The sequence below is a fragment of the Giraffa tippelskirchi genome, chromosome 2 (genome assembly GCF_054371585.1).
Source record: "Giraffa tippelskirchi isolate mGirTip1 chromosome 2, T2T-mGirTip1v1.2.pri, whole genome shotgun sequence".
NCBI classification, from domain to species: Eukaryota; Metazoa; Chordata; class Mammalia; order Artiodactyla; family Giraffidae; genus Giraffa; species Giraffa tippelskirchi.
In genome coordinates this window covers 39,194,519-39,266,607 of record NC_137276.1, presented here as the reverse complement: position 1 = coordinate 39,266,607, position 72,089 = coordinate 39,194,519, and the positions used below count along the sequence as shown (strand labels likewise).

The 72,089-nt window shown below is 40.8% G+C and overlaps 1 protein-coding gene and 1 long non-coding RNA gene across 8 annotated transcripts; one reads left to right on the top strand and one right to left on the bottom strand.

Annotated features, from left to right (window-relative positions):
- Positions 1 to 20,228: 20,228 nt before the first annotated feature.
- STAMBPL1 (STAM binding protein like 1) lies at positions 20,229 to 71,606 on the top strand. 7 transcript variants are annotated; one of them, XM_081573603.1, is made up of 11 exons: positions 20,229 to 20,642; positions 49,694 to 49,776; positions 52,293 to 52,510; positions 56,610 to 56,685; positions 58,855 to 58,950; positions 61,368 to 61,743; positions 63,108 to 63,232; positions 65,484 to 65,621; positions 68,354 to 68,466; positions 69,968 to 70,067; positions 71,288 to 71,606. In XM_081573603.1, exons 2-11 carry the CDS (start codon positions 49,747 to 49,749, stop codon positions 71,342 to 71,344), a joined length of 1,329 nt encoding a protein of 442 aa, XP_081429729.1. In that variant the 5' UTR covers positions 20,229 to 20,642; positions 49,694 to 49,746; the 3' UTR covers positions 71,345 to 71,606. The 7 variants fall into 7 exon arrangements, with proteins under 7 accessions (XP_081429729.1, XP_081429731.1, XP_081429733.1 ...); XM_081573605.1 differs by having other exon boundaries at positions 71,274 to 71,606; XM_081573607.1 differs by having other exon boundaries at positions 52,271 to 52,510.
- On the bottom strand, positions 52,198 to 57,564 carry LOC145539506 (uncharacterized). The gene is made up of 4 exons (XR_014077866.1): positions 57,055 to 57,564; positions 55,688 to 55,748; positions 55,254 to 55,347; positions 52,198 to 53,979 (listed from the first exon to the last, which is right to left on the bottom strand). It is a non-coding gene; the product is annotated as an uncharacterized LOC145539506 (long non-coding RNA).
- Positions 71,607 to 72,089: the final 483 nt, after the last annotated feature.

Below are 72,089 nucleotides of genomic sequence, written 5' to 3'. Positions count from 1 at the left end.
CCACCAGGGAAGCCCACGGAGGTCTGAGAAACATAATTTTTTAAACCTGTTTAGAGTTTACGCTCTGGCAAACTGAGCCATAATTACAGGAAAAAAAAAAAGAAGAATTTCTATGAAACAGCTTTCACACATGAATGTCTTCTATCAAGAAATAATGTTTGAGTCAGACACTGGCAGGCTTAAAATTAAAAGTGCCCATTTCATACAGCTCTTGTTGTTGTTCAGTCTCTCAGTTGTGTCCAACTCCTTGTGACTTCATGGACTGCAGGACACCAGGCTTCGCTGTCCTTCACTGTCTCCCAGAGTTTGCTCAAACTCCTGTCCACTGAGTCAGTGATATCATCCAACCATCTCATCCTCTGTTGCCCCCTTTTCCTCAGGCTGTGGATAGAGTCAACTCTAGCTGCCCAGCACCTTACTGTCTGTGAGGAAAAAGAGGTTCCTACTCAGTATAACCCAAAGACTTGGTCCTCATGAGAGTTCAGTAGAGCATACCTAGGGAGTGTGGTCCACACAACCTCAGAGTTTTCCTCTGAGACCTTGACTCATCACAGTGTCTAAGGGCTCCCATAGGAGGCACTTGAGTAAAGGGATGTCATGAACAAAAGTTCCTTTATATAATAAAGCTATCACTTTGGGCATTGTGTGGAGACTGGATTTGAAGTAATCAAGAGAGAAAACAGCAAGACCAGGTAGGAGGATACTGCATTAGGTCAACTGAGAGATGATGGTTCCAAAAGCAGAAGAACAGTAGTGACATTGGAAAGAAAAGGAAGAACTCTGAAGGCCTCAGGGAGCCAGGTCAACAGACCAAAACTTACTTTTGTGTCCTTATAAATGCTCTGATTGACCAAAAACACAGTATTTCCCGCCAGCCCATCCTCAAATACCAAGAATCTGTTTTCATATCTTTGTTCTAAATAGGGTCAAAGGGACTTCCCTGGTGGTCCACTGGCTAAGACTCAGTGTTCCTAATACAGGGATCCTGAGTTCAATCCCTGGTCAGGGAACTAGAACCCACATGCCACAATTAACAGTTTGCACGCCACAACTAAAAAGAACCTGCATGCTGCAACTAACACCCAGTGCCGCCAAATAAATGAATGAATAAACAAATTAGATAGACAAACCCAGAGTAATCAGTTTAAACCAAATGTCAAAACATTTTCCTTATTCCTTAAATGACCTGCCAGCCTTATGAAGAAATCTCCACGCTCCTAACCAATCATGCCCTATTTCTGTGTCGCTGCTTCTAATAACCTATAAAACTCACGCCTGCCCAAACCTCCCTCAGGCAGAGTACTCCACTGCTTCTGAACCACTCTCCTCCTCCAATCCACGGATTGCTTTTCCTTAAACAAAGGACATCGTATTGAACTGTTTTATTTTCATCATTTGATGGCTATTATCTCCTGGCACCAAACACAGTTCTTTCTGTTTTAGCCTGTGATGCTGACATCGGAACTCTGTAAACTACCATTTCTTTTCTCTCCATTGGCTTCCTGTTGGGTTCTCCCAATAGGGAGCTCTCAAGGGAGATGACACAGCTGATGAGGGAGAAAGAGACTCACTCATTCCTCCATGTTTGCTGATCCTATCAGGGTAAGCCCAGGACAGCCTTTCATTCTAGGACTAGCCATTGGTCCAGCTTCCTTCCACACTCCCTGAACCAACCTAATCACACCCTTCAGCGGTACCAGGACCAGCTCTCTCTCTCCCAACTTGATGCAGCTCCTCTGCTGAGCTCCTGCAGTATTAGCAACAACCAGACAATGGCCCCTCTTCATGCCTGGGTCCCAAGAATTTCAGAGTCCTTCCCGAAAGTTCCTGAATTCTGATGATCCCAACCTGTGCTCTCTATTCCTCCAGTCCAAGAGGTAGTGGCTGCCCTTGAACTCTCTCAGTTAGCTTAGGGTTCCCACTTTCCTTTTCCAACCCTCCAAGACCCACTTAACTGATTCCTTATATTAAATCTTTCTTTTGAAGTAACTAGTGTGGTTGTCCTCACTGGAGCCTCCTGACTGATACAATAATCTAGAGATGTTTAGACACTAAATATAGTATGAATTCTTAGTATGATAAAAGATACACAGGAAATAGCATATCAAGGGTGACAGGCAGGTTTCCTATTTAGAAAATTTGGTAGATTTTGATACCTTTCACTGCAATTCAAAACTCTAGGATTAAGACTAGGGAAGAGTTAGGGAGAGATGATCTGTTCCGGTTTTTGCAAAATTGTGAATAACGGACACAGGTGTAACTCGCATAAGTTTGTTACGTGGTTTTAGAACTTTGGAGTAAGCTGTTGTAGAGATAAAGATTTTGAGAATTATTAGCATATCAGTCAATAGTTTTTAATGTAAGAAATGAGAAAGTTTAGTTACCTTGTTACAGTCTTTTTTCTTGTCTACAACCTGTGTAAATTCCTTGGTTGTATAGTTATTTCTTCTTTAAATAACACAAGGACATTTGTTTTTCATTTGAGCACCTTTTAATGTTAAGAACTGCTATCTAATCAAATAAGGACTTTTGCTAATCAGAATGTGTTTCTGATTTTCATGCATTCGAGCCCTGACATCTCTTTCTGTAATTCTCTCTTGTTTTGTAATATTCACTTAAAATTAAGTCCAGGATTCAGAAGTTAAATTGCAATTATGCTTCTTGTTTTGTACTAACACTGGATCTTTACTCAAAGACTTAAAAAATCTTGTCAGATTTGAAATCACTTCTGAATTTTCCAGTAAATAGAGAAATTTATGATAATAGAGAAGGAAATGGGGTCAGCCAGCCCTGAAAATTAAAAAAAATCTGAGCATTGCAAGTGGGAATTTAAAATAGATAACTTAATTGTTTAGCTCTTATGCAGTGATTAATTCCATGGTGTGTTCTACTTCTGTGTCATTCTTCATTATGTGTTTGCAGAATTAATTATAACATGCTTTAATGGAAACACAAGAGTAAATACCATGCTTGTGACTCCATAGTCTTTGCAATGGTGACATTTTTGTTTCCTAATTTTTTCAGATTTATTAAGAGACAAGCAACTTTATTTTTATTGCTATTCAGTCGCTCAGTCATGTCTGACTCTTTGAGACCCCATGGACTGCGGCACACTGTCCTTCACCATCTCCTGGAGCTTGATCAAACTCATGTCCATTGAATCAATGATGCCATCCAACCATCTCGTCCTCTGTCATCCCCTTCTCCTCCTGCCTTCAATCTTTCCCAGCATCAGGGTCTTTTCTAATGAGTTGGCTCTTCACATCAGGTGGCCAAAATATTGGAGCTGCAGCTTCAGCATCAGTCCTTTCAATTCAAGGTTGATTTCCAAACTGACTGGTTTGATCTCCTTGCAGTCCAAAGGACTCTCAAGAGTCCCTTTAACAAGAAACGAGAGAGTTTATTTTTATTTCTTGGTGAAAACAGAAAGTAAAACTTAGGAAGTAAATATATTACTGACAAATCTTGTTACACTGATGGCTCTTTCAAGATACAGCCACCTACTTCTGCAAATTTTCCATTATTTCGCCACTGACTCAAGAATCTGCTGAATGACTTAAATTGTAAGTCTCTTTTAATTTCACTGTAAACCTGGTTTCACAGTACGAGACAAGCTATACACTTCAGGGTGTGAGTTTATTACTCTGACCCAGGATGAAGAATGTAGCCTACTTTACACTGTGACCTACAAGTTTATTTTATTCCTGGTGGTTTTCAGAGTTTAAAAAAAAAAAAAAGATGATTTATATCTACTCCCTTATGAGGTCCTATGAAATGGTCCTGTGAGCCTATGAAATGCAGTCTCAAGTTGTTATGGGATTTTGTGTGTTTGGTTCCAATCTATAGTAAAGTGTTTTTTGGGTATATACCCTTCAATCTTCTTATGAATATGTATACACTATTTAGTTATTTGAAAAAAAAAATGAGATTTTTTTGCATGATTTTTTTGCATCCTATGTTTGCCCTTCAACAGTACACAGTAACATCCTTCCACGTTATAAAATAGTTTTTAATATCATTTTTAGTGACTACCTAGCCATTCCTTGATATGGAAGATAACAGCTCTCATTTATGTATCACTTACCATGGGCTGAGCCCATTGCCAGCAGGCTTAACAAACATGATTTCCTAGGACCCTCTCCCCTGGTGCTGCTTTCCTATGTTTACCAACTCACCATTCTCTTGGGGAGTCATCCCATCTTCATCCTTGCCCCTCACCTTGCTAACCCCAGTGATGATAACAGTTCTGGCAGGCCTTGGACACCTGTAACTTGCCTCATCCTAACCTGAATCATCCATGACTCTACAGGAAACCATCTTATTTGAGATATATGAAAAGAAACATGGGAATTTGGCCATATCTCTTGTCTTCTCTTGGAAGGATTCTAGTGTGCCTTGACTTGCCTTTCTATCAACAAGCCACGAAACAAACAAATAAACAAAAGCAAAACAACCCCTCCAAATCATCCAGTGAAGTTAGAAGAAAGTAGAAAAATTGTTAGGGCTTCCCAGGTGGCACAGGGGTAAAGAATCCACCTGCAATGCAGGAGACTCAGATTTGATCCCTGGGTTGGGAAGATTCCCCAGGAGTAGAAAATGGCAACCTACTCCAGTATTCGTGCCTGGGAAATCCAATGGACAGAGGAGCCAGGCAGGCTACAGTCCATGGGGTCACAAAGAGTTAGACATGACTGAGCACACACACATACACACAGAGAAATATATTTACTGCTTAGAGTGCCATCTGGTGCATTTTTTGCCAAGTGGCATAAACATCTTTGTTAGGAGCCATGGGAGCTACCCTTGTGGCTCAGCTGGTAAAGAATCTGCCTGCAATGCAGGAGACCTGGGTTTAATCCCTAGGTTGCGATGATCCCCTGGAGAAGGGAAAGGCTACCCACTCCAGTATTCTGGCGTAGAGAATTCCACGGACTGAATAGTCCATGAGGTCGCAAAGAGTCAGACATGACTGGGTGACTTTCACTTCACTTTAGGAGCCATGGAAATTTAGGCCTTTCCCTGAGAAATATTATAGACCTCTTTCTTTAGATCTAACCTTTGATGGAGTCCTTAGAATTCCTATTTATCAATTTGAGAAATATAGAATGACTACTGACGTAGTGAACATTTGTCTGTACTATTGCCTGTGCTCCTAAACAAGCTATGTTTGGAGTCTTTCTCACTTCAAAACCATATAAAAACAAATATTGGATTCCCCAGACTCCTTTCACCTTAGACATGGGCACTTGACAATTAGAAGCAACTGTCATCAGAACTTAGAGTTGGAAGTTCAGAAGAGAAAAAAGGCTGAGGCTTCCATTTCCATTCTAGTGAAAGCCTTGGGTTTTCTTTATCATCAATGGGAGTCATTCTAGCAGCAATGTGCAAAATCTGATGGGTATAAGGTTTTGCTCTGCTTGAAGCTAATAGGTTCACATGACACAGTTGGATTGATGCTACTCCTAGAAGACATGAATTGGAGAAGGAAATGGCAACCCACTCCAGTGTTCTTGCCTGGAGAATCCCAGGGACAGGGGTGTCTGGTGGGTGGCTGTCTATGTAGTCGCACAGATCGGACACGACTGAAGTGACTTAGCAGCAGCAGCAGCAGAAGACACGAAATGGTTGGGTCAAAGATAAAGAACTCTATTAATCATGGCATATCAAGCTGTATGAATATTAGCATATGCACTAGTTGGTTGCCCTTGATCCTAATTTTCATGGGAACAATGTGGATGGACCAGATAGATGCCTGAACACACAGCGGCTGTGTTACAGGAGATGAACCTGGATCTTTTATCATGGGCTGTAAGCATGTCTATTCTTTGCTCTGGAGGGAAATATTATCTCTATCTTCTAAGGCTTCTACTGAGCAAATGTCCATGAGAAATAGACTGAAATGAAGGCAATCAGTGCCCCTGATTTGAAGACATGCAAAAGTGCAAGAGACCAATGAAGAAATGTCTCTTAACACAAGGATCAGTGACCAGTGTTGATGGGTTTGGAGGCGCTAGTTGCAGTGACTCAGTTGAGCAATAGTACCAGTGGTGCCTTCACCAGACCAGTCCTGCAGCATTATTTTTGGCACTGGCCCTGGTTGCAATATCTCCAAATCTGATTCTTGGACCCATCCGGAGTTAATAAACTCCGGCCAATATTTTCTGCTTGATTTCTTCTATTAATCCTTAATGATATATTAAATCCTCACTGATATGTCAATCAATCCTTACTGATATCTTAAAGAAGTGGTGACAAAGTGCCTATGCATAACCATTTCTAGTCCTTTATTTTGATTGGTTCATTTGGTCTCTTAGATGTTGGGTAAATCATCCCCCAAAGCAGGTATAAGATCTCTTCTGGGTCCAGGAACCTGAGGTAAAATTCCCAGATAATACAGTTTCTGAAGGTGTTGGATCTCTGGCCTGCAGGTTGCTAGAACCCTAGAGATTTTGTCTTACTCTAGAATACAAAGAAATTCAGCTTCATGAGGACCACTAATGAATTTTTTCATTTATTGTTATCTTGCTCCACAACAACATTTCCCAGGATTGTGTTTCATGGTTCTTACAAGATGTAATTTTTGTTCATTGATTGTTGAATAATGGCCTTAGTTTTACTATTTCTCCATTAGCATATACTATCATTGCTGAAAATTAAAAACAAAGCAAAACAAAAACGTACGCTTGAAGGATAACTTCTCAAACAGTTTAAAATTTGATATTGATTTTCTTATCCAAAAATGTCATTCAAAGTTTTGACATTATCTTGATAGTGAAAAATACTTTTCTAACAGTTTTCTAAGATGGATTGTATATATTGCATCATCTTCTCTCTAAGAGTAGCTACTTTGATTAAATTCCAACTCTACATTTCAAGCTATGGTTTTTCCAGTAGTCACATACGGATGTGAAAGTTGGACCATAAAGAAGGCTGGGCACCAAAGAATTGCTGCTTTCTAACTGTGATGCTGGAGAACACTCTTGAGAGTCCCTTGGACAGCAAGGAGGTCAAACAAGTCAATCCTAAAGGAAACCAACCCTGAATATTTATTGGAAGGACTGATGCTGAAGCTGAAACTCCAATACTTTGGCCACCTGATGCCAAGAGCCGACTCATTGGAAAAGACCCCAATGCTGGGAAAGGTTGAGGACAAGAGAAGAGGGCAATAGAAGATGAGATGATTGGATGGCATCATCGACTCAAAGGACATGAATTTGAGCAAACTCAGGGAGACAGTGAAGGACCGGGAAGCCTGACATGCTGCAGTCCGTGGGGTCACAAAGAGTCAGATACAACTGAGCAACTGAACAACATTTCAAGTTAATTAAATAGTGCATAAAACTCTCTTAATTTAAAGAATAATGGACTGATAGAGTGAGAAGAGCCTTAGAAGTCGTCTTCTTCTTTACTACTTAATTTTAAATGCCTTTTTTCGGCCACTTCACACAGCATGCAGGATCTTAATTCCCCAACCAAGGATTGAACCTGGCCCTATCAGTGAAATCACCCAAGTCCTAACCACTGGACCCCCGGGGAAATCCTTCCAAACCATCTTGAACACAGTGGCCAGATGCCCTTTCAAACTGGCTTTTCATACAGGGGTGTTTAGTGAAAGACATGTATTTCTTCTATAACTTTTAAAAGTTTTATTATTATAAAAGTAATAGATGTTCTTTGCAGAAATATTGAAAAAATAGAAAAATCATACAATTAGAAAAACTGCAAGAAATTAAGAAGCTTAAAATCACTTATGAATCCATCCCCCATCACCCAAGAGCTTCCCAAAATTCATGTCATTCTCTAGGCACTAGAGATGCCTAGAGACAATGACATGATGCTAGAGTAAGTTATTTCTATTGCAACAGCTTCCTTAGGCTAAGTCAATACTGATTTTAATCAAGTTAAATCAGATCTTAATGAAGTATCTGCTGACAGATGCATTTGTCTCCTTAGTCTAGCCTGCATTGCAAGTATATCTTTTTGGCTTCCCTGGTGACTCGGACAGTAAAGCATCTGTCTGCAATGCAGGAGACATGGGTTCGATCCTTGGGTCAGAAACATACCCTGGAGAAGGAAATGGCAACCCAATCCAGTACTCTTGCTTGGAAAATTCCATGGACAGAGGAGCCTGGTAAGCTACAGTCCAAGGGGTCCCAAAGAGTCGAACACAACTGAGCAATTTCACTTTCACTTCTGTCAAGGCTGAAAGAGTATCTAAATGCTTCCAAGTAGAACATATCACTTTCCAGAAAAGTAAGCTTGGCTATTTGCATACTAAATAGCCTATGAGTACATAGACAGACTCTGTACCCCCTACCCCCTACCCCATACACACACTTTTGTTGTTGTTGTTGGGTTTCTTAGTCATATCTCTTTGTGACCCCATGGACTGCCACACACCAGTCTTCTCTGTCCTTCCTATCTCCTGGAGCTTGCTCAAACTCATGTCCATTGAGTCAATGATACCGTCCAACCATCTCATCCTCTGTCGTCCTCTTCTCCTCCTGCCCTCAATTTTTCCCAGCATCAGAGTCTTTTCCAATGAGGTGGTTCTTCACATCAGGTGGCCAAAGTATTGGAGCTTCCACTTCAGCATCAGTCCTTCCAATGAATATTCAGGGTTGATTTCCTTTAGAATTGACTGGTTTGATCCTACTTTGTGGCTAAAGAACTTGCAGGATGGCTCAGAAAATTCTCTCCATCTGACTCTGCCCATCTGACTGACCTGCTAACCAGGGACTAGTTTTTCACCACTATCTGTAACGGTGACTAGTTTTTGAGTGCCCACAGAGTGCTGATCACTGTGCTAAGTACTTACTATAACAACTCAGTGCATCGTTATAAACTCCCTTTGAAGTAAATTATTATCCCTGTTTTATAGATGAGTAAACTAACATTCAGAGAAGTTAATTCACTGGCTCAAAGGTCACACAGCTGCAAAGTGGCAGTACTAAGATTTAAACCCAGGTCTGTCTGACTCTAAAGCCCTTTCTCTCTTAATCATTGCTGTAAATGCCCTTGCTTTTGGCAGACATGGCCTGTGTTCATGGTTCTAATGATCCAAGTTCAGAGGAAAATGCTGAACCAAGAGTAAAGAGTCTTGCACTCAAACCTTAACTCCTTAAAGATCCCACCTTGAAACCTAAAATTGAATAGTCTGGGGTCAGTAATTACTGTGAGGCAGATTTCCATTGAATTATTTTATTTGGTAAGATAGTTCCTCTCTCCCTGCATTATTGATCCCATCCTTTAAGATCTTGCTGTCTTCACTGCATGCATGCTAAGTTGCTTCAGTCGTGTCCAACTCTTTGCAACCTCATGGACTGTAGCCCGCCAGGCTCTTCTGTCCATGGGATTCTCCAGGCAAGAATACCGGAGTGGGTTGCTGCTCTCCTCCAGGGGATCTTCCTGACTCAGGGATCGAACCTACGTCTCTTGAGTCTTCTGGCAGGCAGGTCCTTTACCAGTAGCACCACCTGGGAAGCTCAAGAAGTAATGAAGCTGTCTTCATTACCTCTTTGCATATTGCACAGTCTTCTTTCTGCCTTTTGCTACCTGGTCTTTCCCTCTGCTTCCCTGACTGGAGGAAGAAGCTATCGGTGTTGGGCTCTGGTGACTCCCTGATTGCCAGTCTAGCCCTTGCCTTCCTTTGGGGTAACTGGTGCACAATTGGCTTCCCATTTCTTTCCTAACACTTGCTTTTCACTTCCCTGTAACCTGGTTGATGTGCTACCCCTCTTCTGAAAACATACTCTTTACAACCAGTGACTTGTAAGTGGGAAAATTCAATTGCCTTCCTTCAGACTTTGTTCTTCTTGCCATCCCTGCAGCATTTTGTCCTGTCCACCACCCCTTACTTAATGAGATTCTCTGCTCCCTGTGGTTCAGAATGCCAGCTTTCATCATGGCTGTATCACTCCATTTTCTCACCAGGAAAACAAAGGTGATGATATGACCTTCTTTGTTGAGTTGTGTGGATAAAGTGAGAGGATGTAAGCAAATGGGCCAGGAAAAGTCAGCGGTTTTACAATTAACATTTCCCACACTCAGTTATACCTGGCTCTCTTCTAAGATTGCCCTTTTCTAGCTCCTCTTCCTTCTTCAGCCCAGCATACGTGGACATCCATGATGCTCAGGCCTTTCCCATTAAGCCTTTAGGCTTTCATTCATTCTCTGATCACCATTCAGCAAATAATCCCCAAATCTATACCTTAAGGTTAATGTCTCAGGATTGCTAGGCATTTCCACCTGGCTGTTCTGCATTCATCGCCAACACATCACCATCTCACATAGCCCATATAATTGCTTCATTTTTTTTCCCTAGCAAAAATAGTGTGAAAATTAATAAAGGGAAACTCATGAAAGTAGATTTGGGGGCCCAGCAGGGGGAGCCCTCACACATGTACCACTTGCCATCAATACAGATTTCAACAAAAGGAGAGGTACCTTGCACCTCTAGCAGGAAGTGACACTACTTCACTACCACCAACAAGAGGAAGGAAGATTTTCTTCTTACCTAGTAACAGCTAATGAGAGACTGCCACAACTCAGCCGGTGAAAAGCTACTAGACTTTGAACTCCCAATTTCCTCCAAAGGACTTATTTTTTACAACAGGCTTTCCCAATGTCCTAGTCTCCTCTATAAAAGTACAGCTTCCCCTCCTTTGCTGTTCCCAAATAGATCCATTTGTGGTAAAAAGTAAATAAACAAATAAGTGGCTATTTAATTGCTTTAGGTTAACAACAGCACCATTCTTTTTGTAACCCAGACTCCAAAACCTCCTTCCATCCCTTCTTGCCTTACAAAGGAAGACGTTTTATTTAGTCTTCATAAGAATTCTATTGTATTTACCCAACAATAAACTGAGGCTTAGATAAATCAACTGTTTCTTAATTTTTTAATTTATTTTTATTTTTTGATCATGCTACCACACAGCATGTAGGATCTTAGTTTCCCCAGTGAGGGATCAAATCTCCACTCCTTGCAATGGAAGCACAGTCTTAACCACTGGACCATCATGGAAGCCCCTTAACCAACTTGCTTTTGAGTTACAATTTGTCTGACTAAAAGCATCCATGTTTTTTCCTTCACTATCTTGCCACTTCACATCCAATTTCACAAATTCATTTATCTTTCATTATGCAGAACAGATATCCATTTGCATCTATATGGCACTTGAATTCTGTTTTATTTCTGACCCTTACTGTCATGTGTTTTGCAGATTTGCAGTCTTCTCGCCTCCACTCCTTTCTGTGTACCCCTTCTAGAAACACAATCCTTCACCCTTTGGCCTCACATACAGCCTTTTAGTTTCACAGGGTTAAGAGAACCAACCAATTAATATCATGCCTGGGAAAGTAATGTACAATCAGTAAAACTAACATCTAACACTAGCTAGTGGTGAGCTAACCATGTTTCCTGACTGTAATGGAACAGATTCAAGACTAAACTGTGGTGCAGTCTAAAGTGACCTTGACAAGTCATTTCCACTTTCAAGATCTCAGTTTCCTCCTCTGTGAAGTAAGGAAGTTGGGCTAGATGATATCTGTGGAACTTCTAATTCTCAAACTTAAAAATTCTGCTTGTTCAGGAAAATATACCGTATTTTCCACCTCAAAAACTGATTACAAAATCTTTCTGATTTAAAAAAATGACTAAGTCAAGGACAGGGAATAACAATAACCTCTTAGAATTTCCCCCTTCTCTTTTTGCAGGGCAGACTGTGTATTTATTTGAGTCTGAAAACATAACGCATTATGACAGAGTGACCTATGATGACAAAGTTTGACATTTATTCAGAGAAACTGAATAAGTGAGTGCATAACAATGAGAGTCATGAGTATTTTGTGCCCTGGAGTAAAAGAATCCTGTAGTTCCTAAGAGGCTTGTATGAAACTGTGTGGTTTCATTCAAGGTCTATTTTGTATCAAACACCTACTTCAAATGGCAAATATGTTGCTAGGGACTGAATTGCTGCTGCTGCTGCTAAGTCGCTTCAGTCGTGTCCGACTCCGTCCAACCCCATAGACGGCAGCCCACCAAGCTCTACCATCCCTGGGATTCTCCAGGCAAGGACACTGGAGTGGGTTGCCATTTCCTTCTCCAATGCATGAAAGTGAAAAGTGAAAGTGAAGTGGCTCAGTCGTGTCTGACTCGTCACGACCCCGTGGACTGCAGCCTGCCAGGCTCCTCCGTCCATGGGATTTTCCAGGCAAGAATACTGGAGTGAATTGGGTACCCCCAAATGTGACTCAATATGACTATATTTAAAGGCAAGACTTTTAGGGAGTGATTAAGGTTAAATGACATGAGTTTGGGTAATCTTCAGGAGTTGGTGATGGACAGGGAGACCTGGCGTGCTGCAGTCCATGGGGTCACAAAGAGTGGGACACAACTGAGCGACTGAACTGAGCTGAACTGAGCTAAAGGTTAAATAAGGGCTTTCCTGATGGCTCAGATGGTAAATGCAGGAGACCTGGGTTCAATCCCTGGGTCGAATGGCTACCCACACTAATATTCTTGCCTGAAGAATTCCATGGACAGAGGAAGCTGGCGGGCTACAGCCCATGGGGTCTCAAAGAGTTGGACAGAACTGAGTAACTAACACTTTCACCTTCTTTTCAAGATTTAATAAAGTCGTAATGGTAGAGTCCTAATCCTAAAGAATTTGTGGCCTTATAATAAGAGGAAGGGAGAGAGAGATCTGTTTCTCCCTGGGCCTCCAGCTGAGGACACAGAGAAAAGGTTGGTGTCTGCAAGACAGGAAGAGAGCTCTCACCAGAAACCCAGTTGGCCAGCACCTTGATAGGGACTTTCCAGTGTCCAGAAATATGAGAAAAAATCTGTAGTTTAAGCCACTCGGTCTGTGGCCTTTTGTTGCAACAGCTTGAGCAGACAAAGACATTAGCATGTATCTACATTATGAGACTAAGTTTAAGCCCAGCTGCACAAGTATATTTAGAGATCTGCTATTTTTACTATTTGTCCTTGGAAAAGGTCATGTCTTTGCTCACACGGCAATAGATTAAGTTTAAGAGTTGTATTTTAGGAAAGTTTTATTCTCTCCAATGAAAACTTCAGTTGGGCACATTTTTCTATAAACAGAAGATATTCTTCTTCCATTGCCCAAAGACATTTTAAATTTAAATAACAAATACAATGCTATCTTGTATGCTTTTCTGCTTGAACCTACTGAATAGCTGTTAAATAATAGTCAAAGCTTACCACAGAAGGATTTATATTACATGAAGCAGCCCCAGGGGAGATGCAACTGTCACAGGATACATTGTGACAGTAAGGGTAGAGGGTCAGAAGTTTTTCTATTAATACCACCTCTCTCCTGCTCTCCCTCTACCTGTCTGTCCCTCCAAACACATCCTTTGTGTCTGTCTGTAAGTCAGCCTGCAAACAAAGGTCTTTAGAAAAAAGTCTATCGCTCCAAACACTACTACTATTTATCCACATTTATCAACATCTTATGTACCTAAATCCAAGAGATTAAATAATACCAGTTGAAGAGAGAATTTACATTTTCATCAAATATCTGGATGTCAAAATGTTAAATAGTAGTAAGCCTTCTATCTGTAAAGCTCATTGTAGTTTCCAAAATATTTTCATATTTATCATTTTCATAACTACATTAAGAGCTTCACAACTACCTTTGTAACATGGCCGTCATTCCCATGTTCTGCAGGAAAAATTAGGCTCAGAAGGATGAGACTCAGGGCAGTTTGTAGGAGAGGACAAGTTTCCAGGAATTCTGAAATCTCACTGAGTATCCAGTATACTGGATATGAGAACGTAAGAGGCATAGAATTCTCTGAAGCCTAAGTAACTAACAGGAAGAGAGCACCGAAATAAATCTCAGGAGTGGAAAAAGCCAAACGTGCCTGCAGTTTCCATTTTTGAAGTGGTTGTTTCCTGCATTTACTGACACAGGCTAGTTGCCATAGTTAGATATATTTCCTCAATGAGGTTTGAGGGGAAAATAGGTTATTCAGAGCTTGGGTGGTGGTGTGTGTTCTCAGTCTTGCCAACTCTTCGAGACCCCATGGACTGTAACCCGTCAGGCTCCTCTGTCCATGAAATTTTCCAGGCAAGAATAGTGGAGTGGCTTGCCATTTCCTAACCCAGGGGATCTTCCTGACCTAGGGATCGAATCTGTGTCTCCTGTGTCTCATGCATAAGCAGGCAGATTCTTTACCACTGAGCCACCTGGGAAGCCCCTATTCAGATAATAACAAGCCCCTTATTATTAATAACTACTTATTGTCACAGATCATTGGTTTGCAAACTTTTCAGCCTCAGGACTCTATACAACCTTTTTCTTTTTAATTTCTTTTTTATTGAAGTATAGTTGATTTACAATGTTGTGTTAGTTTTAAGTGTACAACTATACAGTCTTAAAACAATCTTCAAAATTATTGAGGACTCTAGAGAGCTTTTATTTATGAGTTACATTTACCCATTTTTTGCTACACTAGAAAATAATATAGAGACATTTAAAATATTTATCAATGTAATAAAAATAATAAACTGATCCCATGCTAAACCAAACAACTCACTTTCATTACAATATAATGGTATTTTCACCAAACATAATGCAAATTAGTAAGAAAACTGGCCCTATTTTATATTATTACAAATCTCTTTCAGTATCTGGCTTCATAGGACATGACTGGATTGTCACACCTGTGTCTGCACTCTAGCTGTGGAGACATCATCCATGCAGCTCTGGAAAACTTCACTGCAAACTCATGAGAGATTGAGGACAAAAATGTCAAATTATGGATTTATGTTTTCATGAAAATAGTTTTGACCTTGCTGAACAGACTGGATAGTTTTGACTGTCTGAAAAGATTTCAAGGGTCACTTCCATATTTTGAGAACCAATGGTATAAACAACAGTAAACCGCAGAGTTTTAAGAACAAATGTTTTTAAGAATATAATAATTTCTGAAGTACATGTTTTTAAATACACAATCTATGAGATGAGTTTTTCTTCCAGTAGAATGAGTTGGTCATTTTCATTCACTTTTTCCCCTTGATTTTAAAGATAATCCAGAGCCAGGAAATTTTAAATCTGTGAAACAAAGAATAAGAATTCCAGTTCATCTGGTCTCAGGAAGGACCCCCAGTAAAGACAGTGAAAAGTGCTCAGTCATGTCTGACTCTTCATGGACAGAGAACTCCTCTGTCCATGGAATTCTCCACTCAAGAATACCGGAGTGGGTTGCCGTTCTCTTCTCCAGGGAATCTTCCCCACCCAGGGATCAAGCCCAGGTCTCTTGCACTGCAGGCAGTTTCTTTATCATCTGAGCCACCAGGGAAGCATTCCAAGGACCACCATTTTATGTGCACACACCAAACAATTTGGGGAATGCACGAACGTAATTTCAGTTTCTTAATCAATGTAAACTCAACCCTGCCCACTTTCTCTTTGCACTATTGTTGCTGTTCAGACTCTAAGTTGTGTCCAACCCTTTGAGAACCCATGGACTGCACCATGCCAGGCTCCTCTGTCCTTCACTATCTCCCTGAGTTTGCTCAAATTCATGTCCATTGAGTCAGTGATACTATCTAAACATCTCATCCTGTGCTGCCTCTTTTTCCTGTTGCCTTCAATCTTTTCCAGTATCAAGGTCTTTTCCAATGAGTCAGCTCTTTGCATCAGGTGGCCAAAGTATTGCCACTTCAGCTTTAGCATCAGTCCTTCCAATGAATATTCAGGGTTGATCTCCTTTAGGATTGATTGGTTTGATCTCCTTGCTGTCCAAGGGACTCTTCAAAGTCTTCTCCAGCACCACACTTTGAAAGCATCAATTTGGGCCCAGTTTTTTTTAACTGTCCAGTTCTCATATCCTTACATGACTACTGGAAAAACCACAGCTTTGACCATACGGACCTTTGTGGACAAAGTCATGTCTCTCTTTTTTTAATACGCTGTCTAGGTTTGTCCCATAGCTTTATTTCCAAGGTGCAAGTGTTGTCAGTTCCAGCAAATAAGATTCTATTAGGATGTTGACTGATGGGGAGAAAAAAGACTACTCCAAACTCGCGGACTTTTGGGTGCCCCAAGGAGGGTTGGCAAGCCGCCAGGTGAAGGCCAGTCAGAGGCAAGAAGTTGCCTCTTTGTCTTAAACACCAACGCCCTGTGCTCATCCAACTTCTCTGAACAGACTTATCGCTGATGTTGTGAAACAGGAAAAAAAAATCTCCCTATTACTCATCCAGTGAGAAAGGTATTACTGTATTGCCACTTATTACAGTTGGGAAATACTCAAACCCAGCATTACTTAATAAAGCAATTTAGAATGGCATTTCAGTTTCTATATGTACCATCAACTAAGCAAATGACAGGGAGACACTATCCCTTAATTCATTTTGTGAAATAGTGTGACCTTACTTCCTTCCTCCCTCCCTTCTTTATTCCTACCTTTAGATTTTTCTCAAACATTTGTTATGTAACTATTATGAATGAGGCACAGTGATAGATTATTGTTGTTTTAGTCCTTAAGTTGTTTCCAACTCTTTTGAGACCCCATGGACTGTAGACCATCAGGCTCCTCTGTCTATGGGATTTCCCAGGCAAGAATACTGGAGTGGGTTGCCACTTCCTTCTCCAGGGGATCTTCCTGACCCAGGAATCAAACCCTTATCTCCTTCATTGGCCAGCTGATTTTTTACCACCGAGCCACCAGGGAAGCCCACTGTGACAGATAAAACATTACTATTTTTCTGATTACAATACTGTTTATTTTTATTTAATATTTCTTTTCCCTGAATAAGACAAAACGATGTCGTTTACAGGAAATTTAAATTACAGCAACGTATAAAAAAGGCAATTAAAATTGCCCATAACTAATCTCTAGGAGGTAATTTTAATAAATTATCTTATGTGTTTTCCCTCTGTTTTTACCTACTTGAGACTATATTTATATATATGCAGTTTTGTACCATTCTTATTTATTTAACATTGTATTGTAAGCAGCTTTATAATAAACACAACTTTAAAGTCCAAAGTTGGTGATAAATATCTCAGTGGAAAAAATCTTACTCATTTCAGATTTCCTTAGGATAAATTGCTTCCCGGAAGTGGAATTACTTTGGGCAAAGAGATGTGTGTATTTTATAGCTTCTGTTAAATAAATTAACATACTGATAAATTCCATCCCTGGGAGTATATCCAAATTGCACCATCAGATGAGGGGGCTCATTTTATTGCATCCTCACTAGTATTGAGGTCAACTTTTTTTATACACAATCTTTGTTAATATAATGGATAAAGGTGAAAAATCCTATCTTTTAATGGGATTAATACTGAAATAGAATCTCTACAAGTGGAAGAAAAATTATAGAACACTTTAAAATTCTCTAAGATAAAAGTTGTAGGGCGTCCCTGATGGGTTAGTGGTAAAGAATACACCTGTCAATGCAGGAGATCCCTGGTCCAAGAAGATCCCATATCCTCGAAGCAATTAAGCCCAGCTCTTGAGTCTGTGTTCTAGAGCCCATGCTCCGCAACAAAAGAAGCCACCGAAGTGAGAAGCCCAAATATGTCAACTAAGTAGCCCCCATTTGCCACCAGAGAAGAGCCCATGCAGGAACTCAGGCCCAAAACAGCCAAAATAAAATTAATTAATTTTAAAAAGTTGTATAAATAGACTTGTACCCACCTTATTATTATTATTATCATTATCATTATTTATTATTACTTAATCTTACTTCCCCAACCAGGGATCGAATCTGTGCCCCCTGCATTAAAAGCATGGAGTCTTAACCACTAGACCACCATGGAAGTCCCTGTGCCTATGTTTCATTAATTCAATTAATGAAAGAGAGGCAGAGCTTGGAACCCAATGGCACTGTGTCAGAGCTCTTGTAGATAAAACTGAAATCAATTCTTGTTAACTTAAGCAGAAGGGAAATGTCTTAGAAGGCCATTACATAGAACACCAAAGAGACAGGAAGTTTGGAAAAACAGGCTCATCAAACAGGCAAGGCTACTTGGTAGTTGGAATCAGAACAGGCAACACCATCCATACAGCCTGGGTAAGACACCAGTGACACTGCTATTGGACTGCCCCACTTCTCACCTCTGGCACTGCTATTTATGGGCACCAAAAGCCACTTTACAGATAATGGTATTATTTCAAAAATGTCTCTTTGAATCAGATTCCAGATTCAGAGACATGGATAAAGTAGGTCATATGACAGTGCCTTAGCTGGTACAGGGAGGAGACCATAAGTATGGCCATTTTGGCTTTTATGAAAGTTTGGGATTCTAGGCAACAAGATCATGACCAACGACTACTGTAAATATTTGTGTGGGATTCTTTGTTTCAGAGTATTAATGCTTTTTAGAAACCTTGATTAATTTTTTTAATTACCAATGAATTTTAGATTGTCTAGTAGGTCATGGGGCTTCCCTGGTGGCTTAGATGGTAAATAATTTGCCCTCAATGTGGGAGACCTGGGTTGGGAAGATCCCTGGGTTGGGAAGATCCCCTGGAGGAGGGCATGGCAACCCACTTGTATTCTTGCCTGGAGAATCCTCATGGACAGAAAAGCCTGGAGGGCTATAGCCCACGGGGTCCCAAAGAGTTGGACATGACTGAGCGTCCTGAGATAATCTAGTTGAGGACTACACACTCAACTGTCTACCATATCCTCACTGTCAGTGAGGTGGGGTACCAAGGAGTGGTGGGAGTGTGGGAAATTGAAATGCATATTCCCAGTCGAAAGGAGACACCTACTACTTGGTTCCAGACGATAGCTGCTAGAACCCATCATGATCCAAAAATTGCAAGTTCTTCCAACTTTCGAGCACACGCCCAAAGTCTGAATTTTTATAAAGTTTCCTGATTTTAATTATTTATTTTCTTAATTTTTGGCTGCACCCCACAGCATGTGGGGCCTTAGTTTCCCAACCAAGGATGGAACCATGCCCACTCTTTTGGAAGGCAGAGTCTTAACTACTGGACCATCAGGGAAATCCTCAAATTTCCTGATTTTAAAATTTAGACTCAAATTTAAAATTCGAAAGCAAAACAACCCCTCCTTGACCCCCCCCAAATGACATCATTGCTTCTTAAAAATCAAGGCTGCAGACTGCCTGCAATAGTCAAACCTCTCCATTTCAAAAACCAGCACAGGTGTGTGTGTTCCGTCTCTTAGTCATGTCGACTCTTCAGCGACCCCATGGACTCTAGCTTGCCAGGTTCTTCTGTCCAAGGGATTTCCCAGGCAAGAATATTGCAGTGGGTTGCCATTTCCTTCTCCAGGGGATCTTCCTGACCAAGGAATGGAACTGACGTCTCCTGCGTCTAATGCACTAAAGGCAGATTCTTTACACACTGAGCCACCGGAGAAGGCCTCTAGGTAGGTAACCTGGGACAAATTACCTTGCTTCTTTGTGTCTCAGTCATGTGAAAAATAGCAGTAACTTTTCCAAGGCTGTGGAGAGGATGACGTATGATATCACGTAAAGAGCGCCTGCCTCACTGCCAAGTCCATACTAAAAACACTACACATGTTAATATAATATCCAGCACATATAATAGCTTTCATTACCAGAGGACAAGGAGTGGGCAGAAAGGAAGAGGACTAAAGTGTTTCATGGTGGTGGTGGGTAATGGATAAATCTCAAGATGGAATTCCTAACAGGAGGTCTAATGAGATTTTCCATCAAAACCCTTTCCTTCCTCTGACTCCAATGAAAGTGTGTGTGGGCACCCAGTCGTGTCTGACTCTTTGCAACCTCATGGATTGCAGCCCGCCAGGCTCTTCTGTCCATAGGATTTTCCAGGCAAGAATACTGGACTGGGTTGCCATTTCCTCCCCCAGGGGATCTTCCTAAGCCAGGGAAGGAACCCCCGACTCCTGTGTCTCCTGCATTGGCAGGCGGATTCTTTACCGCTGCGCCACGAGTTCACTCTCAAATCCTGCTGTATCACCTCACGTTTACACTGAAAAGGCACCTACTCTGGGCCACCTGGGTGACACTGATGGCGGAGCAAAATGAGAATTCCGGGCGAGGAAGGGAGGGGCAGAGTTTCAAGAGAGAAAGTCGCGCTTCATCGTTTCACACTCTAGGCCGAAAGCAGAGACCCGCTTCCAACCGCAAGCCCTCTCTGCGAACCACTGGAGGCCGCCGCCGCCGCCGCCGCCGCCGGAGAAGAGGAGGGGGGCGGAGGCAGAGGCGGAGGCGGCACCCAGGGGCCCGGGCAGAGGCGGCCAGGACCATCGCAGGGGTAGTTTATTTTCCTGCCGCGGCGGCAGCAGGGACGGCTGCTGCAGGCTCGGCTTCGCCTGGCCTGCGCGTGGGGTTTTGAGGGAGCTATCTGCCCCGGCGTTGGGGAGCAACGGCGGCGAAGAGAAGGAGGGGAGGAGCGCACAGAGACCCAACAAGTGAAAGCGGCAAAGCACCACCAGTCCGCAGAGCAGCGGAGAAGGGTCGGCTGAAGACAGGGAGCGCGCACCTGTTCCCTGGGCGCGCTATCACCCGGCGGCACTGCCTTCTAGCAAAAGCCACCGCGGCCCGGGCTGCAGCGGCCAGACGGATGCCCAGGCCACAGGGCAGGCGCGGAGAGAGCCGCTGCGGTCGCCGTGCCACGCGGGCTCCGGACATCAGAGGCTGCTGGTGAGTAGGCGCGCGCGCCCGCGGGTGAGCGCGCACCGGCACAGATGCGTGTGCACGCCGGGCGCGTGTGCCACCGGCCTGGCGCGCGCTCGCCCCTCTTCCGCTAGCGGCGTCCTGTCCCGGGCTTGCTCCGCGGGAGGAAAATGCCCTTTGCCAGCCGCTCACTTCCTTCCTGCCAGCCCTGCGATCTCCTGTCTCCGCCTGCGTTGCCTCAGTCCGCCCTCCGGCGGGCCCCCAGGGGTTAGTTTCACCTTGATGGGGAAAGCAGGAAGCTGAGACTCCCTGGGGGTGGGGGGTGGGGGGAGCAGGGCGGGACCCTGGCGGTGATCCATGTACCGGCGTGTGCTTCTGGTTTAGACTTGGGGTGCGGCCTCTGAGATGGTTCAGAGAGCCCACCGCACTGTCTTTGGGGGTGCGTGGTGTGGGGAAGGAAGGGGCGAGGTTGGAAAAATAGGCGTCCCGGAGGGACGTGTGGCAGGTCTTTGTATCTGATGCTTACTGTTATGCTCTTGATGAGCCACTCTTAAGGCTTTTTTCCTCTCACCTGAATAACGTATAAGCCTTAACTGAAAGCCTTAATGAAATGCACAAAGTGGCATGTCACTAAAACATAATTTTCCAGAACTTTCTGAAACAACCCCACACCGCTAATAGTCAAGAGCCTAAGGTGTTGTAATGACAGACATTTAGAAATAAAGAAATAAACAAGAAGTAATTCAGGAAGCAGAACCTGATGGAGGGGATTGAAGGAGTGCTTGAGTGGCATGGGGGTGGCTTTATGGAAATCAGTGTTTGGTAGTAAGTAAAACAGAAATCTAAGTGAGCTCCGGAGAGCACACTGCGTTCCAAACATCCTGCTAGCCATTGAGAATAAAATGAAGCCCTGGGTTTTAAGGCGTTTCCGAGTTTATAATGGATAATCATCAGGATGCTGATTTATGATTTCATGATTCAAGGCCCTGTCAAGGTCAATATGGCAGATTCGTTTCAGCAGTTCAGTTACACCTGAATGTTTGATTTCCTGTTTCGAGTTTAGGGGAGTAGTTTTCTAAGGCGGTTTTATATAGAGATGAAGCCACCGTTTTCTATGTTTTTCCAAACCTTGTTTTAGTTGGCACTCTTTGTGGGATGGATGCTAACTTGAACTTCAAAGATATACTCTGTGACTCTGTTATAGTGGGCATTATATAGCTTCTCTGTAAAGATCTATGTTTCCAGTTAATACTGAGTCAGTGCCTTTGAGAATTAGGTTCCTCTTTACCATTTACTCCATTACATCTTTTTCATTCAGAAACTTGAGATGTTATTGGAATCCCCCTGGAAAATGAACTGGCTGCTTGTTTTCTGTTCAAGCGTATATACAGCAACTTGCTTGCCTCTTGAGAATCTGCTGTTGAATATACTACTTCAACTTTAATTTATGTATCAGCTGGTTCTTGGGAATTTTAAGAAGAAACTTGTTTTCTTACACTCTTTTGTCAAGGAAGCACCCTTTAAATCAGCAGGTAAAGAATCCTACTACTTTATCCCCTGTGGTCATCAGGGTCAGTTTCTTGCCTACTTTCACCCTGTTTCATAAGCCTCATTCCCAGTGAGAGGCTTGGAGGGAGAAATGGGAGCATCATGGTGCCCAGGATGGAGGGGACCTCAGCAAAGAGACTTGTTCCTGGAGAGGAGACTCTTTCTGGGATTGGCTTCAGAGAAGGACTGATAAAAATAGTTAAAGAATTGTTAGCAATAGTTATCTCTCTCTCTCTTTTTTTTAAGCACAAAGGACTTAACACAGTTTGATCACATTCCTCCCTCAAGGATTCTTCTCAAACCTACTTACAGCTACAATCCAGGGAGTGAGGTTGCCTTTTACAGAGAAGGAAAGCCTGGCGATTCTTGCTCAAACTCTGAGGGGTAGAAGAAATAGTGGGTGCTGCCCAGAAATTGCCAGGTGCCTCCCTGGAGGATACATTTACCCATTAGACACACTTTTAAACCACTGGACTTGTGAGTCTGTCTAATCCTAGCATTTTTTTCTCAGCCCTGTGAAAGATTTAGAAGTAACTTCAGTTGAAACTATGAAAAGTGACTCATGGTCATTCTGGAAAATATGATGGTCAGTTCTCTGTCTCTGGAGGCTAATATCTAAGCTGTACCTTAAATATTCATTTAAATGAATACCAATCCGAGAATCTTCCCATGCTTACTATATAACCTCTTTTAATGTTGATTGTTTATAGCTGTGGCTTTATAGGAATCATTAAACATTTCATCAAAATGGAGCCAATTGATACAGTCAACCAAGACCAACTGAAGGAACAATAGCAATCCTTCTAAAACAAAACGAAAAACCACTGTAGTGGTACCTACTGACTTGCTTATTTCAGTCAGCTGTCTGAACATGTGAGTTGTGCAACTGGATGTGTTGAGTGTACATTCAGAAATCCTGAGTTGACATCAGAATGTTCAACTCAGGAATGATCTGGATGTAGCTATATCTGGATATGCCTTTTGTCAGAAATTAGTTGCATTTCTAAGCAAATCAGATGAACTTCTAGTACAATCCTTCATCTTCTCATGCTGAGTGGAAAAGTCACTTAAACATTTAACAAATTGCTAAGTCTTTGAAGTTCATGTTTGATTTTCTTTCTAAGTTTTAAACTAAATCTATACCATGTTTGTCCATTGATGTGGTTGGTATGCAGACATTAATTCAGACCACTGGTTACTTAGCAACTTGTGTTTATTAAAAGCAGCCCTATGAGATAAGAACCAGTAATTCATATTTTTGCTTAGCTCTAAGGCACTTTCAAGACACTCTTAGAAATGAATGCATTGTGTGATCTTGAATATGAAGGGTGTTATGCCCTCCCTCCTTTTTTTAATATTTCTGATTTTCCATCCTCAGTCATTGGAGGTTTACCCTGTGATTCATGATCTAATTTCAGAATGAAAGATCAGAAAGCTGACTGAAATTTGCCTAGATATTAACATTATAGTGCATATAATAAAGCAGATTTTTCTCTGGTACTCTTCCCTTTTGAGACTCCAGTCGAGGTGTTTAAGATGAGATACTTAAATATTTAATTTTTTTTCTCTTGGGCTGTGCCCAAAATAAATAAAATTTTAAAACTGCTTATCATGGTTTTGAAGTAGCACAAACACTGCTATTTTCTGCATAATGAAACACAGCCATTCTTATCAAGTATTTATTTGGTAAGTAGGCACCAGAGTACTTGAACTAGAGTTAAAGTCATGTTCCTTTCATGTCTTATTAAGGTCCTTGAAAGCAAGGGAATGGAAATTTGATTTTGGTAACATAGCTAATTCAAGACAGGTTTCTTGAAAGGAGTAGTTATGAAAGAATCTTTATGGAAGGGGACTTTGGCAATTGGATGGGGAGTGGATTGGCAAAAGGAGAGAGTACAGGTGTAATCTGGTGTCAGATAATGACAGCCTAATGTAGGATCCCAGTGACACCAAGATGAAGAAGGGAAAACTTTAGACAGCCAGACATCAAGATTCTTTGTTTTATGTGGAAGAGGAGGTATTAACCTGGGGTACATACAGTGTGGTCACAAACATATTCCACATCCACAGAACACCTCTCCACTTGATGACAAGCATTCTTTCCTCCCAAGCCCTGATGTAGCCTCAGAATCTTGCAAACGTTTGACAAATGCTTATTAATAAGCATTAGTTATTAAACATGTGACATGTGCTGGGCACTGTCCTCAGCCTTCACATGTGTTATCTCAAAGATGATGTAGTGGTTAGGAACATGAACTCTTTTTGCCATTTATGAGTTATGTGTCTTTGGGTGAGTTCCTAAGTTCTCTGAGCTTCAGTTTATTCGTCTTTCAATTGGGGTGTTAGTTTTTCTCTCATAAGGTTTGGGGGGAGGAGTAAATGAATAAATAGATATAAATGGAAAGTTCTAAGAAGTGTCTGACACGAGGTTAATTGCCCCATGTGTTTGTTATTATTATTGTTAATTCATAAAACAATCTTATGCAATAGGTACCATTTTGCAAATTAAAAAACTGAAGCACAAAGAAGCTAGGCAAATTGCTGAGGGTCATAGGCTGGAAGAGAGTGACAGAGCTGAGCACCAAACTTAAGACAATCTGACTCAGTGTCTGCTTTCCTGACTTGGGTGGGGACACTGAATGGAGTGAGAAACGTGGGGGCTTGGCTTCATGAGAGTCGGTGCTCCAAGCATTTCCACTGTAGAGTTTATCATCTCCTGTATGGAATTAGTACCCAGATTCTTGTACAAAATTTTTGCTATTTTTCCATGATGTTTAATGGTTTTGTCAATGGTATTTTTCATTAAACTCCTTATTAAGAAGGGTCCCAATTTGTTTTTGCCTAAAAGTTGACCTATGTAATACATATTATATTCATTTGTAACATCTCTTCTTATACCTAGTGAACCTTTGCTGGAGGCAGGAAGATATGTCTGTGTGTGTGTGTGTGTGTGTGTGTGTGTGTGCGCGCCTGTGTGTGTGTGTGTGAGTTGTTCAGTCGTGTCCGACTCTTTGAGACCCCAGGGACTGTAGCCCGCCAGGTTCCTCTGTCCATGGGATTCTCCAGGTGAGAAGACTGGAGCGAGTTGCCATTTCCTACTCTAGGGGATCTTGCTGACCCAGGGATCAAACCCAGGTCTCCTGCATTGAAGGCAGATTCTTTACCATCTGAGCCACCAGGGAAGCCCATGTAATATGTACTATATATCTTTTATAGAATGTGTGTGCTTAGTCGCTTCAGTTGTGTCCAAATCTTTGCAACCTTATGGACCCACCAGACTTTTGCAACCCTATGGAACCAGGGATCAAACCTGCGTCTCTTGTGTCTCCTGCATTGCAGGCAGATTCTTAACCCACTGAGTTACCTGGAAAGCTACAATGTATGTAGTGTATACATAATATAATGTGTACTTTATATAAATGTGTGCATTATAAAATATATACATTATATGTAATATATATGCTGCATAATACATTATGTTATGGAGATATTTACATTATATATAATCACTGGATAAGGAGAGATGTCACAGATGAGTATGTATATATTATATTATTGGAAATGTATCAGTAGTTTGAAAAATTTCCGTGCCATCCACCTTTATCCACTTTCTTAGAGTCTCATATATCTCCCATTCATAAGCCATGGTGAAGTTATGATGCCATTTCATGACCATTTTTATTCAGAATATTTTAGAGTATTAAAATATTTTAAATATTAAGATATTTTAACTTTAATATTAAAGTATTAAAATAAATGGCTTTAGCTGTTCTTTGACTTGTTGAAATAATTACGTCATGTCTAATTATTAAAGGCCAGACCTTTTTGATTATTGGACCTGCCACTAACATTATATTATACTTCAGCTATACCTCAATTAAAAAAAAAAATAGACGCCAGATTTTAATTAGAGATGGGAAGACTGCTGTGGCAACAAAGAAAAAAAAATTCTCAATTCCTCCAGAACTTCCTTAGGAAGGAGTATGTCATCACTGATTTCAATATTTTAACATTATGTTGGTGTTGTTGTTCAGTCACTCAGTTGTGTCTGGCTTTTTGCAACCCCATGGATTGCAGCATGCCAGGCTTCCCTGTCCTCCACTGTTTCCCAGAGTTTGCTCAAGTTCATCCACTGAGTTGGTGATGCTATCTAACCATCTCATCCTCTGCCACTCTCTTCGCCTTTTGCCTTCAATTTTTCACAGCATCAAGGTTTTTTCCCAATGAGTTGGCTCTTCACATCAGGTGGCCAAAGTATTGGAGCTTCATCTTTAGCAGCAATCCTTCCAGTGAATATTCAGGGTTGATTTCCCTTGGGATTGACTGGTTTGCTCTCTTTGCAGTCCAAGGGACTCTCAACAATCTTTTTCAATACCACAATTTGAAAGCATCAGTTCTTCAGCGTTCAGCCTTTTTTATGGTCCAACTATCACATTTGTACATGACCACTGGAAAAACCATAACTTTGACTATATATGGACCTTTGTTGGCAAAGTGATGTCTTTGCTTTTTAATATGCAGTCTAAGTTTGTCATTGCTTTCCTTCTAAGAAGCAAGTGTCTTTTAATTTCATGGTAGCAGTTACCATCTACAGTGATTTTGGAGCCCAGGAAAAGAAAATCTGTCACTGCTTCCACTTTTTTCCCTTCTATTCGCCATGAAGTGATGGGACCAGATGCCGTGATGTTAGTTTTTTTAATGTTTAGTTTTAAGTCAACTTTTTCACTCACCTTTCTCAAGGTGAGGCTCTTTAGTTCCTCTTTACTTTCTGGCTCTTGAGTTCCTCTTCACTTTCTGCCATTAGAGTGGTATCATCTGCATATCTGAGGTCATTGATATTTCCCCCTGCAGTGTAGATTCCAGCTTATGACTCATCCAGCCCAACATTTCTCATGATGTACTCTGCATATAAGCTAAATAAGCAGGCTGACAATATACAGCCTCGTTGTACTCCTTTCCCAATTTTGAACCAGTCAGTTGTTCTATGTAAAGTTCTAACTGTTGCTTCTTGACCTGCATACAGATTTCTCAGGAGAAAGATAAGGTGGTCTGGTATTCTCATCTCTTTAAGAATTTTCCAGTTTGTTGTGATTCACACAGTCCAAGGCTTTCTCATAGTCAATGAAGCAGAAGTAGATTCTGAAATCCTCTTGCTTTTTTTCATGGTCCAACGAACGTTGGCAATTTAGTCCTTATAATTATTTGTTCTCATAAATAACTTTCAGAAATTTGTAACTCATATTGCTTTTTTCTAAAGAGGCAAAAACTATTCTTGGTCTTGTGCAAAAAGTTCATGGATACTATTTAGTTGAGGAATATTTTTTAAATCTGATTTTAAAAAATATAGCCTCTATTGTTTGATTTTACCCTTTTGTGTAAGTAATTATTTAACTGAAGTCCAGTTTATTTAAAGGAACTGTTTTAAAATTTTGTGAGTTTAAACTTGATTAAGGATGAAAGAATTTGAGTTTTGATGAATTTGGTGTTTTGTTTTTACACTTTTGCTATATACTTAGGTTTCAGCAATACTGCAGTAACTGAACCAAAGATTCAGCCCAGGCTCATATAAGAGATAACTGTTCAGAGACCCACCACAAATTATTCACTTTGATTGCTTCACTTGACTTGACTTTGGTTTATCTGGAAACAGGAGGCCAGTGATGAGTCATTTTTAACCCTTCTAGGCCCCAGTTAACACCGCCTGCCTGTTTTGTCTTTGCAGGTACTTAGAGGTACACTCTAAGGTACCTCTTAGGATGGGTCTCTGGGGGAGTATTAACATTTCAGACTTGAATGGCTAGGCCAATAATCAACTGTGCACCTTTTCATTAAAAGCAGAAAGAAAACTGTAATCACTAATGGCCATCTTGGTTAACTTCTGCTCATCTAAGGACCCTGTAATTTTATTTAACCTGTTGCTGGAGCCTTGTCTTTTGACTCTGGTAGCATGAATTTCAGCCACTGAGAAGAAATATGGGGAGGCCTTAATGCCTGTGGGTTCAGGCTTCAGTCTTCTGACGGGTTGACTCCAGTATTTTTTCCCAATCTGTTTTGTCTCTGAAAGGTTGGCTTTTAAGTTGTTCCACAAGATAAATTTTCTTTAACAGGAAGAACAATTGGAAGTAGTGAATGGAATGAGGTTAGAAAAGAGAAACCTGGAATAAATCCTTCATACATTCCTGTTTTTGTAAAAATGGGGCAGAGAAATTGCTTACTGAATCATTATACTACTTTAAGGGGGAAAAAATGTAAATCAGTTGGGATCATCGGTGGGTGTGGAATTTTTTTGTCCAAGTATTGAAAAGTTCAAGAAATTCAAATATGGCTTTGAAAGAAATGTAAATGACATTCTTAGGAGATCAATGTTCTTTTCCTTTCATCAGAATGTTGGTGAAAGTGTTAGTCATTCAGTTCTGTCTGACTCTCTGTGACCCCATGGACTGTAGTCCACCAGGCTCCTCTGTCCATGGAATTCTCCAGGCAAGAATACTGGAGTGAGTAGCCATTTCTTTCTCCAGGGGATCATCCCAACCCAGGGATCAAACCTGAGTCTCCTGCATTGCCGACAGATTCTTTACCACCTGAGCCATAAGGGAAGCCCTTTCTTTTTGTCAAGTGTAATATTATTGAAAGACTTAGAAAGGTCACTAAGGTAGTGCATCTCAAATTAGTCTCAAAAAACCAGAATGACTTCCATGCCACCCGTATAGGTTTTTAAAAAATATTTTTGTTTTCTTTTTTGGCCATGTAGTATGTGGGATCTTAGTTCCCCAACTAGGAAGTGAACCTGTGCCCCTTACATTGAAAGTGCAGGGTCATAATCCCTGGACCACCAGAGAAGTCCTCCCATAGGTTATTTGTTATTCAATAAGTCTAGACAGGGCCTGGGAGACTTCTTTTAACAACCTTTTCAGAGGATTCTGATGCAGGTGGTCCATAAACCATACTTAGAGGAAAATCTATTTAGAAGTTAAATTTAATTTCATATTCAGATTTGTGCTTCTGCTTTTAAGTTTTATGCATTTATTCCTCTAATTTCCATATACATTCTTATGGAATAACGTGTGTCAGTGCTGCCTTGGGGTTTTTATAATGGCACTCAATACTATGTTTTATTTCCTTGTTATTACCTGTTTTTAAATAGATGAAATCAGAAAACCACAGAGTTGGTGGGAATTTTTAGAAAGGATGTCAAACCTTTTGAGTGGCGGATATTGGGGTAGGTCAGAGAGAAGTGCTGCTGCTGCTGCTGCTGCTGCATCGCTTCAGTCGTGTCCGACTCTGTGCGACCCCGTAGATGGCAGCCCACCAGGCTCTGCTGTCCCTGGGATTCTCCAGGCAAGAATATTGGAGTGGGTTGCCATTTCCTTCTCCAGTGCATGAAAGGGAAAAGTGGAAGTGAAGTCGCTCAGTCGTGTCCGACTCTTAGCGACCCCATGGACTGTAGCCTACCAGGCTCCTCTGTCCATGGGATTTTCCAGGCAAGAGTACTGGAGTGGGGTGCCATTGCCTTCTCCAGAGAGAAGTAGAGGAAGCCATATATTAGGAAGCAGTGGAAAACAAAGTCAATAGTGCACAGCACCGAGGGCTGGCAAGAGTGTTTGGACCTCTTCTGGTAGGCAGTAGGTTGCCAGTTGCTTTTTTTGAGCAGGGGACTAACCTGATGCAAACAAGCCTTACTCTTGTGCAAGGGACACCTGGTACCTAGTCCAGAAGAGAGGATTCATGAAAGGCAGAAGGGAGCAGGTGAGCACTTGGGCCTTGATTTTAGCAGGACTGACTAAATGAAGCAGAATTCTCCCAAGCTGTTTTCCTTAAGGTCTATAGCCAGTAAATTGCTGCTCCAGCAGCCGCAATGGTGGTGACACAGTGTTAAAGAGTCCACCTGCCAGTGGAGAGGCAGGTTTGATTCCTGAGTCGGGAAGATCCCCTGGAGAAGGAAGTGGCAACCCACTCCAGTATTCTTGCCTGGAAAATTCCATGGACAGAGGAACCTGGTGGGCTACAGTCCATGGGGTTCACAAAAGACTCAAGGGTGACTTTACTAAACAACAACAGGCAGCTGCATGTTATGGTGTAACATCAAGGTCACCCAGCCCACCTTAAAGACATATAGTCTCTCTCAGCTTAGAAAGCCCTTGAATAACTATATATTTCAACTAATATTACTGCCATAACATGGTTTGGCATGAGTCTCACATTAGACCAGGGAAATAGATTCAGGGAATAATTGATCAGAATCCATACATCTAGAAACTGGCAGGGCTGGACTAAAAATCTGGAGCTACCTACTCATGATTTATAGGCTTTTTTTCTTAAAGTATTATTTGTCTGGTTATAAAGTGATACGTATCTGTTACAAATTATATTGAAAGTGAAAGTGTTAGTCTCTTAGCTGTGTCCAACTCTTTTCCACCCCCTGGACTGAAGCTCACCAGGCTCCTCTGTCCATGGAATTCTCCAGGCAAGAATACTGAAGGGGGTCGCCATTCCCTTCTCCAAGGTATCTTCTCGACCCAGGGATCAAACCAAGGTCTCCCATATTACAAGCAGATTCTTTACCGTCTGAGTCACCAGATGAGAAAAATCCAGTATATGTTGTTCAACTTTTTTCATGCAAACACCAACATATGTTAAATACATATGTATTAGTAATACAAGATGGGAGTCGTGTTATTTTACAACTTGCTTTTTTTTTTACTTAATACTATAACTTGGACAACTTCCTGGTTCAGAGCATACAGATGTAAGTCTTTTCTAATGGCTTCATTTACTATAGAAATTTTTTTTTCAAATATTCTCCTACATATTTCAGTTTCCTCCTACATATTTCAGTTTCCAGAATTGTAATATTTTTAAGCTATGCTGCAATGATTTAGAGCAAGTGTGTGTGTGTGTGTGTGTATTAGTGTATTATTAGGCAGGACAGTCTACGGGAAAAACAGAATTGCTGGGTCAACAGGAACATGTACTGTTTTTAAAATAGCCAATTTTTCTTCCAGTTTTCAATATTAAGTATGATGGATCATGTAAAGTTTATCAATCAAATAAATGAAAATACCATTTCAAATTCATAGTTTCATAATTACTAGTGAAATTAACATTTTTCACATGTTGCTTAGCCATTCATAGTTCTCTCATGACTTGGTCATTTCATTTGCATGTTTTTATTCAACTTTTTACCTCTTTCTTACTATTACCCAAATATGCCTTTTAGTTTAGACATAGCCGGTATTATATATACTGCATGTGATGCAAACTTTTTTTCCTTTTGTTGTCCTTTGTTGAAGGGATTGTTAAGGTACTAACTGAATATTTTAAAAATATTTAATTTTAAGTAATTTCAGACTTACAGAAAATTGCAAAAATAGTACACAGAATTTCTGTGTATCCTTTACCCATTTTCCCCAAATTTTAACACCTCATATAATCATTCAGTTCAGTTCAGTTCAGTCGCTCAGTCGTGTCTGACTCTTTGTGACCCCATGAATCGCAGCACGCCAGGCCTCCCTGTCCATCACCAACTCCTGGAGTCTACCCAAACCCATGTCCATCGAGTCAGTGATGCCATCCAACCATCTTATCCTCTGTCGTCCCCTTCTCCTCTTGCCCCCAATCCTTCCCAGCATTAGAGTCTTTTCCAATGAGTCAACTCTTTGCCTGAGGTGGCCAAAGTATTGGAGTTTCAGCTTCAACATCAGTCCTTCCAATGAACACCCAGGACTGATCTCCTTTAGGATGGACTGGTTGGATCTCCTTGCAGTCCAAGGGACTCTCAAGAGTCTTATCCAACACCACAGTTCAAAAGCATCAATTTTTCGGCGCTCAGCTTTCTTCACTGTCCAACTCTCTCATCCATACATGACCACTGGAAAAACCATAGCCTTGACTAGACGGACCTTTGTTGGCAAAGTAATGTCTCTGCTTTTTAATATGCTGTCTAGGTTGGTCATAACTTTCCTTCCAAGGAGTAAGCATCTTTTAATTTCATGGCTGCAATCACCATCTGCAGTGATTTTGGAGCCCCCAAAAATAAAGTCAGCCACTGTTTCCACTGTTTCCCCATCTATTTCCCATGAAGTGACGGAATCAGATGCCATGATCTTAGTTTTCTGAATGTTGAGCTTTAAGCCAACTTTTTAGTTATCAAAATAGGATACTAACATTGTTACAATACTATATTGTCTAGTCTATAGATCTTATTCACATTTCACCAGTGTCCTCCTTCTGGTCCAGAGTCCCACCCAGGATCACACATGGCATTTTGCTGTCATATCTTCTTAGTCCCTTTTGGTCAGAAATGTTCCCTCAGTTTTTGTCTGTCTTTCATCATCTTGACACATTTTCAGAACACTGGCCAGTTGTTTTGTAGAAAATCCCTCTATATAGGTTTGTCTTATATTTCTTCATGAGTGTATGAGTAAGAGTGTGATTAGTCTGGAAGTAGTCAAAAATATCTGCCTGAGGAAGAGATGCTTAAACTAACCCTGGAAGGATACAGAGGAAGTAAACGTGTGAAATAAGGGTACAGGGAAGGCTGGTGGGTTGGCAGCTGGATCAGACCCAGCTCTGTGGGACCTATTAAAGATATGTGATATTGACAGTGATGGAAAGCTGTTAAAGGGTTTTAAGGGAAGAAATGACAGTATTTGAATGGCATGCCGGTTGTATGTAGAATTAAACAAAGAGGCACGTGATGAAAACAAATAGACCAATTAGAAGGCTATTCTAGTGATGCAGACAGAATAAAGGGTGACACAGATTAGTCTCCTCTGAGGAAAGATGGTGAGAAAATGCAGATTTGAGAGTTATCTTGGAGGGTGACTCAGTAGATATGAGTGATAGAATGGATGTGGATTGAGGGAGGAAGGAGATGTATGGCAACTATTTCCAGGTTTCCCCAGGTTTGTGTAACTGCTTGGGTGTTAATGTCATTCACTGAAATACAGGAGAAATCTCTTCTGAAGTTAGAAGCGTCACCATCTCTGCTTCCCTTACATGCCAACATTCACAGTATCTTTGCCTGCTTATGCTCCTGTATCCCAGTCTGTCCACTTCACTTCCAAGTTCTATGTGTTTTCCCCTCAGAATCTCTCCCAATAGCTATTTATCCTTCTACATTCTTTTTACCACTCTCAGTCCAGTCCTGGGGTACCTCAAACACAGTTGCATCCCTGCCGCCTTTCTGAATTGCCAATATCTTTTTTTCTATGTAAGTTTACCCATCATTCACAGACTCTGTTTTTTCAGCTTCATTGAGGTATTATTAACAGTGTTAGGTGCTCAGTCATGTCGAACTCTTTCCATCCACATGGACTGAAGCCTGTCAGGCTCCTCTGTCCATGGAATTCTCCAGGCAAGAATACTGGAGGGGTAGCCATTCCCTTCTCCAAGCGATCTTCCCAACTCAGGGATGGAACCCAGGTCTCCTGCATTGCAGGCAGATTCTTTACCACCTAAGCCACCAGAGATTACTTCAATTGAATAAATAATGTACTATGTGTCTAGTTTGGGCAGATCACCTTATTGAGCAGAGTTGAGCATTAAATAAGAAGCTAAGCAAAATTGAAGAAATTCAGGGTCAGGTTGCCTCATGATAAAAACGAACTGTGTCCTTGTCATACTCCTTATATAAAAATAAATTCCACACAGATCAAAGGTATTCATTCAAAAATAACTAACCATAAAATTACTAGGAAAAAAAGGTTGGTAGACATATTTAAAAGTTTTATCATCAGTGAGTTTGAAGACCCTCTAAAGAATGATGTATAACCCAGATATCATAAAAGAAAAATAGATCTATTGGGCTAAAACTTTAAAAATTTTGTACAAAAATTAAACAACCTTCAACAAAAACTCCAACTAAACTAATAAATATAGAATAATGATATAGAAGAACAGAAATATAAAATTCACCATTCTCAAACTCTACAGAAATAACTGCTTCAGGAATGAATCATCTTTGAATGCTAAAATGAATAGGCAAAAGTATATTTGCATTTCTCAGAGTAACTTGCGATAAGATACTTTGTAATTATAAGAGGAAAACTAGTGTCTTTACAAGGAAGAAACCTGGCAGATGTAACTTGGGGGATCCAAGTTGACATCCAGTAACAAGGCAAATCAGCGTCTTCCTGAAGTACTGAGAAGAACACATCACCACTTCTGAGGTATTTTTGCCTCCAAAATGCATAACTATCTGTTGTATTTCGTATTTGTAGCACTTACCACAGTTTTAATGATTTATTTGTGCAAATGGTTAATATCTTAGCATCTCTCTGCTCAACTTCCTGCCTCTAGCAGAATATAAGTTTCATATGATCAATAGTGTCTGTATCTTTGCTCACTAGCGCCTAGCATGAAGTAGGAGCTTCATAAATAATGTTGAATAAGTAAATGAATGAATGAATTTACTTAGAGGTAATACTTGTGGGAAAGAGGTAGTTAGCCTTGGAACTATTGAGTTCTCACTCAATCCATGGTGAAAGTGGCTGGAGTGAAGACACAGTGCTCAGACTAAGCCTTAAGTGAAGCCTTGAAAGAAACATGTCCCAAGGAATAAAAGAACATTAAGAGAAAAGACTTAACATAAAGTGTGTTAAAAGAAAAAGCTGACTTAAAACTCAGCATTCGAAAAGCTAAGATCATGCCATCTGGTCCCATCACTTCATGGCAAATAGATGGGGAAACAATGGAAACCATGACAGACTTTATTTTCTTGGGCTCCAAAATCACTGTGGACGATGACTGCAGCCCTGAAATTAAAAGACACTTGCTCCTTGAAAGAAAAGCAATGACAAACCTAGACAGCATATTAAAAAGCAGAGACGTTACTTTGCCTACAAAAGTCCATATAGTCAAAGCTATGGTTTTTCCAACAGTCATGTACGGATGTGAGAGCTGGACAGTAAAAAAAGGCTGAGTGCCAAAGAATTGATGCTTTGGAACTGTGTTGTTGGAGAAGACTCTTGAGAGTCCCTTGAACTGCAAGGAGATCAAATCAGTCAGTCCTAAAGGAAATCAGTCCTGAATATTCATTGGAAGGACTGATCCTGAGGCTGAAGCTCCAATACTTTGGCAACCTGATGCGAAGAACTGACTTATTAGAAAAGACCCTGATGCTGGGACAGATTGAAGGCAGGAGGAGAAGGGGATGATAGAGGATGAGCTGGTGGGATGGCATCACTGATTCAATGGACATGAGTTTGAGCAAGCTCGGGAGATGGTGAAGGACAGGGAAACCTGGCGTGCTGCGGTCTATGAGGTCACAAAGAGTCGGACACGACTGAGTGACTGAACGATAAAGGTGAGGGAAGTGGGAGGAGAAAGGAACTACCTCTACTTCATTTAAAATGAGGCAGGAGTTTGTTCCAGAGTAGATACTGTTCAGCTGATCAAAGCCAGGCATTTAGAGGTTATTGGTAACTGTCTTAGAGAACTTTTTCCTGATGCACTGAGTCTCAAGTTTCAATGAACATAAAGATCTTCTGGGCCACTTGATAAAAATAGAGATCTGTGGGGCACCCTTCCCAGAAATTCTGACTCGGTGAGGCATAGAAATCTGTTTCTTGTTAACAACCACCCTCCTCCTCTACCGAGTAATTATGCTGCAGGTGGCCCAGGAACCACACTCAGAGAAAACTATATCAGAGTGGAGGGATGTCAGCTGCAGGGAAGGAAAATAGGAAGTGAGTGGGGGAAGTGAGTGGTGTGTTTCTGTGTCCAAGAAACAGTGGACTGGACTGCCACTTTCTAATGATTTTGGCAATATATAGGGGCTTCCCTGATGGCTCAGCCGGTAAAGTATCCACCTGCAACGCAGGAGACATAGGAGATGATTTCCCAGAGGAGGAAATGGCACCTCACTCCAGTGTTCTTGCCTGAAATGTCCCATGGACAGAGAACCTTGATGGGCTATAGTCCATAGGGTCACAAAGGGTCGGACACGACTGAGCGACTAAGCACACAATTGGCAGTATAGGGAATTTTTTACGCGTTTAAAAGTAATCTGCCAGGGAAAGTTTTGTAGGGACACAGCCTGTTTTGATTTTGTCCACTGCATTGAAGAGATTGTCTAGTTCAAAACCAGAAATGTGACTACAGCTGTCTCCTGAAATATGTTGAACAGTTAGACTATTTCCTGTGGTTGAGGAACCCTGGAGAAGCAGTGGATGAGAGGTATTCTAGGACAGCTTTTGCTTTTGAAAATAGTGCTGGATTAAATTCATCTTGTTCATGTACTGCCCTTAGGAAATATATGAAAATTAAATAAAATTGACTAATAATGCCCAAGGACTGACCTCATCTCTGGGCTTCAGGCATCTGGCAGGCAAAGAAAATGATATTTAGAAATTTTATTTCTGACTCATTATGCTTCATTAATTAGATAACTTCTGGATGGTATTTCTTAAAAGCAAATTACAATAAAAGGGAAGTATGTTCAAGTGGATAGTAGAGTTTGGTGGTTTATGGGCGGTTTATCTTCAGAATGCATAATTTCTAGGAAATTTTAGTATTTTAACAGCAAGATAACACAATTAAGCTCTTGTGAATTTATGGTGACAAATTAGTTGCATTTCTTCCCAGCACTTCAAATTCATTTTCCAAATATTTTATGAAGTTTTTATTGTTTTATGAAAATATTAATTGAATCATCTCATTTAAAAATACAACAGAATCATAAATTAGGACATTTATGAACATATGAAATGCCTTTTGAATGTCACAATTTATTTTATTTTTGTATTGAAGTATAGTTGATTTGCAATATCATCTTAGTTTCAGATGTGCAGAAAACCAATTCAGTTATACATATGTATTTTTTTTCTAATTCTCACCCATTATAAGTTATATGACATTGACTATAGTTCCCTGTGCTACACAGTGAATACTTGTTGTTCAACTATTTTATATATAGTATTGTATATCTGTTAATTCCCTGCTCCTAATTTATCCTTACCTCCATTTCCCCTTTGGGAAGTTTGTTTTCTATCTCTGAGTCTGTTTCTATTTTGTAAATAAGTTCATTTGTATTACTTTGGATTCCACGTATAACTAATATCATATAATATTTGTCTTTGGCTTTTTCACTCAGTAGGATAATCTCTAGGTCCATCGATGTTGCTACAAAGACAATTATTTCATTCTTTCTTATGGCCAAGTAATTTAAATACCACAACATAGAATTTATATTAAAAACCAGCAAATATTTTGAATTGAACTGTCTTGGTTAGATAATTATGCATTGAATGTCTTTTCTTTTAATGTTTATTTTTATTTATTTACTTATTTTTTGGCTGTGCTGGGTCTTCATTGCTCTGAAGGCTTTTCTCTAGTTGCAGCCAGTGGGGGCTCCTCGGTGCACAGGCTTCTCTTGTTGCTGAGCGCAGGCTGTATGGTGTGCAGACTTCAGTAGTTGCAGCACATGGGCTCAGTAGTTACAGCTCCTGGGCTCTAGAGCTCAGGCTGCAGTTGTGGCACACGGGCCCAGTTTCCCCACGGCACGTAGGATCTTCCCAGACCAGGGATCAAACCCGTGTCTCCTACATTGGCAGGCCGGTTCTTCACCACTGAGCCACCAGGGAAGTCCTATATTGAATTTCTTAACTACGTATTCTAGGTGTTCAGTCCACAGACATCGAATCATCCTGCCTAAGAAACAAGTGGAGGAAATGGATGCCCTTTTATTTTTTGGCAGCAAAAAGACTATGAATCAGATGCTGGTAATGCAAAACTGAAGTCTCATTTCTGCAATAAACCCTATTGCTCTTATCCAAAGCCCAAGAATTTGACTTTCTCCTGATTTCATCATTAACTATTAAATATGAATTGCCAGTAGCACTGTGTGACTAATAGTACGAACTCTGGGATCTTACACACCTAGTTTTGAGTCTTTGCTCCACCACTTACTTAACTCGCTTACCTATTCTAGGCTCTAGTTTCCTCCCCTGTAAAATGGAGATGATGATCATTATCAGTTGTCGAGTGCTTCCTGCCACCAAGCCTCCTGCCACCGTTGGTTTCACAAGCATTTTCTCGATTTACCTTCCAACAGCTCTTTCCTTCGTTACTATTATCAACCCTACTTTGAAGTCTGGGTAGCTGTGACTCTGCAGTTAGTGACTAGAATTGGAATTTGCACTCCTGTGGTTGACCCTGGAGGTTGCATATCAAATCTAGACTCAACTGCCTCCTGTTCTATAAGGTTATTGTGAGGACTGAGCTCATGGAGGTTAATGCATTATTTCAGTTAACCGCAGAAGGAAAGCTTTTGGTTAGTTATGTGTGTGTGTTAGTCGCTCAGTCGTGTCTGAGTCTTTGCGACCCCATGGACTGTAGTCTGCCAGACTCCCCTGTCCGTGGGATTTCCTAGACAAGAATACTAAAGTGGGTTGCCATTTCCTCTCCAGCAGATCTTCCCCACCCAGGGGTCAAACCTAGGTCTCCTGCACTGTAGATAGATTCTTTACCATCTGAGCCACCAGGGAAGCCCTATCTATTATTATTATGATAGCTTTTGCTGAATTAAAGGTGATATACATAGTCTTACCTTACCTTCACAGAACTCAGCTTGCTCTTTTCTAGAAGGTAGCGGAGGAGGAAAAAAAAGGTAAGAAAAATGATTTTTGAGCAACCAAATTATAACTCTTGTAGCAGTCATTGTAATCAGCATATAGTTTACTCACAGGAGACTATACAGGAGATCCCTTCAGACCTGTGTCCAGTTCAGCTTTGATTTTACAAATAAGCTTGAATTAGAGTGATTGAGCTAGACTAAAAGGAGAGAAAAACTGAAGTCAGAGCAGTTTGGTGAAGTTGTTTTTCTAAGTGATTTTCTAGATGAAAGCATGTTAGAGATAGAGGGAAACATTGCTATTAGCAGGTACATTGAAATAAGACTGAGTCATCAAGAAAGAGTAAATAATGTGTTGTGTGTGTGTGTTTACTTGCTCAGTCATGTCTGACTCTTTGCAGTCCTATGGACTATAGCCTGCCAGACTCCTCTGTCCATGGAATTTTTCAGGCAAGAATACTGGAGTTGATTGCCATTTCCTACTCCAGGAGATCTTCCCAACCTAGGGATTCAACTTGTATCTCTTCGGTCTCCTGCATTGGCAGGTGAATTCTTTACCACTATTTATGTTTTAATCAAAGAAAAACATAATATTATCTTAGAAATATTTACTTCAACAGTTAAATCTCACAAAATTCTTCTCCTTCTTTGTCTTATTGATATTCAGAATCACCACTTTCACCACTGGATTCACATAGGTAAATACCAGTATCTCCCTATATTGCCAGAGTAACCCTATATCAATTAGGCCGCAGATTATGAAATCCTAAGAGTGCCTTAGACAATGGTACTTGTGTCTTACACAATAACATTCCAGAGGAGAATGGTTTCAAGATAACTTCAGCAGCTCAGCAGTATCTGCAAGGAGCCAGGCTCCCTCCACCCTCCACCTCTGCCATCCTCCGCACACCAGCTGCCTCTTAGGCTTGACCCATCTGGGTTGCAAGATGGCTGCTGTATTTCAAGTTTTACATGAAGACACACGTCCAGCTGATGAAAAGGCACATATTCTGCAGTCTTTTTGTATTGGAGAAGAAAGTCTCTCAGAGTCCTCCCAACAAATTGCTTCCTTCTTGTCCCTTTGTCCAAGATTTGGTCAACTGTCAACTAGTCAAGTCCTGAGTTCCAAGGAGTCTGGAAAAGTGAGTATCTCTAGTGAGATTGGACCCTGCTGGCAGGAAGAATGGTAGGGGGTGGAGGAGTGGGCGGCTGTTGGATAAACTGACAGTGTCTGGCAAAAAGCTAACTGCAATGAAGCAAGTAGTTAGACATTAGTCATTTCTGATATCTATAATAGAAGTCTATATCACTTTACTTTCCTAACCATTTGATGTGAAAAGGGGCTGATTTTTTTTTTTTATCTTCCTACTGTGTGCCAGGGACTATAATAGAATTTTGTTTGTGTGTTTGTTTAAATAAATTTCCATTCCAGTTCTTCTGGAAAGCTGTTATTTCTCTCCATTTAATAGATGAAGATAAAGTGCACAAAAAAGTTAAATAAGACACCATAGCACTCCTGTCTTGAAAGTGGTAGAAGCTGGAATCTCCTACAGGTATAGGGCTCCAAAGCCTGAACTGTTGGGTTAGGACTATGCAGCAACTTCATCTTGGTGTCAGAACAAAAATTGTACAGCACTATGAGAAATAATTCTTTTATGGCCCAAAGTGCAACTTGATTGCACTCAAGGTGGCCTAAATTTACCTCAGAGTAATTTAAAATATATGTTGGGTGTGGTGATTTATTTAATAATCTTTCCTGAAGCAACTGCATTCCTGCCGATTAATCAGATCCAAAGCACACTGCCGAGGTGTGTTTACCTTTGGATATCCTTCTGAGGATGGGCTTCCCTGGTGGCTCAGATGGTAAAGAGTCTGCCTGAAATGCAGGAGACCTGGGTTCGATCTCTGGCTTGGGGGACAGCTATCCACTCCAGTGTTCTTATCTGGAGAATTCCTTGGACAGAGGAGCCTGGCAGGCTACAGTCCACGGGGTTGCAAAGAGTCAGACATGGCTGAGTGACTGACACAACATCCTTCTGGGGATAGGAGACAAACACCTGATCCCCAGTGAGTACTCGCATGTAGTACTTAACAAGCATATAAAAAAATCAATAAAAGCTAGTTCTCATATTTGGATCAAATTTCATATTTATCTTACCAATATTTTAATACAAATAAGATACCCTCTGGGTCATGGCATATTTCTGATTTACAAATATTACATAAAAATAATCTTTCAAGTATAAAAATATAATCTTGGGTTTTAATGTCTGAATCCTTCCAATAGCAAGAATGGGCTTCAGTCATATTTTTTTTCCTGAAGCAGGTCCCAATCTGTAAACGTGTGACTCAGGAGCTCCATCTTTCTGCATCTGTCATTAAAGGCATGGGAGTGACCCTTTGCTTCCTTCTATCTAAATCAGATTAGGTCACTGCAACCCACAGCCTAGGTTATGATCATTTCCTTTATCTCCAGCTGTAGACTGCACCCTTTTCTTCCTGGAAAACATGAACTCTAACCCAGTGGAGAGAAGAAAGGCTGCTGGATCGACCAATTAGAAATGAGACTCCAGGACATGTGTGAGGTGTTCTGGCCTCTCTCACCTGCCGGCAGCCTACACCTGCTTATCCAGTTCTGTACAGCGGTCAGTCTGAAAGGAGTGCCAGGGAGCCAATGACATGTTTGCGTGAAGGTCTCACTGGATGTCTTGTGTGCCCCGTCTCTAAGGAGACTGTTCACTGCCTGGTTGGTCTGTATTCTATACTTTGTATTCTGGAAAATCTGGTTCTGTGTGTGCAAGGAAGTCAGGATTCTGAGCCTACACACACACACACACACACACAAAGTAAAAAAAAAAAAGAAGGAAAATTAAGGGAATTAAAAATTAAGGCTCAAAATATCATAAAAGAAACACTGTGTTAACCAGTCAGACATTTTCCTCTTATTCTTGTCATTACTTGCTCCTGGCTATAAAGCGCAAGATCATAGAGCTGCTTCCACATTTCCTTGGGGGCAGTTGAGACACAAAGACGTCCCGGTGGGACCTTGAACCCAGAAGGATCCTGGTGTTGCATGTAATACCTTGAGGGCGTAGAGAGAGTGAAAGTCAAAGCTGTATCAGTTTGGAGAGGGTCGTGCCCCCTCCCAGGCCACTCTTGGCTGAGATTTGATTTCTGCCCCACCTCCTCTGGGCACAGTCAGGAATTTCTCAGATGGTTCCTGGAGCTACCTGTTTAGCCTCCATGGGTGCCGGGGTTGGTCTCCATGTGCTCATTGTAAATATATGGTCCCGATATCCCTTCTGTGCCCGATTCCCCCACACTGTTGTATGTGAGGATGAACAGAGAGAGGACTCTTTACTCTTTAAAAGGTCCATTCAAAGAAGAAATATGGCTTTGTCTTTGGAACCTACAGTGCAGAGATAAAGGCAAGAAAACAGGAGCTCTAAAGCAAAAAGAACTTTCAAGAGGTATCTTACAGGCTAAATGTATCTCAAGGCTGTAGTTTAGATGTTATCAAGCTTCAGGAATATGGGCTCTTCTGAGAGCAGAGAGTAGGGAGCAGGTTGAGATTAAATCAGGCATTCCTGATGAATGTTTTTAATTAGTTGTAGACCACTCTGAGGGCTTCCCTGGTAGCTCAGCTGGTAAAGAATCCACCTGCAGTGTAGGAGACCCTGGTTCGATTCCTGGGTCAGGAAAATCCCCTAGAGAAGGGATAGGCTACCCATGCCAGTATTCTTGGGCTTCCCTGGTGGCTCAGATGGTAAAGAATCTGCCTGCAGTGTGGGAGACCTGGTTCGATCCCTGGGTCAGAAAGGGCATAGAGGAGGGAATGGCAACCCACTCCAGTATTCTTGCCTAGAGAACCCCTATGGACAGAGCAGCCTGGCAGGCTACAGTCCATGGGGTCACAAAGAGTCAGACACAACTGAGCAACTAAGTACAGTACAGCACAGACCACTCTGAATTGATGGAGTGGTGAGGAGCCTGGTTGTGAATGAGAGAAGTGAGCCTGGGAGGGTCCAATGAAGATGACTAGCAAGTAGATAATGAAGCTGGGACTCACACCCACTCTGAAGCCAAAGAGTGGCTCTGACTTTGCACTATGTGCTCCTGGAGCCTCCACTTAAAGAAAAAAAATTATTTAGGCGCTGCTGAGTCTTAGTTACAGAACCATGCTAGTTCCCCAACCAGGGATCGAACCCAGGCCCCCTGCATTGGGAGTGCAGATTCTTAGCCACCGGACCACTAGGAAGTCCCAGAGCCTCCACTTTGAAAGGGGACTTTATATTTTATTTGTGCATAATGTTGAGTCCTTTCCCTGTGCCTTTGGCATCCTCTGGAGTGTCCTGTTTCTGTACATTTCTGATCCTCCAAACTGTAATGTTTATCATATCTCCAGCACTTGAAGTCACCTTCAGTCTGTCTTTCCATGATAAGTGCTGAAATGTGAGGATCTGGAGAAGACAGCACTTCCAGCATCATGCCAGCTCTCCTGTCATGATGTTACATGGATTACTTCCTTTAAGGACCATTTGCTTATTATTACGGCACTTAATTTGTCTTTCCTTCTGCTGGAAATGGAGGAAATACTAGACATTATACTGGCTTGATCCACTGAAGTCACCAGTGTCTGTACCCGCCAAGGCGCCATCACCTCTCCCCTCCTCCCTTGCGGCCCATAGTCCATTTTCAATAGCACACCCCAAGGTCACTTTTTAAATTACACTGCTACAGATGTCCCTCATTTGCTCATAGCTCTAAATAGTTCCCCATTTAACTCTGAGTAAAAATGAAAGTCTGTATGGTGACCTTGTGGTGACCTCTTACTTTCCTTGCCTCTCTGGTTTCATGTCCCATCACTCTCCTCTCCGCTTACCCTGCTCCTCTTGCTTTTTCTCAAACACACAAAAAGATGCATTGCTGCCTTAGGGCATCTGCACTAGCTCTTGCCTAATCCTCACCTCCTTCAAGCCCCTGCTTCTTTTTGGCTTCAAAGTGATATGTGTGTGTGTGTGTGTGTGCGCGCGTGCGCGTGCATGCTCAGTCATGTCCAGCTCTTTGTGACCCCATGGACTGTAGCCCACCAGGCTCTTCTGTCCATAGGATTCTCCAGGCAAGAATACTGGAGTGGGTTGTTACTTCCTTCTCCAGGGGATCTTCCCAACTCATGGATCAAACCCACGTCTTCTGTATCTCCTGCATTGGCAGGTGGGTTCTCTACCATTGAGCCAGCTGAGAAACCCTTGAAAGTGATACCTACCATTTATTACCTGCTGCCCGACAGATGCCCTCTGCAGCATTCCTGATTTTCTTACTTTTTTCCAATAACACGTATTACCTTCCAGCTTCTATACAGTTTATTTATTGAACAGGTTTATTCTCTGTATGTTTGCCCCACAAGGGCAGAAATCTTTGCCAGTTTTGTTCACTGATGACCTCCACATATCTAGAGCAATGCCTGGCACATTCTAGGTTTTAGTCTATGTTTGTTGAATGAATATAGGATTGAATTAATAAATTGACTATTAAGAAAATTAAATGAGCCACCTGTAAGTTCTTGAAGGCTGGTTAGCGCCTTTGGAAGATACATTTTAACACAGATCTACAGCCAAATATTTACTAAGCTTTTGTTATATTCCTGGAAATGTGATGGGAAGTGTACTGTAGACTTCAAGGGAATTACATTTTAATTTGTCTGTTCGACAAATGTGTGTGTGTGTGTGTGTGTGTGTGTGTGTGTGTGTGTGTAGGGCTTCCCAGGTGGCCTAGTGGATAAAGAATCCGCCTGCAATGCAGGAGATGCAGGTTCAATATCTGGGTGGGGAAAATTCCCTGTAGAAAGGCTTGACAACCCACTCCAGTAATCTTGCCTGGAGAATCCAATGGACAGAGGAGCCTGGCAGGCTCATGGGGTCACAAAGAGTTGGACATGACTGAAACAACTGAGCATGCACGCACGTGTGTGTGTGTTTATGTGAGTGTGTATATAGACCTTATTATGTAGGAAGCACTGTTAGAAACTTAGGATGGAAGACAAATAATAACAATAAGTGTTCCAAGTATCAGGCTCAGTGGAGCCAGATTCTCTGATTTTTTTTTTTATGAGAAGCTTTAATCTGAAATTTTATATGAAATCTCTCAGTTTTTAAATGTTGATAACTAAATTAGAATTTCTAAATTTACTGTGACAACAAAATTAAATATTTATCACCACCATATGTTGCCTTTGGGCTTTGCTTATAATATCTGCTAGTTTGAAGAATAACATAGTATCAATTCAGAAGCAGTCTGAAACTTTTAGATGATAAGTGGAACTTAGAGGATGGGCAGGATTTAGGTGTGCTGTGGAGAGGAAAGAGGGAAGGAGTGTTTTTCTGTGGCTTCTGTTACCTGGATCAAAGGTGTAGAGGCAGGACAGGCAGAATGCTGACACCAGGGTTGGGGGAGGGTGATGGAGGAGGTATATTCTTAGCAGTAATGGCAGTAGTCTCTCTTGGGTTATACTGAACTATCCTTTTTAGGTTACACTTACTGCATCTGTCAGTATACAGATCTAAACAAAGTATTAGGTAAGACAAAAACTTATCTCTGTTATAATGGTCTGAGTGTAAGCAAACTAGAGTGCTCCTTTTCTCACTTTGCTAAGGCCCATTCTCATGAGCCAAAGATGGCTCAGCTGCAGGTTAGCATTCCAGCCGGTGGGAAGGCAAGGGAAGGATGGGTGAAGGCCATGACCCTTTCTTTAAAGGCAGGATCCAGACTTGGATCACAGTACTTGTGTTCACACCCCATTGACCAGAACTTGGTAACATGGCCACATCTGATTCCAAGAAAACCAAGAAATGTAGGTTTTTACCCCGGTGGCTATAAAAAAGTTACATTTTTATAGTAGAAAAAGAGAATGGGTATTGCAGATTATATAGCCATCTGTCACATTTGCTCTTGTGGGTATTGGGTTCTGTGAGGTAAGGTATCTCTTATTATGTCCTCAACTTTCCAATTATTTTAGTAAGACTTCAGTGGTACAAATGGAAGGTGATCCTTTTTAAAAAAAGAAAAATTCTGCTTATTTATATTTGGCTGTGCTGGGTCTTTGTTGTTGCACAGAGTTTTTTCTAGTTGTAGCAAGCAGGGGCTACTCTCCAGTTGTCATGTGCAGGCTTCTCATTGCAGTGGCTTCTCTTGTTGCAGAGCATGGGCTTTAGGGTGCTGGGGCTTCAGTAGTTGCAGCACATGGGCTCAGTAGTTGCAGCTCCCAGACTCCAGAGCACAGGCTCAGTAGTTGTGGTGCAGGGGCTTAGTCGCTCCACTGTAGGTGGGATCTTCCAGGACCAGGGATCAAACCTGTGTCTGCAACATTGGCAGGCAGATTCTCTACCACTGAGCCACCAACGAAGCCCCAGAAAGTGACCCTTGACAATAATTTTTTCATCTTTTAGATTCTCATAGCCCACTGTATTTCTGGTTAAATCAAAGTAGCTTGGTGAGGTTTGTTTTTGTTTGTTTGTTTGTTTGTTTCTTTGTTTGCCTAATAGGTCTTGAGCAGCCAGTTTTCAATATTTTTTTTGTTCTTGGGACCCCTTTGCACTCTTAAAAATTACTAAGAACCCTGAAAAGATTTGTTTCTGTGGAGTAGAGTTAAATAGAGGTTTAGCTATTGGTTTTCGTCTAGAGCGACTCAATAAATTCTGGTGTTTAAGATGTATTGAATTAAACATTTTATACATCTAGAAGCTCATTATGGAAAGCTTTGATTTCCGTGCACACTTATCATTGTTTTTGGCAACCCAGCCCTGCATCTACCTTTTCTCACTTGGCAGATCCTACACTGCCTCCTAAGGAAGAGTAAAGCACTAGATATTTGCACTTTCAACCACCTTTGCAGCCTGGCTGCAGGCATGTGACCTAGGTTCTGCCGGTCAGATGCACTTCCATCTCACATTTTGAAATAGAAACCAGTGACATGAGAATGTGTGTGGCAGCTCCCCAGGTGGTTTCCAGAACAGCAGCTGGTGTTGGCAGTGGAAGCTGCTGGCTGTCCTACCCATCAGCGACAGGCAGCAGGCCACAGCTGCTGTGTGATTTGGGATGATTTCCCCAGATATGTAGCCTCCAAGCCCAGTTTCTCCAGCCCTCTTGGAAATTTGTGATCCTTCCATTATCATTCTGTGGGTTCTTTGCTTGAAACTGAAAATCCTGCTTGATCCATTCTCAGATGCAGTGTCTTTCAAAGCATTGCTTGGAAGTCTCACGAATCCGAATTACCTGGGCCACATCCTAACAATCCATGCCTGTCAGTGGACTTGAAACTAATGGATCCACAATCCTTTTGAGTTCCAGGAATCTGAATTTCATTTATTTTATTTTTTCTTCTTTGGCCATGCCAAAGAAGCTTCCCTAGTGGATCAGATGGTAAAGAGTCCGCCTGCAATGCACGAGACCCGGGTTTGATTCCTGAGTTGGGAAGATCCCCTGGAGAAGGAAATGGCAACCCACTTCAGTATTCTTGCCTGGAAAATCCCATGGATGGAGGAGCCTGGCAGGCTACAGCCATGGGGTCACAAAGAGTCGGAGACAACTGAGCGACTAACTCTTTCTTTGGCCATGCCACCTGGCATGTGGGATCTTAGTTCCCCAACCAAGAATCAAACCCACCCCCACCCCCCCTACATTGGAGCACAGAATCTTAACCACTGGACCACCAGGGAAGTCCCAGCAACTTGCATTTTAAACATCTCAGGTTTATATGATTTAGAACTGCTCTCCTAATGTTTCCAACTTTTTAAATTATTTGTGCTGTGTTTAAAGATCTGAGTAAGCCCTCTAAGAATTCACTCTCTGTTTTTAGGAGACTCTAATCAATGAGTAACTAGTATTCCCTGTCCTCTTCTCTCTCCACCCAGCCTCAAAGTCTCCCTAAGCCTCTTCTGTCTCTTCAACTCTTTTACTGTCTTTTTTTTTCCCCTGGCTTATTCTCCCTGAGAAGTAGTAATTCCCCCAATGGGGTTGCATATATTCAGTGGTCCCAGGATTGATTTGGATTTTAAAACTACAGCATGACTGGGGCTTCCTGCAGGTCATTTCTTTCTTGGGCATTTCTGCAGCCTGCTGGTCTACAGCTTGATGTTTACTGCAGGGATCACTGGAGAGGATGAAGGGGAGAGATCAGAACATACTGAGTGACTTTCCTTGGAAAGCTTTTCATTTATGGATTCAGGCCAGAAAATAGCACAAAAGGATTGAATAATGTACCTCTGAAGTTTCTAGTATCACAGAATGTTATAACTTGAAAGAAGCTTAGCCCCCTCATTTCATGAATGAGGAACTGAGGAGAAGTTATGTGTCCAACATCACATAATTGATTAGTGGAGTTTAAAAGCCAAAATAAATTTAGAAGTGGGAAGTGATAATGCAGTGCTTGATCCAAACTAGCATGCAAAGGAAGGAGACTAGCATTTATTGAGTGAGTATTTAAACTTGGGTACATTCACTTAACATCTTGAAGTCTCAGCTTTCTCAATTGCAAAATCAAGATTCTAATAAGAGCAAACGTTGATATGATATCAACTGTGCGCTAGGAACTGTTCTAAGCACTTTATATGCTAAGTCATTTAATCCTTACAACATCAACATGACTTAGGTACTATTATTTTTCCCCTTTATTCAGATGCACAGAAAGCTATATATTTACCTGCAGTCACCCTGATAAAATATTGTTTTCTATGGCTGCATTACAAATCACCCCAAGCTTCATATGTTAAGACAGCATATATTTATTATCTCACAGTTTCGTGGGGTCAGGAGCCTAGGCAGCCTAGGCATAACTAGGTCCACTGCTCGAGGTCTCACAAGGCAGCATGGAGGTGTTGACCAAGGTAAGGATCAGATCTGAGGCTTGAGGTGGTAATCTAAGTGCACTTCATTCTTGGCAGCATCATCTCCCTGTAGCTATGGAACTCATGATGACTGAGTCTTCAAGGTCAGCAGAAGAATGTCTTTTTCTTTGAAAGGTCTCCCACTCTGGATATCTCCCTTTTGATTAACTTAACGTCAAATGTTTAGGGGCCTTAATAGATCTGCAAAAATCTGTTCATCTTTGCCATATGACAGGATGTAAACATCGGAGTAATGTCCCATCACCTATACCATGTTTTGCTGAGGTTAAAAGCTAGTTACAGGTCTTCTCTACACTCAAGGGGAGGTGATTATATAAACCTGCGGATCCCAAGGGGTGGGTATCATGGTGCCATCTTAGAATTCCACCTACCATAGCCAGGAAGACTTAGGTTAAGCCCAAACTGGCTCCAGGTCTAAGAGTCCATGCTCTCAGTCACAATGACCTTCTTTCTCCTTTTGAAGCAAGTAAACCCACTTTATAACCTTGCATGGTGTTCTAAGAAAGATAACACCCAGCAGATTCTTACTGGGTTGCTGCTGCTACTGCTGCTAAGTCGCTTCAGTCTTGCCCGATTCTGTGCGACCCCATAAACAGCAGCCCGTCAGGCTCCGCCGTCCCTGGAATTCTCCAGGCAAGAATACTGGAGTGGGTTGCCATTTCCTTCTTCAATGCATGAAAGTGAAAGTGAAAGTGAAGTCGCTCAGTCGTGTCCGACTCTTTGCGACCCCATGGACTGCAGCCTACCAGGCTCCTCCATCCATGGGATTTTCCAGGCAAGAGTACTGGAGTGGGGTGCCATTGCCTTCTTCTTACTGAGTACTAGGCAATAATTAAATCTCTTCATACCTCCTCTTTTCAAAGTCTGCTTCAAGAAACCTTATAACCACCTGCAGTTTTGTACTTTCAGGAAGAAATTTCCAGTAGTCTCAGATTATATAACTTACTGCAATAGGTTCATATTTTTTCTCAGGCAGAAATAACCCTGGGTTTGGGATATGAGACCTGAGTTCTCAAGAAATAACCCTAGCTCTGCTTTTTTTGCCTTTGAAACAGATGAAGTGATTGAGAAGAAACAGTAAACACCGTCATCTTGTAGCCAGGACAACATGGATCAGCCGTTAACTGTGAACTCCCTGGTAGGTGGCACCAACTGATATTTTACATGTGGTTCGAAAATCCAAAAAGAAGAACAGAAACACACGGAATGTGAAATGAGTCACAATTACTTCAAGAAGTTAAACACTTGCCGTTTTCATCCATCTGGGTGGTCCTCTCCTTTGAGGAAGTGACTAATAAAACCATCTTTGCTAGAATTAAAAATAATTCTTTTTTTTCCATGAAAGTGTGAAATTTTAATTCATCTGGTTTGGTTCCAGGAGTGTAGTTCTTTAGCGCGACACCAGAGAGAATTTCAGAGATGACATTGTAACAGGTACTTCAACTGTTCTGTGCCTCAGTGTTTTCACAGATGAAAAATTAGAGGTTTACCTTGTGTAGTAATAGCCAAGGAAGCATTTTATGTTTAACACCGAGATGCGGCTTTGGGATCCTTGTGTAAATGTGCAAATACCTGAAACACTTGTCCCTTTTCATCTTTTCCCCTTACAGCCAACATAGTACACACCTTCTTGAGCTACATCTTAGGAGAAATAATGTGCTAGAGAGGAAATAACAGGGGCCTGGGGATCCCATGGGTTTATTGTGTGTCCCAGATCAGTCTCTGAATGTGAATATAGCAACATTATATAATCTCCATGACCCAGTTTTGTACTTGGTGCCTTACGACTTTTGGAAACCATAGTTTTAATGTTACCAGCCGATCACTGGGGCTTGATAAACAAAGGTTGTCATTACCATCCACCTTCTCCTGATGACCCTCCCAAGCCCACTCACTAAACTTCTTGCCCTGGGGGCAGCAGTATACTGAATACCCTATACACACAAAGTTTAGCACCAGAACACAAATAGAGGGCCTCGTGCTTGCTCTGAAATAGGATGGTGTTCTCTCTCTGTGGAAAAAGTCCTTCACAGTTGCTCAGTTGCTTTTGTGAGTATGTTTGAGGAGCAGAAAGTTGTAGGCGCTTTTCATTTTCTGACACTGTATTGTCAAGTCTGCCGCATATCCACCTCCGCAGAAGGAGTCATTTTCCTGGAGTTCCTGTGTGTTTTTCTAGAACATTATGTGAAAATAATTAAAATTTTAGTGGACGTGTCAATGTGAAAAATGAACACTAAGGCTTTGTCATCTGGAAAATTTTATTTACATCCAAGAAGTTCATATTCAAATGAAAAATTATAGATTGATGAAGAGTTTAGGCTATTTCCCAGTTTATCTCTGAAATCAGTTTTAAACTTAAGTAGAGTAGTACCATTCCCAGAAATGGAAAATAAATATTTTTTTCTTCAGGTAAAAAGATAGTCTAATTATAATCACATTGTTCCCTTTCTCTTTTCCTCCTTTATTTGATATATTTATTGGTTATCATTTGTGTTTCAGGGAATATACTATATTCCAGAGCACAAAGATGAGTATAAAATGATTCCTTTCCTTCAAGGAGCTTATAAGGAGTCAAAAATACTTGTAAACAAATAATTATAACTCAGCATAGACTGCATAGTAAAAAACAGACAAGTTACTATTGTGCATACAGGAGGCTGGAAGTCTGCTTTAGAAAATGCCCTAATTTTCCTAGATTTTTTTTTCTGATGTCGCTGAAGCATTAATCTGTGGTCATATAACAGCATTCTTGGAACCCAGTCAGGATTATTTGGTTACATGGGGTTTATGCTGTTTCCTCACCAGCAGAGCTGAGAAGCTGCCATAGAGCCTCTGTGTCCCACAGAGCCTAAGAGATGTACTATATGGCCTTTAACAGAAAAAAAAAAATTTTGTTGACTTTTCCACCTTTCAGAAGCACTGACTTTTTATTGAAGAATTATCCTGAATTTATATGTTCTGTGTTTTTCCAAATATGTGTGTGTTTTTATTAATAAAATACAAATGTATTAATATCAGAGACCCTTTTTCAGTAATTATTATCATTATTTTCTTAGTCAGGGATGAATTAACAGTGTAATTAAGTTGAAGGGGGTGGGGAGGTGGTGTGTCCCTATGCTGAAAAAGGCTTCTCCAGGACTTATTGGTGGGGTTTTATTCACTTGGTAAAGATGCAAAGAGGCCCTGAAAGCTTCTCATTAAACCAGATGTATTTTGGAATAGAATTAATACAACAGTAACTTTGGATCCAAAACATATCTTGGAGACCCTTCGAGTATAATGATATGATCCCTACCTTGGCAGGAATCCATCTCTTGGCTTACTTCCTAAGGATATAATGGTCAATGATATTTTACCTAAAATGACCTAAAACATTCTCAAACCCAGGAACTGCCACATAACTGTAGCTGAAACCTGCAAGAGATCTTAGTCCAAAAGAGTGTATGTTTACCCTGCAGATATGTGCTTTTTTGGTGTGCAGACCACATGTTTAAGCAAAAAGACTTCACTTTTATCATGTCATTAATTCATTAAAACAAACAAACAAAAACTTTCCTTAGGTACTGATGTCAGATATTTAGTACAAAAAATACATCTATAATTTCAGTCTGTTCATTTCTTCTTATAACCAGAAATTCAAATTTGGCTCTGCAGAAAAAGTTAGCTGCGAAGCCAGACCACACAGATGTCTCCCTCACCCCGGAAGAACGAGTCCGTGCCCTAAGCAAGCTGGGCGGGAACATCACCATCAGTGAAGATATCACTCCACGCCGCTACTTTAGATCCGGAGTAGAAATGGAGAGGATGGCGTCTGTGTATTTGGAAGAAGGAAACCTGGAAAGTGCATTTGTCCTTTATAATAAATTTATAACGTAAGTATTTTATCTTGGAGATCTTTGAAATGAGAACATTGGGAACAAATATGTACATGCTATTTTGATGAGATGGCTTCGATGCCAGGCATGTATTCATACTCAGATCAAATTTACAATCTCCAGAAGCAGGGGATGGCCAGGTTTTTAAGTTACCAAGTCATGTACTCAAAGGCATCCCAGTATCGTCTCTGAGGCTTAGGGGTGGAAAATCAGAGATGAAGTGAGGTGCAGGGACGTATATCCATAGGCCAGCACTGTAACCTGAGTGCCCCCTTTTCTCTCCTCACAAATAAAATTTCTTGTTCCATGTCATTCTCCCTTCACCAGAATGCAAGCCTTTAGAGCAGACATCATATTGTGGCTCTCTCTAGAGCAACTGAAACGTGCCATTAACATTCTTGAAATTTAATTTGATGGGTTGCTGCTGCTGCCAAGTCGCTTCAGTCGTGTCTGACTCTGTGCGACCCCATAGACGGCAGCTCACCAGGCTCCGCCGTCCCTTGGATTCTCCAGGCAAGAACACTGGAGTGGGTTGCCATTTCCTTCTTCAGTGCATGAAAGGGAAAACTGGAAGTGAAGTCACTCAGTCGTGTCCGCCTCTTAGCGACCTCATGGACTGTAGCCTACCAGGCTCCTCTGTCCATGGGATTTTCCAGGCAAGAGTACTGGAGTGGGGTGACAGTTGAGACAGGGGTAAATCGACGATCCTAGGAAGGAACTGATTGGGGGACAGAGTGTAGTAGTTGATTTAACATTGTAGTCAGTATTTCTTAAGGCAGTTATTCAGCTGTGTAAGAATTGTTATGTATAAAAGATCTTCCAATATATTGAAAGTGGCAACATCAAAACAGTCATGTAAAAATATCACACTTCACATTATATAGATATTTGTTAATAGCGTATCCTCATTTGAACTGGAAAAACAGGATTTGGACTTTCTGTACCAATTTGCCTTCTTACTGATTGTGAAGATCTCCTGTTACCAAAAGTGATCTCATCAGAGCTGAAGCCCTTATTTTTGTTTCCACTGAAAATCACTCACTGGTTAATTGTATTAATTTACTTGGGGATTTAATCTGAGAACATGCAAGAAGTTGAAAAGATTAACTGTTTTTTCATATTTGTTTTTGGCTGCGATGTGTGTTTGGTGCTTTGTGCAGGCTTTCTGTAATTGTAGCCGTTGAGGGGCTTCTCTCTAGTTGTGGTGCTGGGTGGCTTCTCATTGAGGTGACTTCTCTTGTTGTGGAGCACAGGCTCTAAGCACAGGGGCTTCAGTAGTTGCCGCTCTCAGGCCATAAAGCCCTAGCTTATTAGTTGTGGCACATGGGCTTAGTTGCTCCTCAGCATGTGGGATCTTCTCGAACCAGGGATCAAACCTGTGTCCTCTGCGTTGGCAAGCAGATTCTTATCCACTGCACCACCAGGGAAGTCCAAGATCAACTGTTTTAAATGCTGCATCCATGATTCTACCATGGGTGAAATTAAAGGCAATTAGTATGGTATGCAAAGTTAATTAACTTATTGGAAATTTAGAAAATGGTTGGCAACATTCATTTTACCTGGGAAAAATCAGAGACTTTAAAGAAGGTTAAGAACTAACTATGAAATTGGATGTTATCAACTGTCATCGATAGCACACATTTTCCATTTTAGTTTCTGAAGTTACTAATTGATAATATTTTTTTCACCTTCTGAGTTTTGTACATACACGTAAGTGTGGTAAAGGGCCACTATACTATCTGAAGGCTTCTCATTGGTACCAGTGGTAAAGAATCCACCTGCCAATGCAGGAGACCCAACAGACTTGGGTTCGATCCCTGGGTCGGGAAGATCCCCTGGAGTTGGAAATGGCAACCCACTCCAGTATTCTTGCCTGGAAAATTCCATGGACAGAGGAGGCTGGTGGGCTACATACAGTCCATGGGGTCACAAAGAATTGTTCATGACTGAGCGACTGAGCACACACACATACTCTCTGCGTTACTGAGGAATCAAAATATTTGAATCCTCTCCCATCACTAAAGATATTATCATTGGTAATTCAGTTATCCTCTGTGAGTTCAATTTCTCATCTACATAAATTAAAGGCTTATAGATGAAAATCTGAGGTCTCTTCAACTCTGCGTATCTGTGATTTTATTCTACGTATAAAAGACTTAGGCAACTGACACCTTATGTAGTTTATTTAAGCTTTAATTTCTCATTTGAGAAAGAAGAATTATAATACCATGCCTATGCACTCAGTAGTTGAGATGTAAGTGTATATGATTTATAAACAACCGAACATCAATAATTATAAATGAAAGTTGCTCATTCATGTCCAACTCTTTGCAACCCCAGGGACTGGAGCCTGCAAGGCTCCTCTGTCCATCGGATTCTCCAGGCGAGAATACTGGAGTGGATTGCCATTCCATTCTCCAGGAAATCTTCCTGAACCAAGGATCAAACCCAGGACTCCTGCATCGCAGGCCGATTCCTTATCTTCTGATTCCTTACGTTACCTAAGTCTGAGCCACCCATGGGTGTAGATATTCTTAGTGGTCACAAATTCCTATTCTCCTTTCTGTAAAGGAGACCTAGCCATTCTGCAGTTAGGAAGATATGAGGAGTTCTGGCTAATGAAATGTGAAGGAAAATGACATGTATCAGTTCCAATCTGAATCAATCAGAAGTCCTTAGTGATTCTCCAGTCCCATTTCTTTCCCTGACCTGTGTTCCAAACAGAGCAACTACAAGATACCAGGGTCTCCATCGGTTTCCATCCTCTGTCAGCTTGGGCTCCCAAGTATCTGAACCTTCTCACAAACCCCAGCGTGTACTGGTACCAACCATACCTGGGAAATAAACATTTGTTATTTTAGGACCCTGAGCTTTTGAGGTTTGTCAGTTACTGCAGTTAATAGCCTAGCCTCTTTGAGCCAATAAAAAAACTAGATAGTTAATTGAAACATGTCTGTGGTGAATCAATAATTAAACAATTTCAGAGGAAGGAAGAATGTGCTACTATATTAATCAAAACTAGTGTTTGCTCTAAGGGCCATTCGTTCATTTAACAAATATTTATTGGGCATTTATTATGATGAGATGGACACTATCCTACAGGCTGAAGATACATCAGTAAGAGGAAAAAAAACAGAATTTCATGCCCTTGTGGAAGCAAAATCTTAACTTTACCTGGAAACAATGAACCTGGTTTGCTGTAAGGATTTCCCTTCATTTTTACTGTCCCTTGTTCCTGAAAAGGTGATGAAAAATAAATTAACTATTAAGTAGCACCTCCTAATCCATTAGGGATTCTGGCTGACATTTATCTGAGTTATGAATTTCCATATACGAGTTTTTAATACACATATATATACCATGTCGGGCTTCCCTGGTGGCTCAGCTGGTAAAGAATCCTCCTGCAATGTGGGAAACCTGGGTTTGATCCCTGGGTTGGGAAGATCCCCTAGAGAAGGGAACAGCTACCCACTCCAGTATTCTGGCCTGGAGAATTCCATGGACTATTCCATGGGGTCACAAAGAGTTGGACACGACTGAGTGACTTTCACACCACGGCACTGCTGATTCATCAGTGGCCCTTTGAGTCTGTTTCTGTGAGAAGGTGTTTTTATCCGTCTTTCCAAACTCTTAACATTTTCATGTGGTCCTCAGTGTTGCCAGCACTATACATAAGTAGAATGGTGCTCTAGTGGGGTTAAGTGCCTAAGACCTGAGAAAAACTAAAATGATGTGATCTGTTGAGGAGCATCCTGACTTTAACCCTCTCAACCTCAATGCTTAGTTTGCTGAGCTTAACTCCTCTGTAATGCCAAAATCATATTTACACCAACCTTTGATGGCAGATGGAAAGAATATAGGTTAAATAAGAAGGAAAATGGCAACCCACTCCAGTATTCTTGCCTGGAAAATCCCATGAAGGAAGAGCCTGGCGGACTACAGTCCATAGTGTCACAAAGAGTTGGACACGACTGAGCACAGATAAATAATGTTATTAACCATGTCCTTTTGAAAAGGAGGTTCATCCTTATATTAGAAAACATCACTGAGCTTTTTCTGTCATACAACTCTAAGGATGTGTTTTCTCTTTCTCCAGTTTATTTGTAGAAAAGCTTCCCAACCATCGAGATTACCAGCAATGTGCAGCACCTGAAAAGCAAGATATTATGAAGGTATTGAGTGATCAACTCTCCCTGGAAGTTCAAGTTCCCCAAGTATCCATGATTGATTCATCCCTTTTCTTTCCTCGTCTGTCCAATCCTCTTGAGAGTTTCAGTGCAAAAAAAAAAAAAATCATTCCATTAGCTATGATATTTCAATCTCTTCTTAGACCTTTAGTCATCATTACCGTGGGGTGTCTGCTTAAAACTGGGAGAAGAAAAGAAAAAAATCAAGAATGCACTTGATCTTACGATATGAAGAAGGAATTATTTTATGATTCCTCTCAGAGATTAAGAGAATAGCTGTCTGTTTCCCCATACTTATTTAAGACAATCATTTTGGCCGGTTTTGGTTATTCCATACAATTCTCAACTCAATACCTGTTTGAAAATCAGTGTTGATTATCAAGGCAGCCACAAAGTTCTAGTCATTTTCTTCTTATAGAGCTCACCTCTTAGACAATGAAGTGTTTGGTGAGTGACCTGAAATATTCCAAAGGAAAAGAAAGGCTGTTGAAATGTATTTATTTAGCATCAATATTTGCTACATATATAGTTTCAAATATCTTTAGCTGAGACTATATCCTCTTAGATAACATTTAAGCAATGTTTTCCATTTATTTGTCTTAAGTAGTTTGGGTTGATTTTATATGATGGAGATAATGTACACAAAGTCAATCATAACATGAAATTTTAAATTACTCTCCAAAAATATTTTGTCACATAATGGAATAAAAACTCTCTTAGGAAGTTATGTTGGGCTTCCCTTGTGTCTCAGTGGTCATGAATCCACTTGCAGTGCAGGAGATGTGGATTGGATCCTTGGGTCAGGAAGATTCCCCTGGAGAGGGAAATGGAAACCTACTCCAGTATTCTTGCCTGGGAAATCCCATGGACAGAGGAGCATGGTGGGCTACATTCCATGGTGTCACAAAGAGTCAGACACCACTTAGCAACTAAACAACAACAACCAGTTATGTCAGGCCTGAGGGTGCCTGTAAGTAGAACACAAATGGTCATCTGCATTGTTAAATTTCTGTACACTGTCTGAAGGGTCATTCCTTATCCAGCCTTCGTGTAACATTTCCATTCAGTTCTCTTGTTCATTTAATGTCAGAAAGTTCTGGATGGAAACCAAGATCTTAGGCTGCCAAGGTGACTCTTTTACTCTAATTTGGTGGTGGTGGTTTAGTTGCTAAGTCATATCCGACTCTTGCAACCCCATGGACTGCAGCCTGCCAGGCTTCTCTGTCCATGGGATTTTACAGGCAAGAATACTGGAGTGGGTTGCCATTTCCTTCTCCAGGGGATCTTCCTGGCCCAGGGATTGAACTGGGGTCTCTTGCATTGCAGGCAGATTCTTTACCGACTGAGCTACGAGGGAAGCCCACTCTAATTTAGGATTATTCTTATTTTCACTTACAGAGAAAAAAAATTCTCCAAAAGCATATACATTTTCTGTTTGTGCTCATTGAATAAATGGATTGATGGATGACAAAAGATTAAGAGCACAGAAATTTTAATCAAAGAGCTTAGCTAGAGTTAAGAGTTTTGGATTTTAGTCATAAGGAGGCCATAAGTCAGTTGTATGACACTGGACAAGCCTTTTGATCTCTCTGAGCCTTTGCTTCCTCATCTCTACTAAGGCTGGGGTGGGTACTTAGACGGTATTTTCCTGCCATCAAGAATCACTGAGAAGTTGTTTGAGATACAGATCCCAATCCTTTCTCTGAATATGTTGATTCAGTAAATCTGGGGTTAGGCCTGGGGAATCTATATTTTTATAAAAGGTGCCTCAACTGCTTTTTACAGTTCATTAAGCCTAGGGATCTCTACTTATCGTGTTCTCCAGTGTCCCTTTTAACTATGATGCCATATAATTTACATACCATGGAATGTGCAGTTACAAATCCACTACCTGAAAATGAGGTACCTACCTATGCAAAATGCTTACCTAACCAGTGGAGTCAATAAAGGTCTTACAAAGAGGATAATTTTTTCTCTTCTCTACTGAAAAGTTGTATTTTGGAGCCCTAGAAAATATTGATTTTTCCACCTTCATGTTTGGTTACTTGTGTCTTGATTTCTAATACACATACCAGCTGTTTTTCTTTCTCAGCTGATGATCTGAAAGACTATACTGAAAATCTACTAATCAATATGTATATATATTTTTAAAAGAAACTGAAGGAGATTGCATTCCCAAGGACAGATGAATTGAAAAAGGACCTTTTAAAGAAATATAACATAGAATACCAAGAATATTTGCAAAGCAAAGTAAGTTCAGTTGGTACATTTATTTCATGAATTGTTTTCTGTGCAAATATTTTTTTGAATTTTATTTTCATGAGTTTTTCAAATGTCATATGCATTTAAATTAAAATTAAAGAAACAGTGATGGAAAACACATTAAAAAGTTGATGTTGACGTCCAGGTTAAGCACTTGCACCAAAGATGTGGTCGTTTTTATTTCCCAACAAGATCTACTAAAGTGAAGCATTAGAAAATAGACTTTCTACAGTAATTTAACCAGAGCGTTCCTTCACTGTTTACCTGAGGCTACACAACATTGTTAGTTAGCTATACCCCAATACAAAATTAAAAGTTTAAAGTTGGGGAAAAAAAAGAATAAACAGAGCTTTTTGACCAACTCTTGCCAGTGTAATCTTGAGCCAGATGGCTGCTCTTTAGCAATGAAAGGAGGCAGTAAGAGAGGTAGGGAGAACAGTATATAGTTTCTGAGGTATCTAATTCGATTCTTAAATATTTTAATGTTATGTTATTATATTCTTAAATATTATAATTACTATAATAACATAAATACAACATCCAGATGGAATAATATCTAGCCATATGAGTGAAATGTAATCATATCATCAAAGGATGATGACTTCTGGATTAAATAGATGACTTCTTATTAAATAGAGAGTGAAAAGAAAAATTATGTCTGAGATCAAAGGGCATTGAATGAAGAAACTGACCGATCAGTCTATAAGATATTCCAGTTCAGCACTTGAACTCTTAAGGTTTACAGCTTCTCTTTTGCTTTTTTGTTTGACTGTGTGTTTATGTGCTTTGAAAGTTTCACTATTACTGATTCTCAGTTCAGTCCAGTCTTGTTAGCACTGAACATGGTCACAGACCTTGTCTAATTCCTTTGGTGTTGCTGGAAGTAGGTTTGAGTGAGCCATTTGCACTGAGTAACAGAAGGAAGGTTGAAATCAGAACATTCCCTCCAGTGTGGGTAGTGATAATTTGATTTGAACTGTGAAAGACTGGGACTTCCCAGGTGGCCCCTGGGAAAGGGGTAAAGTGGTAAAGACCCCGCCTGACCTGGGTCAGGAAGATTCCCCTGGAGGAGGGCATGGCAACCCACTCCAGTATTCCTGCCTGGAAAATCCCCATGGACAGAGGGGCCTGGCGCGCTGCAATCCATAGGGTTGCAAAGAATCAGACACGACTGAAGTGACTTAGCAAGCACACACACGAAAGATTGAAGTAATTTTGGTGGCCCAGACAGGACAACAGGAAGGGGGAGAAAAGCCTGTTAAGTTCCCCTCCCTACTCAGCGGTGTGAACGCTAGTCCCCTCTGCTCTCTGGGAGGAACAGCGTCAGCAGTTGTGGTCTGCTGTTAGTGACACCAGTTACTTCATAGTCCACAACAGGATCCCAAGTATATGACAGGTAGAAATATTTGGGGAGATAGAATGGCAGCCTTTATGTCTGGGAGACATAGACATAGCAATAAGCCTTTGCTGCAGGCAACACTCATCACCTGCAGTCTGTTAGAATGCAGAGTCTCTGGCCCCAGCCCAGACCTGCTGAATGCCAATCAGCCCTGTAACAAGATCCAGGGGATTCGTGTACATCAAGTGCTGCTTCCAACTGTGTCCCCCACCTCACCCCTGCCTCCTAGTAGCTCCCAAAGTCTAGTTTTCAACAGAATTATTTGGGAAGCTTCTTAAAGATCAATTCTCTGACCTAATAAAGCCTAGATATTTTTGTTAAGGCTAGGGAGTTTGGGAATCAGCATTTTTAACAAAGCTCCTATTAGTTCGTTCTGACAGAGACGATGACCCCATTCTGAGAACCACTTTTTAGGGATACCCCCTTCTCCATAAAGTCCCAGCGCTATGGCTTCTAGAGTCAGATGCAAAAAGGTTCAGGGGTGGTACTATCCCTAAGAGCTTTGGATGATGATGGCAGTGTTCTCTCTGGCGCTGTCTGATATGGGAGCCACTAACCTGTGGTACTTAACACATGTCTAGTGAGACTGGAGGATTGAATTTCAGATTTCATTTCATTTTAATTAAATTTCAATAGTCACATGTAGCTAGTAGTAGACAGTGCAGTCTAGGGTAATATGACCATTCTGTGAAATGGTCTGATCAGCCAGGCCATGCAGACAGTCCTGACTTTGATTTTCTAGTATTTAAAAGCATAGGAGGATGGAGGGAACTTGATTATCTTGGCTCGTCTCTGGTAAAATATGAGTGGACTCTAAACTGCTCCTGAAATCAGATTAAGGGGCTTTTGCCACTATGTTATATATTTCTCTGGTGGTCTCAGGAGTGTCCCTGTGGGCATGTGGGAGTATCTAGCTGTGTCTGCTGAAAGATTGAAAGCATCTGCTTCCGCTTTGATGCTTTTGGCCTGGAAACTAACCTTTTCCTGTGGCAACCACATTTTCTAGAACAAATACAAAGCTGAAATCCTCAAAAAACTGGAGCATCAGAGGTTGATCGAGGCGGAAAGGAAGAGGATCGCCCAGATGCGCCAGCAGCAGCTGGAGTCAGAGCAGTTTTCGATTTTTGAAGATCAGCTCAAGAAGCAGGAATTAGCCCGGAGTCAGGAATTAGCCCGGAGTCAGCTGCGAAGCCAGGAAACCCCAGCACTGTCAGAGCAGATCGATGGCAGTGCTTTGTCCTGCTTTTCCACACACCAGAACAATTCCTTGCTGAATGTACTTGCAGATCAGTCTAATAAAAGTGATGCAACCAGTTATGCTGGCCACTCACCTCCCGTCAACAGGGCTGTAAAGCCAGCTGCGACTCTAAATGCTGTTCAGAGTAAGTGATACATGCCCACGAGACATGGAATCACCTCTTTTTTGGTCTGTTTGTTTTTCTTTTTTTTTAATTTATTTATTTTTAATTGGAGGATAATTGCTTTACAATATTGTGTTGGTTTCTGCCATACATCAATGCGTCAGCCATCGGTATACATATGTCCCCCCTTCTTGAGCCCCCCTTTCCACCTCCCACCGCATCCCACCTCTCTCACCAAATTTGAGCTCTGTGGGTCATACAGCAAATTTCTACTGGCTATCTAATTTTATATATGGTAATGTATATGTTTCAGTGCTACTGCCTCAATTTGTCCCATCCTCTCCTTCCCTTCACTGTGTCCACAAGTCTGTTCGCTATGAAACTGTATTTCTGTGACATCTGGACAGGGTCTACTCATTTTATCATGAGTTGTGGTAGTTCCCCTGTATGATGTGGTGTGAGCGACTGTGTCATCTGCCTTTTGCTATACGTAACCTTAACATTCAGGAAATGTGATTTGCCCCCTGATAGAGCAGAGACTGCATAATAAGCAAGATTATATTTGATCATGGTACATATATTTTAGCAGAGAAAAATTCTGAGCATTTTTTTCATTCATGTATTTTAATCAAGGAACACATAAATCCTAAAAGGTAAACACTTAGCACTGGAGAAGGAAGAAGATGCTGGCAAACTTGTTTGTCCAGAACTTTTGCTCAGTCATTAAATGTAAATATTTAGCATTTCCCTGGCCCAGGAGGATCCGCACACAAGGGTGGTTAACCTCCCAATGGATTATGTGTCTCTGCCAAGAATTAATGCTGCTTGGGACTGTTACATCAGTGCTGGCAGGTTTCCAAAACCAAGTGGGAAAATTTCCCAGCAAACGCTGTCAGATGGAGTTTGTATTTCTTTTTATTTGGAAAGACTTATGATAAACAATCATGCTATAAATTACTCTACTGCTAGTTATTTCTGAACACATGGTGCTATTACTTAATGATGACCAACTTCCATAAGATATAAGCAACACATGGCAAACACGAAAAAAGAATATCCTAAGGCTTATAGAATATGAAATGTATTGTCTGCAGCCTCTGCACTTTGTGCCAAGTGAAAACAACACACATGCATGTGAACAGTTGATCTAAGACCCCAAGATGTAAAAGCGCTTGTACCTTCCCACTTATATATAAATAATCTATATGCAAATGTAATTCTACCTTCCTTCTGGTCATTGTTCACTTTTATAAGTTTTAAAATAAAATGCAGGAAGGGGAGCAGCAGATAATTTCATTTTTAGAATTTATATTTACCTGTGGTCACTTGAGGGATGGGATGTAAGGTTTGTTTTTTTAGCTTTTTCTCCCTTTTCTGTTTCTTAGATTTAGTGGTTGAAGGACTGAGATGCGTCGTTTTATCAAGAGATCTTTGCCACAAATTTCTGCTTCTGGCAGAATCCAATACAGTGAGAGGAATAGAAACCTGTGGAATACTCTGTGGGAAGCTGGTATGGACTGTGTTTCATGTCTTCTCTGCACAGGATACTGTCAGTAGAACTGGCTTTCTTGTGAGGAGTTGAGCAGAACAAAAACATCCTCAGTGTCATTATGAAATTTCCTGTATATAATTAATGTGATAAAACTACTGTCATTAATGGAATTATCCTTCTAGAAAATGGATTGCAAAATCTCAGGGAAGCTATAAAGTTTGTTGTAAAGAACTAATCACACTGTAAATTAAGTCTTTGTTTAGAAAAAGGGGGGTTTTCAGATTTCCAGAACTGTCTAGTTTTCTAAATCAGATTTCCCTTGCAATTGTTAGTTTCACATACATTCCTATAATTAACTCAACTTGCTTGTATCTGTGGCAGCGATAATCTTGCCACCCTTTTTCAGATATGTGAAGAATAAAGCTAGGGTGTTGTTTTCTTTAAAGCAGTAGTTTCAGCAAACTGCAATCATATAGCACCGGTCATATTTTAAGTATGGAAGATTTTATCAGAAATAAGTGATGAAAGACAGTGTCAAACTAGGAGATAAAAGAGAGAAGATGCATTTAGTTTTCTACTTCAAAAAAGATATCCTCTCTTTGGGGTATCAGTTTATATTTCTGAATCCAGGCACATTTTCATTCCTAAACATTTACTTGAGGACTGTTATTTAATGATCTGTTTCATTCAACACACATTCTCCTACTGTATTCCAGTGTTGCATCGTCATGGTTTCCTCCAGGGAGAGGAAGAAGAGAAGATAAGCACAGAATAATCTGTCATTTCCTCCCCACAGCTGCCTTCTTTGCCCTGCAGGGGGGGCAGTATGCTAAGGATGCGTCTTCCCCAAGACCACATGTTGTACTTAGTTTGATTGATTCATTCATTCTTCATTCATCCCTTCATCAAACAAATATTCACAGGCCCTGCTCTAGGTGTTGGCATTCAGAAGCCTGCAACAGCCACAGTCTTGCCACATGGTACCTATATGATGCTTGTAAAGAACCAGACAGATAATTAAGTATAAATGGAGCTGGGTGCTCTCAGTGGAAGTGTAGGGTATCATGGGAAGGTGTAGGGGGGAAGGTCAAGAAGGGCTTCCCTTGGGACTTCCCTGTTGGTCCAGTGGCTAAGACTCTGCACTCCCAATGCAGGGGGCCTGGGTTGGATCCCTGGACAAGGAGCTAGATCCCGCCTGCAGCAACTAAGACCAAGTACAGCCAAATTAAAATAAATAAATGATTTTAAAAATTAAAAAAAAAAAGAAGGGCTTCCCTTGAAAGGTGATGTTTACATTACATATGTTTAGAATACACAAAGTTAGCCATAAAAGGAGGGGCTGGGGTGGCAGGAAGTGTTATAATCAAGGCCAAAGGAATAGTGCCCAGTTTGCAGAAGCGTCCTAGGAGCAGAGACAGGATGGTGCTGTGGAAGGAGGGATAGCTCCTCACTGCACAAACATCTCTTATCTGAGGATCCTATCACTACAACCCTCTTCCTTTCAACTCTTTATCTTTTATCTAAGGGGATAAAAGAGGGGAAGGGGGTCACGGAGGATGAGATGTTTGGATGGCATCACCAACTCAATGGACATGAGTTTGAGCAAACTGTGAGAGATAGTGAAGGATAGGAAGGCCTGGTGTGCCACAGTCCATGGGGTCGCAAAGAGTCAGACGTGATTTAATGACTGACCAACAACAAAGGGATAAAAGGTTTTTTTCTTTCCCCTTTATCTAATTGCCTATCCAAAACAGTGTCTTAATTATGGAAAATCCCCGTGAATCCCTCCCCCCAATAGTAAAAGAAAGTCGTAAGTCTTCAGGTGAAATTAAATAATAAGAAAGACCATCAACTTTCACAAACCATTAGAAATTGTCCCTTCAATAAAACCACAAAATTATTTAATGACCATCTCCCCTTCCAGAGAAACCTGCTGCTATTTTATTCTGATTTTTCTATGCAAGTTCTAATGCAGTGTTTTACTTACCATCTAAACTTCCAGGGACCGGCCCAGGATACTGATTCCTATTTATGATACATTTTTCTGTTGTGAAAATGGGTTTCAAGCGCCAAACAATTGACTGTCAAAGTTTTTGGTAAATGATCCGTTTTCAAGTCTGGGCCTTTGTTTTTGAGTTGTGATGTGGGTGGGAGGAGGATGATGTAAGCGGTGGGTACTTTCTGGTCTTATTAAAACATTACACTTCCTACTCAGGCTTTTTTTTTTTCTGTCGGGTGTTTATTATTCTCTTTGCTCTTTGTTTTTCAGACACATAATGAATTTACTATTACCCACTTAATAGTGCCAAAGCAGTCTGCGGGACCAGACTATTGTGACGTAGAGAATGTAGAAGAATTATTCAGTGTTCAGGATCAACACGATCTCCTCACTCTGGGGTGGATCCATGTACGTTCGACCTTTTGGGTTTTAGGTTGTTGTTGGTTTGTGTGTGTGTGTGCGCACGCGCGCGCGCGTGTGTGTGTGTGTGTGTGTGTGTATGTAAGGCTTTTTTCCTCCTGGAGGAATTTCAGCTTAATTGAAATAATTAATTATTTTTAATTTTTCCACGTGTAATAAATGTCATCATATTAAAGCATTTTCTTCAATGTGAAGCAGTGTCTAAACCTGTCAAATCTGGATTTGGAGAGGGCTATTATAAGTATGCTTTTTTTTCTACCATTCCAAGTTAAAAGAGAAACTTTTGGAAGTCAGGTTGGCTTGTCTTGATGATTTTATGTAGTCTAATGGAGGCCTAGGCAGATTTTTATCTGTCTAATGTGATTAGACAATTATTAGTATTCCTTTTCCATTGGCTGTGGGTCTAAAGTAGATTAAGAAAATTTCTGAAAATGTTTCTTTTAAACAATGTTTGTACTTGTCAGATAGGGACCATATACTCCATTGTATAACTACCTCCCCTACAGGCCACAGATATTTGTGCCGTTGCATATATAGCCATGGAGTGGGACCAAAAATTTGTGTTCCAACATTTACCAAGCCACCATAGAAGCAGGACAGGGCTTACAAATCAAAAGACAGGAGTTTAAATATCAGCTCTGCTAAAAATTCACTGTAGGAATGTTGACAAGTGATTTAAGCAATCTCAGCATCAGCTTTTCTTCCATAAAATAGGGACACAGTAATGGACTTCATATGTCAGTGAATTTCTCAACACATTTTCTTCTTGGGACCCAGAATATTGAAGCGATTGTTATTGGTGATGATATGGTACTTTTCTATCCATGGTTCCCCTATTTGGTGAACATTTTTCCATCCAGTCTCACTCTGGGCCTGGGGTAGGAACCAGTCATCTCACTGAAGACTGAGAAGGAACCACCTTTTATTTTGCTTGCTTTATAGAGAAGTATTTACTAGCGGAAAGACACATATCCACATCTACACACACACACCTCAACATACACATACACACACAGTCACCAAGCTTCCAGTGTTCTGTAATTCAAAAGAGCAGAGGAGACTGCAGTCCTGGCATTACGTGTAAATTACTGTGTGCCCTTGGTCAGGACTCCTAGCCTCCTGTTTCCAGGTTCCCTCATTGATCCAGTGGGACTACTGACTCCCTACTCTCGTGCCTTCACTAAAGACTTGAGATTTAGGACTTCCCTGGTGGTACAGTGGATAAAATTCGCCTGCCAATGAAGGGGACCTGGGTTCGATCCCTGGTCTGGGAAGATCCCACATGCTGCCAAGTAACTGAGCCCGTGCACCACAGCTGCTGAGCCCAAGCTCCAGATCCTGTGAACCACGACTGCTGCGCCTGGGCACCACAACTGCTGAATCCCTCAGGCCTCCAGCCTGTGTTCCACAAAAAGAGAAGCCACCACAATGAGAAGCCTGCACACGGCAATGAAAGAAAGCCTGCGTGCAGCAAGGAAGACCCAGTGCAGCCAAAAAAAAAAAAGATTTGGGTTTAAAAGTTCAGATCATTTCTATTCTTCAGTTGATCTAGGTCTTTGCAGAGCAAGAGTTATTTTTTCCTTGCACAACATGTATCTCTCTGTAAATAGATATCAATGGATTTTACTTTCATTCTGTGAAATAGAGAGGAGTTTTTAAATCTCACATTTCTTCAAACGATCATAGTTATATGTAAAGACATGAAGTGATTTGTATGGGTCTGTGCCCCTGAGTTAATAATAACAACATTAAAGTAACAGTAATGGCAATAACAGCAATCATAACAGCTAATGATTTTGATACCTTTCTGTGTACTGGGCACTGTTCTATGAATTTTACATTAATTATCTCATTTAATTTTCATAGTAATCCCATGAAGAAAATTATTATTATTGTTATTTTACAACTGATGACATAGGTATGAGGATGTTGAAGAATTTTTGCAGTGTCATACAACTAGTAAGTGAGGAAGCCAGGACCCAGCATGAATACGAGCTTGGATTCATGATTTAAGTGGTCACATTCCTTTTTGAAAGTGGTTGGAGTTTATTGTGAATTTAAAAATCATTATGAATGCATGTATTTTTTCATAGTCAAATACAGATTTCTGATTTGCCTTTCATAAACACTTCCGTATATAGCCAAAACCCAGAAGATAGTTCTTTTAATTTATAATCTCCCCTTTCCTCTCATCATGCAAGATGCGCGCCAAATATATTCAACAACTCCGAGAATTCCTTTCTCTTATTGTAGGGGGTGTAGATCCATGAAAGGACACCAGCATAGTGGGATATATTTAGCAAGAATTTTCCTTTTGTGTCCACAGTTTCATATCTTAAGTATCTTGCAGTCAAGGTTCTGTTCCTTGCAGGATCTTTATACATAAAACTGAGATGTTAATAATAAGTATCTCCCAGATGAGTTGCAATGATTAAATGAGGATCTATTTAAAGCCTCTGGCAAAACTCCAGTTTTATCTTTCCCAATAAGTAGAAAGTATATAAACACTCCCGAGAATCTCTTTTCAAAGTCATAGTTATTCCATAAACGTATGAAGGGAAGGATTATGTCAGTAAGACATTTTTCAAAATCCTTATTTGATTAATGGTGGTAAAAAAGAAAAAGCAAATAGCTAGAGTGTTTTCTTGGAATGGGCTCTGGTTTTGGCTAAGACTTCTCTGTTGCTTGTTCAATAAGATTGTCTTCTTTTCTTTTTATAGACACATCCAACCCAAACTGCATTCTTATCCAGTGTTGATCTCCACACTCACTGTTCCTATCAGCTCATGTTGCCAGAGGCCATTGCCATTGTCTGTTCACCAAAGCATAAAGAGTAAGTGTAACTTGAGAGGGTTTAAGTAAGGTTTCATCTGGGGCTGCTGGGTTCAGGTGTGTCCACACACCAGGTTGAAGCCCTTGGATAAGCGGGTACACCATGCCCTTAGGGAAAAGAGATTGGTTCCTGCTGACTTCCAAATATGTGTAGCTCTGCAGTCTTTTGCTTTTAAAGATCCTTTCCATGGTAGAATTACCATGGAATTCTTTCTTTAGTTAATGTGACCTTGAAGTGGATAAACCAGATGTTGTCTCAGTTTGCCATTTGGGATCTTAGTTCTGTTGTATGATTTCTTTTGTGAGAAGATGTCCAGCTCAGGGAATTCCCTGGTGGTCCAGTGGTTAGGACTCCACACTGCCATTCGTGAGGGCATGAGTTCGATCCCTGGTCAGGGAACTAAGATCCTCTTGCCACACAGTGTGACCAATAAAAAAAGAAAGAAAGAAAATTTCCAGATTTAGCTTAATTATCTCCAAAATCTTCTTAAGTCTTGGGGACAATGATTATTGCAGCACAGTTATGAGCAGATGAGTCAGCCATTGGAATCCCAGCTTGATTAGCGACCACTGTGAGCCTCAGTCTTGTCAGATCCCTGATACCTGCCCATCACAGATTAATGTGAAGGTGAACCTAGATGATAGTTTATGGAAGGGCTTGGCAGGGTGCCTGGAACTCAGTACATATTTGCTGTGGCTGTATAAATATTACTTATACCTTAGAAATGCTGCAGATTCAGTTCCAGACCACCACGATTAAGCAATTAATGCAAGTCACATGAATGTTTTGGTTTCCCAGTGCACATAAAACTTTGGTTCACACTGTAGTCTGTTAAGTGTGCAATAGCATTATTTCTAAAACACTGTACATACCTTAAATTTAAAAAAAAACAGATTGCTCAGAAATGCTATCATCTGAGTCTTCACCAAGTCAGAGTAGTAACAGCAAAGAGCACTGATCATGCTTTTCCATAACAAATACCATAATGAAAAAATTTGAAGTATTGTGAGAATTACCAAAAGGTGACAGAGAGATTTGAAGTGAGCAGATGCTGTTGGGAAAAATGGCTCCAATAGACTTGCTTAATGAAAAGTTGCCACAATCCTTCAATTTGTAAAAAACGCAATATCATTAAAGGGCTGTAAGTGAAGTATACAATAAAATGAGTATGCGGGTCATTTTATGTATGACGGCATGCATGATCGATAGAGGATAGACATATCCGTCACTTGTAATTTCTTCCCATGAGGTCTTGGCTTTTCCTCTAAGGTCTCCCACTGCCGCGTTACTGTCCTTCAGGTGCTTCGCATTAGCATTGGTCTCTCCGGTCTTCCTCTCGGCCGCCAGCACAATATTGATTTTTTTTTTTTTTTAAACTGTAAAGTTTGTAGTTTCTTTCTCCATTCCATTTGAGGAATATGTATGCATGTGCCATTGAAACAAAACATCTGCAAAGCCCAGATGATCCTTAATTTTTGTACCTTTTTTCCCTAAAATTTAGCACCGGCATCTTCAGGCTCACTGACGCTGGCATGTTTGAGGTTTCCGCTTGTAAAAAGAAGGGCTTTCATCCACACACCAAGGACCCCAGGCTGTTCAGTGTGAGTAGATAGACAATGTTGATTATTTTTTGTACACAGTATTTACTTTTCACCCCTTCCTTTTTTTAAAAATTGAGATATAGCTGATGTAATAGGGTAGTTTCAGTTGTACAATATAGTAACATTTTCATACCTTATGAAATGATCACCAGGGTAAGTCTAGTACCATCTGTCCCCATACTAAGTTATTACAAGATTATTGACCATATTCCTTATGCTGTATATTACACCCCTGTAGCTTAAAAAGACGTGGCGTTGTATATGTGCACACACACACAAACACATACACACAGTGAAATATTATTCAGTCATAAAAAAAAATGAAATCTTGTCATTTGCAACAACATGGATGAATCTATAGGCTATTATGCTAAGTGAAATAAGTCATACAGAGAAAGACAATATGATTTCATTTTTATGTGGAATCTGAAAAACAGAAATGAAACAGAGTAGTAGATACAGAGAACAAATGGGTGGTTGACAGAGGGTAGGGGGTTTGCAGGGTGAAATAGAGGAAGATTAAGAGGTGTAAATCTCCAGTTATAAAATAAATAAGCCTCTGTTTTTTAAGAGGGAAATAGTAGCAGTATGATATAGGATAAAACCCTTTATTCCTTAGTTTAGAATTTTATCTCAAAAACTTAATCAAAATCTTTGTATTTCCTTCTGATGTCTTGCCATTATTATTTTATTTACAAAGGAAAGAGTATTTCTGTAGCAGAGTTGATTACATATAAAGTTTCCTTTCCATCACTGTATATATGTGGGACTATGTATATTTAAACAATTATAGTTTTCTTTGGAGTCCCTAAAAGCAAGCAGTTATTAAAGAAAATGAGATTAAATGTGTTTTGAATTATTTCTGCTTGATACGACCATATTAGTTTTTCATAACAGTTCAATGAAAACTGTTATTCTGTTTTTTGATGAGCTTCGTGTAACTCTAGAGTAACATTATCTGAATACATCTTTTTTTGTTTGCTTGACTGTTCCCTGTCTGAGACATCAGAGAAACATGATTTTGAAGTTAGGATTTATTTACATGAAAACTACTTGGCACCTTCTGTAAATATTTTCTTGCTGTTGAAAATGAGTATATATGATTATGTTTGTTCTGAGTGGAAATATTTTGCAAAATTAGGAACATTTTTAAATCAGGAAATTCATACTCCTTCTCTAGAGAGAATCATGCTAAACATGAGCCAGTCTTTCTTTCCTAGGTATGCAGACATGTGTTGGTGAAAGACATAAAGATAATCGTGCTGGATCTGAGGTGATACGTTCCGAAGATTAGCACCCTCCACGCCAGACACTTACCCATGGATCCATGGTTGCCGGATTTTCTTAAGATGTTTCCAGAAATGACTGATATTTTATATTTATACATTTTAGATCAGAGAGTTTGATATTTATTACTTTTGCACATTTTGACGCTTTATTTTTGGGTTGCTTTGTCTTAAAAGAGGTTACAGTGGAGTTGTCAGTACCTATTAATGTGCCTGAATACTATGACCACATAATAAATTGCGCTGCAAACAACATGTCTGGTTTTAAACTTATTTTTTGGATGTATAGTTGATGTACAGTATTATATAAGTTTCAGGTGTACAACATAGTGATTCATAGTTTTTAAAAGTTATACTGTCTGGGATTTTGAGAGATCTCTGCATGAGTTTTCAGAACTTCAGATGTTTCGCTATTATTTTTTCCCTGTAAAATGCAGTTCCAAACAAGAAGTTCTGAGTACCAGGTGATCTCTAAGACAGGCCATCTGTTTCTGCAGCTTTTCCCTGTGGGTGGTCAAGAAGACTGTGAGAAGAAATACAACTGCAGACAGTTGAGTCCGTCCTGTGATGTTCAGTGCCAGGTAATCCTGGTTCAGAGTCTGCAGTCAATCTTAGTGTAGGAGACCAGAGCCTGCGCTACTATCCAGGGGTCAGAGGTCAGAGGGCCTGAGATAACCTGTGATTCATGAACTTGATTTAGGGGACTAAGAGCAGAGACACTAGAGAAAGGAATAAA

Excerpts from the sequence above, each read along its gene's own strand:
- STAMBPL1 (XM_081573603.1), top strand. The coding sequence starts at position 49,747 with ATGGATCAGCCGTTAACTGTGAACTCCCTG. Across the intron at positions 58,951-61,367 it reads AAGAATATTTGCAAAGCAAA|AACAAATACAAAGCTGAAAT; the intron begins GTAAGTTCAGTT and ends CACATTTTCTAG. Across the intron at positions 70,068-71,287 it reads AGGACCCCAGGCTGTTCAGT|GTATGCAGACATGTGTTGGT; the intron begins GTGAGTAGATAG and ends TTTCTTTCCTAG.